This window comes from Atractosteus spatula, chromosome 5 (genome assembly GCF_055471065.1).
Source record: "Atractosteus spatula isolate fAtrSpa1 chromosome 5, fAtrSpa1.hap1, whole genome shotgun sequence".
Classification (NCBI taxonomy): Eukaryota; Metazoa; Chordata; class Actinopteri; order Semionotiformes; family Lepisosteidae; genus Atractosteus; species Atractosteus spatula.
In genome coordinates this window covers 52,892,898-52,950,039 of record NC_142710.1, presented here as the reverse complement: position 1 = coordinate 52,950,039, position 57,142 = coordinate 52,892,898, and the positions used below count along the sequence as shown (strand labels likewise).

Genomic DNA, 57,142 nt, shown 5'->3' with positions numbered 1-57,142 from the left:
TTGGATTTAAGCAGAAATAAAAAACACTGACTTGACTGTGGAAGCTGTCTGACAGTGTCATTAAATAGAAGCTGTGTGTTCATCACCAGTGGTTCATCTATTAACAGTTGTTTAGTCCGGAATAAGTGAGCAAATTCTTAATTGGCAAGTTGAGGAGAAACTGCATAAAGGTCTGTGTGTATAAGTTGTTTGAAATACTGTAGTGGTGTTTAACTAGGGCAACAATTGGCATGGGTGATTAAGGACCTAGTTGGAACACTAGCCAGCAGACAAGGCTACGTCAGGTCCGGTATTGAGAGCCAATGTACTATAATAATTGTTGCTTGCAATTTAAACTGTTATTGGGGATTCTTGTTTAAAACAGTAACTTTTTAACTTAAAAGAATATAATATGTTACTCTACAGGGCAATATAATATCACATCCAGTAGGTGGAGTGTAGTCATCTCTTTACACTAGCTCCTGACTGCAATCTCAGTCTACAGACATCCATACAACATTTGAGTTGATTAAGTACTGTATATGTTCTTAAGATACCATTATATTCTGTAACTAACTTTAAGCATAACTTATATATCCCTTATAGTGTATATATAAAGGTATAACCTAAATTTCCTGTCATTCATTTTGAGGTATTCTTTGATTTATATCCCATATTCCTATAATGTTTTTTTTATTAATTCTTCATGTTAGCATTTGGGAGAAGGTGTGCATGGGCAGAGGTCACACAAGAAATTCGAAAACAGAGAGTTTCTTTTACTTAAATAGAATTCCTTTATACAGTTTACTGCATTTTACTGCGGGTTAATTTTTACTGTTTCAGCCTCTGACAGGTCAATCTTACTATATTTACATTGTAAGGGTGTGTTTTGGCCGCAGAGACTCAAAACTCCCTCCTGCCTGAAACCTGCCACTTTGTCACAGTAGAAACCAGACAGTTACTCACACTGCTGAATTGAAGGTTGGTGTGAACTCTGCAAGCACTGTCATTGCTCAAGAGGAAACGTAGTGATTAGAAAAACTGGATTTCTGTTTTCTTTTCTCATGTAATGCTAGTAGGGTTTAGCAAATAGAGAGATGAAGCATTCAAAATTTCAGTCTAGGTTTGTAATCAAATGAAAGTTTATGTTTAAAAAATACAGTTTCTGCATTATAACCCAATCACTGAACAGTCTAGAAATTAATGAAAATCTTATGCATAAGAGAAAATCTTGAGTTAAAGTGAGCAGGATGACATTTGATAACACAGTCTGAGTGTTTTCTGGCTAAATAGCTGGCATGCGGTAAAAATAATGATGTGAGATTTTAATACTCTTTGTTCACTTTTCCTGTAGCTAAATCAACTCAGATATTGTACTATCTTCCCTATGACAGTATTGCACTAGATCTTGTTTGATCTTGTGCATTAGTTATAAAATGCTGTTACTTGGAGTGGACAAGCTTACTCAATATACTTCCTGAATACACACGTTGACCACCCCCAGACAAAAATGCAATGTACAGCACATCTTTTCTTGGTGATGTCTTAGAAAGCATTTCCTAGAAAAACAGCACACCTGCAAAAACAAGGTACACAGTACATATGATTTGATTTTCACTGTCCTTCTGGTGCTTCTGATTCTGAAAGATTAGCACATATATAGGTTTGGATGAGATCAGTCCTGTAAATGTGACAAGACTGCAACTTTACCCTAATGGATTTTCCCCCCCAAGTTATATATTTCTTCAGACGTTATGGTAATGTAAGTGCTAGCTGGAAACCACTAATTGAAAAATGCCGTTCATGTTATTATTGGTGTTACACACACTGAAGATCATTGTCTCCCCAACATTTGTGTAAACAGAAGCTCCAGAGCGCTTGTACAGATTCACTTTCACTTAGTGTTGAAAATTGTACAAGAAGACCAGATTTGGTGACGACAGAAACAAATTGTTAAAAAAGGGAAAACATAGAGAATAGAGGTATTATACTCCCATTTTCTGTGGAGGAGAATAAATACATTAACAACAATACAACTTAATAAAAGGAATAAAGATATAACAGAGCAAAACTACTAATAATCAGAAATGTGTATGTGAAATACACAAGTTAATGATTCTGTTTTTTTTATCTGCATTGGTGCATTGTTATATGACAGGATACAGTAGTTTTTTATCTGAATGACCTGAATTAGAGGCAGACGCATTCTACAGTACAACTAAAATCAACAACTGAAATGAGTTTTGACGTCCCAGTCCAGACCACTGTCACAATGTATTTTGTCCATTATTAGCATTCTGCTAATATGGACAAAATTAGCATCGTTAATCTTTCTCCCAGCTAATTTGGGGTCAGCATTGTACATTGCTGCAGGGCTACCCCAGATGCGGATTAACAAAGATGGAGCCCCACTCCTATTCGAGGTGGAAGAGGCAGTTCAGCACAGGCAATCAGCCTGCCAGCATGTCTCTCTCTCTGACAAACAGTAGGAAACCAAAGTACTTTGAGAAAAAAAAACACTGCAAACTCTCCAGTTTGAGATTCCAGGCGTCTGAAGGTGTGATGCAGCAGTGATAACCACACCACAGCTAACTATCATGAGTGTGTTTCTAATCTCTGTCTGTGACTCTAGAGGCCAAAGGACTCACATCGAAGAAGAAAGTAGCAATCCTTTTAGCAGGAGTCTGAGCTAGGCAGGAATAAAACACTGTTCAACGATCTGCTCTGTGAAGTAGCATTTGTCATTTATTTGGCTAACACTTTTATTGAAAGCAGCTTACAGGTGAGCATTTTACTGAAGTGATCTGAGTGGAACTCCTTACTATAAGGGTACAAACTAACCAAAACTCCAATTCTAGGATCAGCAAAATAAAAGGTTTTCTAAGTAATTTGTTTCATTTTCTTAAGCAATCCCATAAACACTGCAATGGCAGAAACTCAATTTTTCTGCAATGTCACTGTCTACCCAAACAGTCCGGAAACAGTTATTGCAGGATACTGGAATGTGTCTGTCTCCATCATGATTTTGGAGGGGTTCCAGTTGTTATTGGCTGAAAACGCTTTTCCTTCTGTTCTGTTACTTTAAGTTTTATAATACTAAAAAAAAAGGGACAGAAAAGACAGTAATGCAACATATTGCCACCATTCACGCTATCACATACTCAACTTTGTTATATATAATTTAATATGTATTATTTTCAGGAATTATATTTATAGAAGGACAAGTGCATCAAATCAAACTGGGCTATACGGTTATCCTAAAATCAGAAGTTAGCAATAACAAAAATCTGAATTTAAAATTCGTATTCTAGGTGTATAAGGAGTGATGTGGAGAAACTAAAGGAAAGGACTGTAAACATGCTGAGAGAGTAAAATACTAAATACCAATGTATGAATACAGGTAGAATCACCGTATACTGTAACAATCCATATAGAAGAGGCAGAAGGTGGACGTTTCAGCAGTTTTCTTTTATCGTTAAGAAACGAAACCCAGTACCTGTAGGAATTAAGACTCTTCAGTTCTCTTTTTGGGCAGTGGTAACAGTCACGCTTCACAGACAAATTGAGCAATCCTTACATTACTCTGCACCAGGCGATGGGAGGGGCGAGCTTTGGCAAAAGAGCTCAGCGCAGAGAAGTAGTCCGTTTCTCCAAGAACGAGTAGCGCGTGTGTTTTCTTATTATTAAAAGGAAAAGTTAACACTTTATTAACGGAACAGAAAAGTATTAATCAACAAGTAAGGAATCGTGAAACAAACATCGAATATCTGTTAGTTTATTTTGGTCAATTCTTGATGTTTGGCTTTGGAAAACTTGGAAATTAGTTGGATTTTGCTCTCAGAGTTTCCTGTACCCAAACCAAAAGAGAAGGCTCACCTTAGGTACAGTATATCTTTTCTTGTGTATTGTTTCTTTTGACGTATTTTGATATTAACGGGTGGTAGTCACGTAAAATATTTCATACTAATAAATGTGAAGGTGTTTGCATACCGAATGACGTATAATACTAGAACTTCAACAAGATTTATACAAGATTACAAAACATTTTTTCCGTGACATCGCTTACAGTGTCTATTAGTGTTGCTTATTGTAGTTTGGTAATATTTTACATTCTCATATATCTGTTAAGGCTGCAAAAGATTGCTGCGGTAAAAGATTTCTGTGATTTGTTAAAAAAACGATTTAGGTTGTAAACGCGTCGCGCATACAGTACCCTTCTAAATGGAATAAAAACGTCGTCCCTCTTTTTCATGAATGAAAAAAAAATAATGCATGGCATTGTGTGAGCGAAATTTAGGGAACACAGTTTAACCTTGCAAAACATAATGCATGGAATCGTGTGAGCGAAATTTAGGGAACGCAGTTTAACTTTTTCCCTAATGCATGAGTTTATTTTTTTAAGCTGATAAATGTATGTTTTATGAAGTTGAAAGTTAATGTACGACTCCTGAAAGGATAAATGAACTTGTTTATGTTTAAATTGGGATGTTAAACTGCAAATCAACAGGAATTAAATGTGACGTTTAGAGCCCTTAATAAAATCTTCTTATGTTGACTTTTCCTAAAAATCGCCAGATGGCCTGCACCTATTTTATTTGGAATTACCTTACCGTTTGGAGCTCCATATACTTTCGTATCATCCGCAAATTTGATACACTTATATTTCTAAATATAGTACAGTCTCTAGCGCATGAGTTTACAGTCATGGAGATGGTAATTTCCATTAATCACTATGTGTAGTTAAACAGGAGGTTGTTCAATGAAGTCATTTAGAGATCATCTGCTGCGTATCCAATATAGGGTCGAGGTGAGCTGGAGCCTATCCTGGCCATAATTGGACGCATGCATGCAGGCAGACACACACAGACACAAATACAAACATGCACACTATCCTTGCAAACAAAGGATACACCCTGGACTAGATGACTGTCAATCGCAGTGCTCTGGCACAAGCATGCACACTCTCAAACCAGGGCCAGTTTTCCTAGAATCCAATTAACCTACTTGTATGTTTGTGGACTGTGGGAGGAAACAGGAGCACCTGGTGAAAACAGGGAGAACATACAAACGCCACACAGATAGCACCCCAGGAATTGAACCCAGGCCCCAATGCTTTGAGGCAGCAATGCTATACACTGTGCCATCCTGATTTAGAGATCACTTAGCAGAATAATCAGAATATCTTTTAAATCTGAAGAACCAGAGCTCCCTTAATTGACCAGATTACTTATTTCTGGTGTCCCTGTTTTATCAATAACTTGTCTTTAAGGTCGCAAGATTAACTGTGCTGGGGTTCTCCATCATTATAGACTCCTTCACTATATAATCAAATGACTGTAGAAACATCAATCCTAAACCCGATCCCTATAAAATCCCCAAAATGACCTCATTCCAGTCTGAAGCAACTACTCAGCTTTCTGTTTATTAACAAATTCTTTATCCGTGTACAAGTATTTACATTATCTTGAATTCCTACAGTTTCCAGTTTTTCTATTAGGCTTTTTTTCTACAATTCAAAAAAAGTTACAATGGAGAGCTTGTCATTTGTCCCACCTTCCTCACACTGTATGTCAGTTTAGTAGCAAAGGGAGTCTGAAATGTCATCCAGCTCAGAGATTGTGTCTCAATCATATAGCAAGAAAACATGTTCTAGATAGTCACATCTCTTTGTGTACGGAAGCATTTCCTATTCTCTGCCCTAAATTAATTCTCTATTAGATGCAAGTTGTGACTACATGCCATTGTGTTGCTGACGATTCAGTAGTAGGTCCTTAGGATAACCCTATCTATACCCCTTAGAATTTTAAATTCTTGGATCAATTCTTATACTTGTGTGTATTTGAAAATTCGTTAAGTTCAGGAATCATACTTCTTGCTTTTTCTTGAACCCTTTCTTAGGCTAGATTATCCTTTTTGTGTTATGGTAAACAAAGCTGGAAACAATACTCTGTATGAGAATCGTTTTGTAAATTGTAAAAAAAAACACTTAGGAAATTATTCTCATAACTTTTAAATTTGAAGTGCATCTATTTTTGCTATAATCAATCATTGTTTTATTTTTTCTTTGTGCATGGTATTATTTTGAAAACACTGAATAATTTTCATAAACACTCAGATCTAATTTTTATGCACATTTCCACACCTCAACATCACGTATGGAATATCTATAGTGTATGTTCCTACAGTATATCCTGTGTGGTTCACATTATACTTGTCAGTGTTGGATTTCATTTTCCATGTGTCAGGGCGCTCGGTGATTCATAGCTTTTTGCAGGTTTCTTGCTGATGAGTCTGTGTTTGCCACTCCACTTGTGTTTGTATCATCTACAAGTTATACTTTGTTAATATTTTTTACATATATTTAAACATATATTAAAGTTTGCTAAATGTATCCAAATCTAAATAATTCATTATAAAAGTGATCCCATGGTACACCACTGTTTGAAGCTGCCCAGTTAGAGGTTATACTCCTGAAAGATGACTTGCTGTTTCCTCTTAGTAAAGCACGTTTTGATCCATGTACAGTACATACATTATCTTGTATTCCTGTAGCAATTAGTGCATGGCTTATAGCTTTTAATGAGGGCCCTTGTCAAATTCTTTCATGAAATCTAAATACAGTATATCCTCTAAGCTGTTTTAAAGGTTAGTGCAATGTTTTAGTTACAGTACAATTTGGCTTTAACCTGCTTAGCTAAAGGCTGACCTCCTGGATATAGCATGAGGTGGCTGGGACCCCCATGCAGACTAAGGAAGGACCAAGGGGCAGCTGCGTCTTTTGGGATGACATATGCGAGGAAGAGAAGCGGATTACATGCTGTATTTATAATGTTTTAGGTGAGGAAGTGATGTCAGGAGGGATTACGAATTACTGACGACGGAGGCTTATTAAACTTGGCTGTTGTCGTCCCACCCAATCGTTCGTTATAAATTCCATTTAGTTTGCTCTTATGCTCTTTGGAAACTGTCCTTTTTTTTGCTTGATGAGTCCACAATTACCCAGTTCCAAGGTAATGGTTGTTCTAAAAACCACAGCAAATTGCTGGTTGGCTGTCAGGGGCTGAATGCCATTGGTTAAAAGTCACTAGTGGTTTGTGTGTATGAATCTTGAGTGCCTAATGCATGAAGGTTCTCTTGGAGGGATTTTGGCCTATCGATATTCATCTGTCTTAACCACTCAGCAGTTTCATAGCTTTCACTATTTGTACAGCACAAAAATGGAAGGAAAGTCAGGGCATCACAATTCTGTAATGACTTAAACTATTGTGCGACTATCATAGACACTTCGCATTGTTCTAGAAGTGGTTTTATTTTGGAAGAACTAGGCTGTATTTTTGGAGTTACTCATGGACCACTTGGAGTCTAGCCATGGTCCAGAAGTGGTCTCCAGACCACAGCTTGGAAAACACTGAAAACAGATGAAACAAACTTTTTGAAGAGACTTGGGAGTTCATGGTGACTTATTATTATTGTTCTGTTCCAGGCAATTTGGAGAAGCAATTAAAAAAAAACAATAATGTACTAGGGAATATAGTGAAGATATAGATTATATAGCAGTATAACTGGATTCAAAAGAAGTAACAATAAGGTTATACAATGCTTTAGCTAGACTTTACTTAGAATAATGTTTGTAATAATAGTTTTTGTGCTATAAAAATGACATTACTGCCTTTCAGAGAAGGGTAACCAGTCTATTCCAGGTCTAATGTCATACATAGACTAAAAGAACTGACTCTCTTTAATCTAGAACATACCAGATCATGAGGGGACAACACAGAAGTATTTAGAATCCTGTATTGACAAAGGTATGAAGAGCACAAGGCATGTATTACAAAGGGTGATACAGTAGATGCCTGGAACAAGCTACCAAGTCCTGTTTGCTGAAACTGATTCCATGAAAACCTAAGAAATGGCTAGTAAGATCCTCAGGAAAATAAATTATAATGGATTGAATGACCACCTTAATACATTTTATGTAAACAGTATTTAATTTTGTTATGTGTTATGTATAACTCAATAGTTTAAAATTTAGTTTAAAATTTAATTTTGTTTGAACAAAATCTCTGGTAAGTCATTTTACATAGGCTATTTAATTCAAATATGTTTTCTAAATGATAGGTTAACATGCAGCTATTAATATGTTTGATGATTATACAGTAACTAAACGTTAATCCATGAAACAAGGTACAGTACATAACTTAGTACTCATTGAGTTGAAAAAACACAAATCAACAGTTCAGTTCTGTGATTCTATCACAGAATTTCTAGCCTGTTTTCTACAATATTTTTGCTAAAATATGATAAATCTCTTTTTAAACGAACTAAAATACCAAAATACAACTTTTTGAAGGTAATGCTTTAAATTTCTGAAAGAAAAATGAAAATTTTTAAACTTTAACATGTAGTGCAAGATATATGAGCGTTACAACATAAATAAGCATGTGAATGTACTGTAAGTATTAATTAACGATGTATTACCACAGAACATGAAACAAAGTTATTTTAAAGCTTGACAATAAAACTGGTCTAAACGGTAAATGTTTCATGCTGACAAAAACAGCCCACAGTAACATTGTTCGTTTGGCCATAAAATATTATAGTACCCAAGGTAAATGTCATTCCACATGCTGCCATCCATATCCTCTTCTTCCTGATTCTGAAGAGTGTTTTAAGTGGACTTTGTCACCCAGCCAGTCTCCAAAAAAACAGGAAAAATGTGAAAAGGAAAGCTGTAGGAAAATAAAAGAAGTCCAAGGACAATACATTAATAGTCCAGCACTCCTAAGCATTTATATATTTGTTTGCTAATATTGTTTTTTTTGTTTTCATGTGTTTACATAGTTAAATAAATGTGTTAAATCTCAGCTTGCTTTAGCAGTGACATTTTGACTTTTGCTGTCTTTGGTGTTGTGTATCTGAAAGGCTTCAACACTACAATCTTTTATAAGCAGAATCAGAACTTTGTCTGATAATGCCCCAGCATGGCTCTGCTGGTTACGTCACTGACTTTGCTAGTACCTTACATTACTGAACTCTTTTACTTCCGGGGAAACTGGCCAAATCTGGAACTGAATGCTGAAATGATTAAACCAAGTTGTGTTATAGTATTTTGACATGTGTCAAATGTAAATGGCTATGAAAGGAAAATTGTGTCTGATCCATAAATCTAAAAATGTTAAAACAAAAGACAGGACCAGCATCTTTTTGATAAAGCTGATTGTGTTGCCCTTTTGTAAATGATTAAGCTAAGAATACACTAGAATATAATGAAGGGTTCGCTGCAGAAAGTAGCAATATATAATTATCTCTACCTAATAATATACATACAGTAAACTTCCATATATTGTAACCTGATATATCACCTTGTAATTGACATAAGTTAGATTGTTATTGTAGTGCATTGCTAAGCAACACATTACCCTAAGCACCGATAATATACAATGGTTGCATTGTATAGGAATAGATGGTTAAACCAAAATGTTTTTTCAATATTAACCTTTGTGAGAAAGAGAATTAAAAGTGTCATTTATCCTGTATGAAAATGTATTTGAGTTTCTGTAAGATAGAAGATCATTAAATGCATCTTTGCATTCAGTACAGGCCTATTTCCCTTAGACATACTGGGGTTTTCACACAGCCCTGCCCTTCAGGCTTTATAAGGGAGGGTGTGGGAATTTCTACATCCTTGATCACCCTGTTCTTTGTAAGACTGTAAACAAGGCTGTCGCCTGTTCTAAATTACCTAGGCTTGCCTCTTTCCTCGGGTTATACCTGTCTGAAATTATTCATGTGACTATTTTCTTCATCAATATTTATTTCTTGTTCCTCTCCCTCTCGGTCACTGAGACCAGTGCACTTGGTCTCTAGCTAAATAATGAAGTTAATGCTTTGTTATCAGGCCAGGTTTCTTACTAAAGTAAAGAAATGGTGAAAATGTCACCTTAAATGCTCTAAACAATTTAAATACCTTGTTTCTGTGTTGATGAGAGAGGATTTGTTTAAAGTGCTCCTCTGCCTTTTATGTTTATTTTACTGAAGTGATTTAGCCACTGCAATGTTTTATATCCACAATGACCTTTCTGGTTTGTTTTTTCTGACCATTGAAATCTCTTCAAAGTATCTGGCGAGGGATTTCTTTTTTAATGTGTGCAGAAAGACCTCTATGAATAAAGTACAAGAACTATTAATGGAAAGTTGTTTTCTGACCTTGAGCTTGAATTACTAAGAGCGTGGAAAAAAACCATACAGGAATTAGTTTGTCAGTGCTGTCAATATGTACACTCACTCACTTGCGCAGTTCTGTAGACATGACCTTTCGTCCTGGTCTGATGTCAGATAGAGCAACTCGCGTTAACATGTAACAAGTTTCAAAACTTTAGTTCATTTGTCTGAAAGAATTAAGGTAGTGTTTCAAGCTATTTTCTCAATAAATAGCTTCTTTATTCATACATATTCATAGTTTTTAAAACATATCAAATGTCTTATATACAGTACCTTTAAATACAGTTGGAACATTAATAATGACCAATTTACATACTAGTTATTTCAGTTCTCCTGCACAGATTTGAATAACCTTAGTGATTTTTGTGATTTTTGTGAGCTTGCAGAAAATACATTTCATTGCCAGCAACTACTGCTGCACGCTGTATTGTTGTGCGTTTGATAAATAAACTTTGATTTGATTTGATTTTGATTTGAGATGCATCAGTTATATTTAAAAGCATGCACAATTGTGACAACAGATAGGCGAGAAGATTTCTGGTATCCCTAGACATATGGTAATATGGTGAAACCTTAATTATCACCATTGACCCACAGAATTCATAATGTATTGATTTTTTAAAAAAGGGAAACCACTTTTTAGATGCCATATTCAGATGCTACAGAATTTGTAATATGTACTGGGAAGCACACAGATTGGTTGATTTTCTTTTATTTGCCTTTACACTGAACAGAGAAAAAGACCAGGTAGAAGAAGCTTAAACATCCATCATTTGACTCATTAAACAAGAACACGATCTCAGGAGGTGGCATAGATCATGAATGGTAGAATCACTATGACCTGTAACATTGATGGATTTTTCCTTTGAAGGAAAACAGTTAATCTTTCATAAAAAATCTAGCTCCTCATTTTATAGTGTTTTATTTTACATTTTACAAGTAAAATATTTCAAAACAGTATCCATCTTTGTTTCAGTGGAAATTTTGGAAATTTTGGCCAAGACATGGTTCACTTGCTTGACATCCAGGGATTATTAAAAAAACAGTGTTATGTGCTTCAAGCTGCAGTGTGCAGTGAATTGGCATGATGCTTAGTCATTTACTGAAGGGCAACACAATTAGCTTTATCAAAACGATGCTGGTCCTGTCTTTTGTTTGAACATTTTTAGATTTATGGATCAGGCACAATTTTCCTTTCAGATAAGGAAAAGAATAAGAATCTGTGATTTTCAGTCCCAAGAAACAAGGGTGGTGTTGATCAGTGGTGATATTTGAAACTCTGTACAATAAATTAATATGTACTGTAAGTAGGGTAGTCACTTATTTTGTACTCCATCCTTGAATGTGTATTTTCTTTAGATGTCTGAATTTTTCGTGATCCATTTCTGCAAATTGTTGTGACCTTACTTTGTAGAAAGAAATAGCTGTCCTGTTTACCAAATTTAGCTTGTTAATTTACCTTGAGCCGTAGCCCCACTGCCTATTCAAAGAGCCATATTCTATTATTCGGGTTCTGCTGCTCTCTTTAAATCATCTGCAAATTAGCCCCTTTGAAAGTTTGTCTTGATGGATTCCATTTTGCCATAATTTCACTACTGTTTGATCAGCTCTTCTTCAATTTTTACCTCACCTTTGTTGTACATTATTACTGAACATTACCATGATACACTGTGACAAATGTTTCTTAGGGCAGTTTCCAGTATTCTTAGGGTCCAGTCCAATAAAGAGCAGTTAAAGGCATGTTGAAATCACAGGGGAAAACAGCCAAACAGAAATTTTGATAAACTTCTGAAACAATCAGCCAATTAAGGATAAATTAGATGGGTTTTCCACTCTTCAGTCTTTCACTGTTCATAACTTAAAAGAGACTATTCAAACCTATTAGAACCAAGCAGCAAACTTGGGAGCTGACAGGTTTTGATAATATCTTTCTTTATCATCAAGCAGACAGGCCATTGAATTTTTGCCAATCTCTTTTTGACACAGTTGTACTTTTACTCGTTTTATTAATCAACAGCTTTTCTGTTCCTCTGAGTGAAAACAAAGTTTTCACTAAAACAACAACACAGTAATCCCAGCAACTGATTTACAGCTGTTCTTTATACATGAGAGGAAGACGTTTTTTTCCAAATGAAATATTGCAAGTCACACAATATACAAAGTCTGTTTACTGAACACAGCTGTGACAAGGATGAGTGGTGTGGTTTGAACTCATGCTAAATGTGTTTTGAAATTAATTGTTTACGAAAGATGCAAGTAATAAAGGTGTCAGACAAAGTATTTTTCAAATTCAATATCTTAAATTTTCTGCTGGGTTTATCATTCGGTGGGTGAATTATTATGTGAAAAGATCCTTCTACTGAGTTGTCTGTCTTTTAGAATATACTTTATGACCAAAAATATAGGTTGAGCAAAAACCAATGAATATTTTAATAAGCAAAGTGTGTGTCAGCATTTTGTAAAGGTTTAATTTGTACCTTTAGCTTGGCTACAAAAGTCATATGTAAAAAAAATCAGGGATGTATTTTATATTAAAGCCACATTGCATTGTGCATATGTAAGATAATAATTTTATTTTGTTTTTCTTTCAGATCCCAAGTACATATTCAAAAAATATGAAAACGTAAACATTTTTGAAATTGTTTCTGTTCTCTGTAGTGTCAACAAAAATATTGAATTTTTTTAGTTTGAATTAATTGTTGAAAGATATACAGTAGTCTGATCATCCATGCAGGTGAGGCTGCACATTGGTGGTGGTGGAGGGGAGACCCCATTACCATTAAAGCGCTTTGAGTGGAGTATCCAGAAAAGTGCTATATAAGTGTAAGCAATTATTATTAATTATTATTATCCATCCTGTCATCAGAGACAAGCTACATGTTAGTTGTGTTAAATTGGTTTTTGGACCATATTCTAAATATGGCAGTATATTTATTAACCATGACTTGGACTCGATCCTTACTATTACAGTCCTTATAAATTCCAGTTTCACTTTGTATTGGATCTGTAAAAATTGTAATTCAGCACCCAAAAAGTGACACATCTTAGCTCCATCTTATCTGTTTGCTAAACCCTTGCCTGTTGTCGTATTCTTAGGAATTAAGAATTGTAGTAATTGCCAAAGTGTAACTCGAAACTGAAGATGACAAGTTTCTTTAGTTTTAGAGCTACAAGTTGTGTTTTAGGAGTTGCCTGAAGGAGATCAGAGATGATTTAGTTCAGCTTCTTGTAATAATATTTTTTTTTACTTTATATAGCAGTTTTCTTGACACATCATCAGAAGGTGTAATGAAACAGTACAGACAGATACACACACATAAATATAATAAATTAAACAGAATTAAAAGCAAGCACATAAAAGTAACGTTTAACACTTTTATAGCAGTTACTTCATTTAATATGTGCTAGGAGATTATTCCACAGCCTCAGAGCAAGAGAAAACAATGTACAATCTCTCAGCATTTGAAGCCTGGTTTTAGGACTGAAAGAAGGTCAGAGTCCAAAGAGCACAAAAGAAATGGAATTGTGTAGGGAGCTAACAATTCACTGATATGCTCAGGAGCTAAACCATTCAAGGCCTTAAAACTGAGCTGCAGAATTTTGGATTTCACAGGGAACCAGTGCAAAGAAGCTGAGGACATGAAATTCTCATGCGGTTTTTATTTCAGCAGCTGAGCTCTGAACATGCTGCAACTTGTTAAGAACTGCATACTCTAGAAAGCACTGCATTACAATATTCAAGCCTGGAAAAGGCAAAAATAATTTTTAATGTTATGTTTAAACATCTCTCGAGGTGGAGAGAACAGTGATAAGTCTGCTCTTTTGATCTTAATTTGTATGAACCTTCAGTTTTGATTCCTGGAATATTGGTACAATTTAAGAATTTCTTAGAAGAATTAGTAGATATTCATACTTCATACTGTAAAAGGGATAAGAACACATGAACATCTGACATAATTTCTGAAAAGATCAGTATACAAAGTTTCAGGGTTATGGCTTGAATGGTCCTTCTACAATTGTAAGCCATTTATTCGTGGTAAGGGTCTGGGCAACTCATAATCTATCCCAGAAGCACAGGCGGTAAGGTGGAACTACACCGACCAGGTTAGAGGTACTAGTTAAACTACCAGAAATGTCTTTGGGAGGTGGGAAGAAACCAGAGGACCTGGTGAATATTCTTGCAAATAAGTGAAGAACATGCAAGCTTCACACTGAAGGTGCCCCAGTGCAGAATTGAACCCAGATCCCAAGAACTATGAGGTAGCAGCCCTGACTGTTATGCTGCCGTGTCACCTGATTTGAATATGAAATGTCACATGGTAATTTAATATCTACAGCTTTAGTCTAGGCTGTCTTTAGGTTGTTTTTGAAAAATCAGTTCCAGATCTAGTTTCCAAGAGACAAATCAGAGGTGGTGAGGTTCAGACCTGTTGTTCTGAATTAATCTTGTGTATTATTTCAGAACAACCTCAAAACCTCACGACAGCCTCTATTAGCAGTGTTACATTCTGCTGTTGTATATTTGTTTATTATTGTATAGTTGTACAGTATATTATTGTACATTGTTTATGGGTGTTTAGTTTTAGCTCTGACTGAATTGAATGCTTGTTGAATGCATGTATAGACAGTTTATGTAAGTATCCTCTTGCCACAGTATCTTTTTCTATAAGCTATGCATTGTTTTGCATAAGTTAATATAAAATAGAAACAAGATTAGTTATTTGGTGATGATCACTTTAAATTAGCAATGCAAAACTTTATCTGGGTAAACTATTACAAGCCAGGTACAGCTTTTTAAAAAGTCTTATTCTGCATGTACAGGCACTCACAGAAATGTGATTTAGGGTACTGCGTATAAGTTACATTTACCTTGATGTTAATTTTTTTTCTCTCTCCTCTTCATCTTTCTGCAGTGATCTCTAAGCAGTGCTCAAGATGAATAACAGGACTTGCCCTTCCAGGTTTGCAGCCTGTAGGTAACAGACGAGACTCCAAGACTTCACCTTCACCAGCACTCTTAGCTGAGATGCTCGGAAAGGCCACATTTTTTGTGACTTACATCTGGATGCTAAGCCTATCAGTCTTAGCTCAGGACGGCTGCCCCCCAGTTCCTTCCATAAATGTAAATTTTTCAGTTACGTACACCTTGCCTTTTTTCCAGACAGAGACTCGTATACAAAACATTTTGGCTGATCCAGACAAGAATGACATTTATGTGGCTTCACGGAACATTATTGAAACTGTAAATGCCAGTCTTGACAAGTTATGGGAATTACGTACTGGTCCAGTGGGCAGCTCTCAGTGTGAGATCTGCAACTTATGTAACATTGAAAAGGACCCCAGTATTTTGGAGGACACTGATAACCAAGCTCTTTTTCTGGATCCATTTTTAAATTACTTGTATACATGTGGGAGTTCGCAATATGGCGTCTGCTACTTTCATGACATTGGAAATGGATTACCTTCCTCCTCCAAGTGCCTCTATAAAAATGGGTCAAATTCACCATCTAATTGTCCAGACTGTGTGGCTAGCCCATTGGGTACAAAGGTCACAATCGTGGAAGAAGGCAAGACTGCATTTATTTTTGTGGCGGCCACTGTGGACCAGAAAGTAACACAGAAATATGGCAGAAAATCCGTATCGGTCCGACGGCCGTTAGCTACTGAAGATGGCTTTTACACCGATGTGCGGGGACTGACTGTTCGTCCTGAGTTCTTGGAGTCCTACCCCATTGAATACATTTACAGCTTCTCCACAACCGATTTTGTCTACTTCTTATCCGTGCAGAGGGAGAGCGTCGATAACGCCAATTCCCCCTTTCAGACGCGGCTGGGCCGCCTCCCTCGCCACGAGTGGGAGGTGCGCCGTTACCGCGAGGTGGTTTTGGAATGCCGCTTTGAGCCTAAGCGGCGGAGGAGAGAAATTTTAAGAGACGTGGTCTACAACGCCCTGCAGGCCGCCCACTTCGGGAGGGTGGGCAAAGAGCTGGCAGAAGAGCTGGGGGTGGAGCAGGATGCTGACATTCTATATGGGGTGTTTGCGGTGACCCACCCAGAGACTGGGAAGCCCCTTCCTGATTCTGCTCTATGCGCCTTCCCCATGGAGAAGGTCAACAAAGCCATAGAGGAGGGAGTGGAAGACTGCTGCACCACTGGGCCAGAACGCCTCTCCCGTGGGCTCTGCTACTTTCAGCACTGTGAGAACTGCCCGCATGAGGTACAGTACAGTAGGTCACATCACCCTGACCACTTCCTGCCGAACTGGGACCCCTGGGGTTAAACAAAGTAGGCATAAAAAAACAGTTGGGATGCATGGTTTTTAGTTTTTCAGTACCAAAATTATTTTGCAAACTGCGTGTTCAAGACCGGGCTACAGCTTCCTGGTCGCCCTGCTTTATGTATTCTGCTTAAGTCTGTTACTTTATTGTAACAGATTGAGCTTTATTGATCTCTTTATTGAGCTTAATTTTGTTAAGTGTTTGGAATCTCCACATTTATAATCTAACCTATTATTATTATTCATATTTTTTCTTTATATCATTTGTTAGAATACAATAATAAATATTATTTGAGGCATAATTAAATAAATGAGTGCTCAGCTAGAATCTAAGCAATGAAATCCAGGAGACAGGATTGGGAATGTCCAGAGAAGTCCAGGTTTAAGGGGTTTGGACTATCATAACCAGAGCATGCTCACTGACGAAGATGGGAACATGACGAAGAGGAAGTTTGGGCAAGCCTGGACGAGTGAGGAGGTTCTGTGTAATGTATTGGAGTACAGAAGGGGTGGACTGAGAGATGAATTGAGTAATTTCTTTGTTGGTGGCAGGCACAGGGCTGGTTGTGGACTGTTTACCTTTCCTTTCTCCAGTGATATATGCTTAACAAATAATTCTACAGAGGTGCAATGCTGCTTTTCCGTTTTTATCAGGCTTACTTGATGTAAAGTTGTTGTACAGTAAGTTGGGATTGGAAGTTACAGTACACAGGTACACAGCCTCAAGCAGTCTTGTGTTGTCACACTGAGGTTTGCATGAGCCTTTTGTGGCATGTCTTGCAAATACCTATTTTTACATGCGTCATACGCTCCTTTTTGAAATAGACCAGGCTGATGTTTAGCCTCACCACTAAGATTTCTGCAGTCAGGTGCTTTATTCTTCAAAGCACTGTAAAATGTTCATTCGTATCCATGATGTCACTTGTGTTTGTTTTGTAAAAGTTTAAGCCTAAATAAGCTCTCTTGGCAGATCTTTTGAAGTGAGGGGAATAGAAGCCTAATGCTAAAAAAGCTGTTCTCCTCCTCCAGTGCTGGTGTTCATAATGCTCTTTTCCTTTCAACAGCAAAAACAATTATGATATTTAAGTACATACTGTATGTGGGCAACATGGTAGTGCAGTGGTTAACATTGCTTCCTTGCAGCTCTGGAGCCCTGGGTTCAATTCAGGACATAGGCTGCTATTGGCATGGAGTTCATATGTTCTCCCCTTGTTCGCTCGGTGCTCCAGTTTACTCCCACAGTCCAAAAGCATAATGGTAGGTTAATTGGCTTCTAAGAAAATCCTGACATGAGTGTGTCCCTGTATGTGTCAGGACTGGCATGCCATCCAGGGTGTACCCTGTCTTGTGCCTATTGCTTGCTGAGATTTGCTTTGGCTCCCCTATGAGTGTTTTGGAAGATGCAGTTAGAAAATGGATGGATGGATGGAAGTACAGATATCTAGTTCACAAATTATAAGCCTACTGTACATATTAGCTGAAAGTGGATTTACTTTTCCTGCTGATCTTATGCAGTGCAAAGACACACTTTCACTTTTACTGCCTGATTATAATTTTGCGTGCTGCTTTGTATCAGGTAGACATTGTTCCTTACAGTTTTCCTTTATTATTTTAAAATAGTTTTCTTTCCTTAAAAACACAGGTACAGAGGGGATGACTGGCCCCTGGTAAACATTGTCAGACTCTGTACATTTTCCATAGCTGTGACGTACTGTATGGAGTGACTGTATAGCACTCAGGTGAACTTAAAGTACTCAAGATGTGTAGCGGAGGCCTTTTACTAACTCTGAAAGATAAACTAAGAAATGTTGGAATGCAGAGGGAGTGGCCCAGTCTTTGGGAAACTTTAGATAAGTAAGTAGAAACAAGTTCAGTATAAAACAAATAGCGAGTTGAATATTAGTCATGGACGCCTGTGAATACCAAGCGTTCTTAGACTGTTTAAGCACGTCTGATTTGTTGCACAGGAACAAGTGGTAAAGGACAGTTAAAAACAAGGAAGAAGTTCGTTTTTTACTATTTGTGAAGATATGGTAATGTGCTTGTCCCATAGCAGAGAGAATATTGTTTTAAAACCTCAATTATTTTCTCTAACATTTTTAAATCTTATTGTTTATGAAGTCATACACATACTGTACAACTGGAGGAGCAAGATGTCTCGGATCACTTGAGTGTGGTGATTGAATTCCCAGAAAGCATTACCTTGCATCCTTCCACGTTCCTATTGGAAAACTGAGGCATTGTTTACAATTCTTTTCATACCTGTAGAATCTTAACCAAATGAACAAAGTGTCTATGTTTTGAGCCACAATCTGCACTTCCTACTCCCTTGTCTTACAACATTTTCCAAAGAGTAACAGTCAGTGCCCAAGGTATTTGACCCTCTGCAATCCTTGCATTGATGGCACCAACAATCTGTCACGCCCTGTACTCCTAGAGGGCGCTCTTCTTCTGTCCTGTTCCTAGTTCCCTGTGATTATTCGTGTCTTTCTGGTGTGTCTTGTTATCTAGCCTATTTACTTCCTGTGTCTGCTCTGCTCCTGGCTCAGCATTGAGGGTACGGATGTCCTGAGACCCACCTAGCACCAGGTCACTCCTGTCCGTGGCCTGAGGGCATAGGTTTCTTTACCGACATCATCTGACCCCCTGAGCCTGGGCTAACCCCCATGTTGCCCCTTTTACCGCCACACATACGGTCTTTACTGCTCTCCTTGTCATTCCACGGCTTGCCCTCCTGACATCCGTGACAGTAAGAGCTGCCCTAATTCGCACAGTTCTGGAAGTGAGATGCTTCAGATCCCGCCTCTCCCCAAGACAGCAATATTTATGAACCTGACATGCTGTACATATACAGTGGTGCTCGAAAGTGGCACTGATCTTTTCTAAAGACCATGTGTTTCTTAAATTGAGGTTACTGGATTTTTTTTCTTGTTTGTCTTCCCTTCCATGTTTCCCAAACATAGGCTAATTTTGTGCTATCAGCCAACAGCTTAATAACCTGGCTCATATTCTAATATATTAACTGTTGTATAATGACAATTTTTACACTGCCTGTCAAGTTTGCTTTCTTGTCGGATGTCTAATGTACATACTTTTATAAGCCACGTCTCTGAGATGGAGCAGCAGACTCTTAAAAGGTTTTGTCAGACATCAGTATGGTGTGAACTCTATAAACAAATGTAGGAGACTAATGCAAATGTTGGGACTGTTTTTTGCCATTAACTCAAGAGAATTTTCTCAGAGGTGCCTAAGAAATGCCACGTTCAACGGCTTGATTTTTAATGGCAGTGTTAAAGCTGCCCTGTAGCTGTAAGAGGATGGAAAATGTACATATAAAGCTGTAGTTAATGCATACTTAACATGAAGTAAAATGAAACGGTAGTCAAGAAATGGAACAAACTAGAGTCTACCTTGTTTGCTGGATGACCTTGTCTATCCAAAAGGAAACGAAAAGGACATCTTGCATAAAAAGTAGTTTTATACTTGACAAAGGAAAGCACAAAATGTGTTGTTGATATAACCATGATTAAAATGAATTATAGTGTAGACTTCCCAACCTACGTCTCTGCAAAACACCTGTGGGGCTCATGTCCTTCTTTTGTTGTAATTTCAGTTTATTTCCCAAAACGCTTGTTTTCCGCAATATAATACCCAATGATGATTCCAGTTACCTGCAGTTAACAGGTCTATAACTTTTCTTAGGGCCACTTAAACATACCAGGACATTTCAGTGAATTCCAATTGGAATTCACATGCCAATATACTCAATTTTTCCATTTAGAAACACAATTTGGAAATTTAATGAGCAAAAGTCCCTTTTGGAATGTCTGTTGTGCAGAAGAAAACCATAAGTCTCAATGCAGTGGTTTTGCCTTCTGTCCATGTTTGTACTCTTCAAAATGACAGAATATGGAGAGAGCTGCAGGGAAAACCATTTTTTTGCTGGATAATTCTAAAGAAATGTATTTGTTCTTAACATATAAGGAGACAGGAACCAGAGAAGATTCAGGAGATTAAGACATTTGTTATACCAAATTCAAATACGAATGCTCCCTGGTTTATATAAAACTACACTTACACAAATGCAACTTTTAATAAAACCACTGTAATTTTTTTTTTCCAGGGAACTTCTCAAGATCATGTAGGGCTTCTCATAAAATACAACTTCCTTAAACAACTTCTGCTATTTAATCCATTAGTTTTGTTTTCATTCTACAGAGTCTGTTTAATCCAAGCATGATTTTTATTCGTTTCATTACAAAGTATATTAATTACATATTAAAAAATAAGTTCAATAGCAATTGAGGCTCAAGTTAGAAATCGGACTTACAGAACAGTTTCCTCTTACATAAGCCGAGCATTGTCTGTACTGTATAGTTTACCAGTAGTTTCCTAATCATAGAAATATAGAGTAAAAATTACATGTAGAAACTTATTTAGATTTACAAAATTAAATTGCAAATCTATTTCTTTCTGAAACAGTTGGGATCTTGAGTTCTTAAGATGGAGATCTTTCAGAAGATCATATCTTTAAACATTTAAATTAAAGTTTGAGTTTCTGTAACACCACTGTTATGACTATTGATATATTGTGAGGGGTAAATCTCTCCAAGAACTTAAACCTGCCGTGTGTTTGCATAGATATAATTTTTTGGAAGGAACCTTGATTTACACCTCAGAAGGAAGTAGACACGTTGAAGCAGGCTTGCCGACACATTAACTCTGGCAATCAAGTTTTAAGAGGGTGTGAAGAGGTAGTGCTGACAGCAGAAGTGATTCACTGGGAAAGGGGACAGAGCGTGCCTGTGGAATGAGTGTGCTCATTGCTGACAATTTACAATTTATTGGTTCGTAGAATGCCAGCTATTGAAAAGGAAAACAACAGCAATAATGAAAACATCTACAATGAGCAAGTGCTCAGGAAGGCCGGACATATGGTTTTGAAATATCTTCAGAACAGAAAGCAGTTATGTTGAACAGCCTCCTGTAATAACATATTAATTTCCTGTAGAAACTCTTGTTTGCTGTCTTTTCTCCTAGATTGCTGCAGAGCACACCTCTGTTACTGTCACTTTGCCAGCATTGCATAATGTGTACTCTGTTGTCTAACCAGTTCACATATCTGTCAGTTCCCTCTATGGGTATTAAATCGTTCTTCCTTCCTTCAGCTCCTACCTTCCTTCATGTCCACTTCTGTTGCTGAAGCAGGAAGCACTGTGGGGACTCTTTGCTAAAACACCTTAGCCAACTTTCCATGTATTGTCTAATGAATCCCAAAAGGCAAGCCTCTCTCGCTGGAGATTTCCACAATCCTGGCATTGAAGAAAAAAAGTATTTTATTTCAAGAAAGCAGACAATTACTTATATGTGCGCCTACATAGAAGTGTCTTTTAATAGAAGTATTTTTTTTTGTCTGAAATCCTACTTTAAAGACTATGCATAGCCTGGTGTACTGGTGAGGGGGACAGTTATGTAAGGTAAGGCGGATATTATCAGAACACTTTCCTGTTTGAGTTCCTGTGCAGTGCTTTAGGTTTTAGTTAAACCTAAATCATTAATCATTTACTTTTGGATTACTAACACAGGGTGTAATGTAGCAGGACTGATAAGCATTAGAGTGCATTCAATTCAGCTGCATCGAGAAATTATAGACGAATGAAGCAATTTGGAAACAGTGGAGAAAGACAGCACGACAAGAGAAAAAACTCAATTGTGCAATTCCTGCAACTAGAAGAATATTGTGAAAAATTGAGAGATAACTGGTGATGAGACAAACCATTGGGTAATAATTATAAGTCACTTTTAGTTCATTTACAAACAACACTCATCAACTCTCAGAAAAATATCAGGAAAGGGCATTCATAACAACCAGCTGACAGCTAACAGCAAATGTTGACTGATGGAGGGACTTCTTAGATAAAATATTTAGACATTTACTCGGGCAAGTTTCTGCTATAAAATATCTCTATTAGCTTAGGAGACAGATTTTAAAACATCTGTGATTTGCTAGGATTCAGGTTTGCACCTCATCATGCATGCTCACATTAGGTGGCACTGGAGAATTACAAGATGTCTCACAAGTTGTCTTGTTGGAAATAGTTTGCCTTCATGCCATAACAGTAGCTAAAAACTTAATTCAAAGCCAGGTGCCAATTTCAACACTTAGGTAAAGGGCAGCTGGGCAGCACATTTCTTGTTCATATATGATATACCTGTAAAGAGAGAAGGAGGTTTGTATTGTGTTTATCTTAATTTAAGGACAAAGCTTCAACAGGATTTGTGCTGTATTTCTGACAGTTATCACCTTTCCTAATGTTGCTTTAAATTGTTTCCATTAATTGCTAATGTTTAGCAGTTAGATGTGATGGCTATGACATAGCAGTTTCCTTATTTGGAAAGATTATACACAAATATTCCACTGGTCTTCCCTTTTCTATGAAAACAACTACTTTTGATGGTAAATATGGTCAATTTAACAAGAACTGGCAGTATGTTTGATGCGGTATATATTTTTTTTGTCAGTGACACATTAAAGTAGAGTTTAATTGTTTCAAAATCATGTGTTTACCTGCTGGTTTCTGCAAAGTTTACATATGCTGTTAGTGAAATATTTTCGTTTAGTAATGTTTTAATGTTTTCCATTAGTTTGTGGAGATATGTAATCTATATTCATTATAGATTGTATTAGACTTTACAGTTTTCAAAGGAATTCTGTGGGAAGTGGCAGAATTGCTTCTTTACTAGTATTATTAAAAATAAATTCCCTATAGTAGATCTGTCGAGCACTGAAATATTGATGTAATCACATTTCTGTATTTGTAATGATTTACAAGGGAAATGAGTCTTTAAACAGGAAATTATACTCACTTACCAAACACTGGGAACAATGATTCAAATATGTCAAACTAAATGACTCTCTCAGTGACACTATTATGTATCTTTAATCATGTGCTGATTTATACTGTACATGTTCATGAATTAATTTAGCCTTTTCACCTCAGAACATCAGTGATTCAGTATAACTCTCGTTCAGGAAAAATAGATTGCTCAAGTTGTGGAAAAGATGCCAAACCCATGCGTTTACCCAATGTGTGCCATAGTATTTCCTTGATTTGTGTGTTTCAGCTCGAGACCAATGTAAGCTGCCCGGACCAACCCACCATGGTGGCCCAGCCCTTCTACAGAGTGGATCTCTTCAATGGGAACATGAAGGACGTTCTACTGACATCTGTGCTGGTCACTCCTATCAATGACAAAACAGTAGCACATATTGGGACATCAGAAGGGAGGCTTTTGCAGGTATAGTGTGGAGTATTAACCAAAGATGGACCTGCCTCCTTTATAGATTTTCACCTTCTATCTTTAATTGTGGGAGGGGATGCTGTATCTTTAGTCACAAAGGTTCAACAATGAAGGTTTGCTCTGTTTCATTGCTAGACCTCTTCAGTAATCCTTCTAATTTGTGGGAAAACCCAGAGCAACGAATATGTTTTTAATATTTTCGGAAGAAATGATGAGAAAAAACAACAAACACAAAAACAAACGAATGTGAGATGATGATGTATTAGATGATTCGTGTTTCTGCCCTCTTAGAGCCTTTGCAAATAGTTTTGTGTCCAAGTTTGATAATGTAGCAATTATGGCTTGAGCCTTCAAGTGCGACACATCAGTTAGAGCTGATATAAGATCTCTATGCAATGAGTTTGTTCGCCATGAAAATTTGATAGGATTGTTGGTATTAACTTTACAACTTCTAAAGCAAGGTGCAATAAAATTGGCTCTTACATCTAGTTTGAACAGCTGCCTTTAGCTGTTTAATCTATGCAGAATTGAACTAATCCAAAAGACAGATCAAAAAAATATGGCTACATAAAAATCAAGCTCCACTCTCTATTTTGAATACAAGAGCAATATATTTTATACTCTCATATTTTACTCTTTATTGAAAACTATGAGCTGCTTTTCAAAGAAGTTCAAGTTCAAGAAGTTCAAGGCAAGGCAATGCTTGCCAGGATAGGCTCTGGTGTGTATTCTGTATTCAACTCTGTATTGGATAAAATGGTTAGAAAGTGGATGGATATTAAAGGAATAAATCTCGCCAATGTAGTGCATTTACGTTTTGGGCCACCTGATGGATGACCTGTTGGCTAGTATACCCAAAGAGTTTAAAAATAAACACCAAGCCCTCAAGCGCCAGAATCAATATACAGTAGATCCTGTGTGCTCTTTCAACTTCAGTGCTTCTGTCCATAGCTTAGTCATAGTAGCCTTTTTCTTAGACATTTGTGTGCAAAATTGATTGGATCATTTTCCTTGGTCCTTCCAACAAACCAACAATATTCAAATTATGCTGGCAGTTTCAGCCCTCCAAATTCAATTTAAGCAACAGGGCTTCATATGTGGGAGCCTATGATGGAAGGTAGTATTACTTTTGAAAACTAGACAGTGTAGAATTCTTCCATGGCAGGAGATGCACTCTTTTGGTGTAGTGGAGTTCGAAGCATATACTGTAACATGTGACACTGGGTATACTTTTAAGTTTGTGAGTAGTTGTGATAGATTCCTGACAGGGCAGAGCTGACCTGCACCTACAGTATATATACATGAGCTAAAAACGAGCACAGTGTTTCAGATGGAATAATTGTGCCTTGAAAAATAAAAGTAAATAGGGTCTATAATAACCATAATGTACTGACATATTGTCTAACGGGCTCTTTTCATTTCTGTTTTGCAGCTTGTCCTGAGAAGAACAAGCCCAATTATCTTTGCTAATTACTCCCTGGAGCAGAATCAGCCAGTGTCTTCAATAGCCTCTGATTACACATCAGACTCCTTGCTATTTGTTATTGGTAACAAGGTATTTTAACCGCTATCAACCCAAACTAAAAAAAAAGACGCAATCAATACTATGAACCCCATATTAAAACAGATGTAATTTTATTAGCAGGTTGGTATGTCTTGCAATTTACAAATGAATCATGCATATTCTACTTTCCACACAGGGATTTTTGTACTGTGGAGGTAGCATGGGAGAAATACTGTATGCAGATGCATGACCCATGTATTGTGTATCAGTAATCATGGGAGACCACTGCCAAACTAATGCTTGTGAGAACTCACATATTTGCTCCCACTACAGTTGATGTGTTGACACAAATCATAATATAAACTTGTGTTTAGTTATTGTGTTTAATTAGTCACAACAGACTCTTCTTTAGGGTATCAGAACTGGTTCACAGCCTGTCTTTTGATTGCAGATGATCAAAGTGCCTAAAAGAGGACCAGGTTGTCGGCACTTTCTCATATGTAGCTCCTGCCTGGCTGCCCCAGAGTTCATGGGCTGTGGCTGGTGTGATGGGGTTTGTACCTGGAAACAAGAGTGTTCCACCCAGTGGAGAAACGATTCATGTCCACCAGTCATCACTGAGGTATTGGAGAGGGACCTTTATTTCTGAATTTGTACTTTGAAATTTGAACTTCTGATGTTGGTTTTGCTTTAGTCTGACCTGAAGTTATTGAACCTCTCTATTGTTTACCAAAAAGGAATTAAACTATTGTGTTTATCAGTTAAAATAAAACAAAATGAATCCAATTATTGTCATTATTTACAAATCTAGCCACAGATATGACCCATTAAATTGAATGTAAAAAAATATCAGTGATGTTCACATTATAAGTATTATAAGTAGAGTTATATTTTGCTCAGTTTGCTATTGAAAATGAGGAATGTATCATTTCTCATTCTTACAGATATGTGGAGTTTATTTTAGATTGAAACTGGGTATATATTACGCATAAATAGATAACGTGTTTCTGTTGCTGTTCCAGTTCTTTCCAAAGACAGCACCTCCTGATGGCAACACAGAACTGTCACTGTGTGGATGGGATCTCCAGTCCTCACCGAAAGCCGCCATGAGTGCCAGAAATCATAAAGTGAATGTGGGGCAAACAGCCTGTGTGGTACTGCCCAACAAGAGCAGCAACACCCAGTGAGTGTCCACAAGGCACTAAGCCATCTCATGTCTTAGCTTGGGATGTGCATTTCAATCAATACACATCTGTGTTTTGAGTCCACAGAAATTAACAGCTTTTTATAAAAATTAGCATTTGTAGTGAGTATATAGAAGTGGGTATTTGACCTTCAAAATGTACATCTCAAAGAAAAGATGTTCGTTTGGTCTTTTTTGCAGTTACAAGGAAGGACTACAAAAGACATACTGACTGGAGTCTTTATTAATGTACAGCTTTATTCGCTAAGAATATCGTAGTGCACTAGGACTTTATTGGAAGATAAATTATTTCACTTGATTATTTTTCTTTCCTAGACTGGTTTGCCAGATTGAGTCAGGAGCTAATGAGCTGTCTCAGCCTCTGCAGATCACTGTTGAAGTCCATGAAGCAAAAGTGGAAGGTCGATATTCTATCGATGGAAAGGCACAGATCGAGCAGTTTATCTTTGTGGTAATATGTCTAATTAGCTTTCCCATTGAAGGCTAGACAGTTTTACTCTGGTTAAAAAATACCTTTTTACAAGTGTATATATTTTTTAATCTGCATTCTTCATTATTCCATTATATACTCAGGATGTATACATTGCCTATGGCACATAATAGTCAGAAGTGTATTTATAAAAATAGGTTTCTCAACAATAACATGGTTTTAGTCAGCATGGAGTGTAATTCAGAGTAGGAGGAGCTGAGCAGTAAGAAATGCCACATAAATAAAACAAGTGGCAGGCAAAATACAGCCTCTAACATGAGGAAGAGGCACCTTTACACTGTAAATTAAGGTTTAAAAAACTACAGTATAACTCAAAGTGTTCTCATTGTTGATGCATGTTTCTGACTTGTCATCTTTGTCCAGGAACCCAATATCACTGAGATCCAGCCGGACTTTGGGCCCATTGTAGGAGGGACCATGATAACAGTGATTGGGCCTTACCTGGATTCAGGAAAACACAGGAGAGTCCTTCTTGATGATAAGGACTGCCAAATCAAGAGGTAGCAACATTTAGATTGTGATCAAATGTCTGTACAATTGAAATTATGGCTCTCTGTGGCTGTTAACAAGTATTGCCCTTAGTAAAGCTAATCCTTGCCAGCACATTTCCCATAACATTGTCTTATTCCCATAATCTTTTAAAATCCGTTTCTCTCTTGCTTGTGTTGTTTATCGGTTAGTCCCTGGTACCCTGTCTTCAAGCTTGACTCTACATAGTATTTTGCTGTGTTTGTTTTCACCAGGAACACATAATGATGTCTAAACTTGTCGCAACACTTACAGTATATTATTTACACCTTTGTACATTACTCCTTTTAATTTTTTTTTGGATAAGTGCTAAATTGTACTCTGGGCAGAGGTTTTATCACACTTCCTTTTGAATTACTTTAACTCGTTACAGAATCTTTGATGAGTTCCATTGTTGCGTAGTGATGATCTTTGTGCCTCTGGATTCATGCAAAACAAACTCAAAATAAAATGTGTGTTTGTATTTTAAACTGCAGATTTAAAATAAATGTTTTGTACTTGCAGACCATTTAATATGTCCTTAATCTGTCATGAACTGAAGACAACGAACTTGCACAAGAATAACTTGGCCATATACTCGACAGTAGCTAATTGCTCTTGTCTGGTCCTTTCAGTGTTTTGCAGATAGAAGGGGGGGCCTCTTCAATCACTTGCGTTGCTCCTGAAGTGGAAGCTGTGAAAGATGCTGTTCTGGTGGTGAAGATTGATGCAGCTCAAGCGCCTACCACTAAAGTATTCCACTATAAGCCAACACCATCCATTTCCCAGATCCTTCCGTACTGTAGCTTTGACAAGTAAGTGTGGTTGTGGAGGTGCTCTGCTCCAAGAGATGTTTTTTTCTTCAAAAGATTTTTTTTAACTTGTATATTGTTTTCTCTTGAAAATGGATTCAGCTGTATAATGTTTAACATTTCTGTGTTGTCCTCTGACACAGGGGATCGAATATTACTATTAAAGGAGAAAATCTGGATTCTGTCTACAAGACTGTCATAATGTTTCAGCCTACAGAGAAAACCCTAAAGCCTGTGTTTAAGGTGATCACTAGTCTTAATGCATTTTCCCCAGATCTGTCTGTTGGCTTTATTGAATATCAATAGCTCTTCTGATAGACCATGTCATTATATTATATTATAGTGTTTAAGTCATTTAGAAGCACAGAGTATGTGTTCATTTGTAGCTCACACAAATGAAAAATTAGCAAGTTTCCGTACATAAAGTAGTGTGGTTCTATCTCCACTATTTTCCTGAAAGAAGATTTTATCAGGGAATGAGCACTTCAATTCTCTATAGTCCTCCAGTTTATCATAGTAACAAGTTTGTATTTATATATTTAAACTAACATTGATGCAGGATTTATTTATATTTTTCCATGATCTGATTTAAAATCTAGAAATTTAAATTACCTTTTTAAATTGCCTTTTTAGTACACAATATCTGAACATTGACTTATATCGATTCTGCTTTCTGTGTACTTGAGATGAGATGGGGCAAAAATGAGATGGGGCAAAATCTATCAATTTTATAAGACATGCAAAATAAACTTGATAGATTTTAAAAATTCAAATGTATAAAATGCTGATGCTGTAAACTTTTCTTAATAAGACTTCATATGTGCCCATTTGTTCACGTTACTTTTTTCCTTTTCAATTCCACTATTGCCTTAAATACACACCTGATTCTCAGCTTCGTAGCTACAGTTGAAAAAAAAATACTTAATTTTAATTGGATGTAGTTTTTAAATGAAGTAAAAACTAAAATTTTAGCTTTAAGAACTTCAGTAATACTACAAGAAGGAAAAAAACAGAAGTCCAATAAACATTTATTCATTGAGTATCATCTCTGACACAAGTACATAAAATTAAAACAAAATGACATAATCAGTTCATTTAAGATCTTTAGCTTTGTAAAGTGAAGACAATGCAGAAGATTATGTGTTCAAGGAATGCTTGTTTTGTTTGTCTCAATTTATTGTGTCCTGTTCATTGTCAGACTCACTGACCTTATCTTAAACACATCTTGATGATCATACTGAGCATAGCAATGTTTTTTTACCATTTTAAATTACCATAATAAATTACTTCACTCTTGCCTGTGCCATTCTTTTATATTTTAAAAGCCATGGAGCTGAAGTTCAAAGCCTAAAATGTTTGCTTCTTTATATGAAATGTCAACAGACATAACATACAAGTGAATAGAATGTTCAAGTAATTGTTTACTCTTTTAAATATACTGATGTTCTATACTTGAGTGAAAATGACTTCACCGTACTTTCTCCTCAGGAGTGTAAAACTGCCTCAAGCCCCACACAGATGGAATGTGAGACCCCCTTTTTATCACTTAGGGAGGATAAAGAGAAAGGGGAACTCTCTGTAAACATGGACGGACCTGTTGAGCTATGGAGAAGGAAGTTTTGGTACTTTCCTGATGCAGAAGTTATCCCCTTCGAACATCAAGACAATATTTTACGCCTGCATCCTGATCAGGATGAAGTGTCTTTACATGTATGTAAGCTGTAATTCTGCCTGCATTTGGATACTTGGGGCATACAGGAATAAAACAAGTAGCTGATAGTAGTGGTTCAAACCCAGTTTGGACCAAATGCTCTGCAGTCATCCATGCAGGACGTAAAGAATTCAAAAATTTGAAAGAATGTATAGAATCTTGAAAAACTAAGAAAAAAACATATTTGGGAGAACAGTTATTTATTTTGCAGGTTGGCATTTTTTAGCGCTGTGGTTTCTCTAAAGGAAGCACATTGTTGTAGTTATGATGTGTGTTTATTCTGAGATTATGGCTTCCAAGTTGCTGAAGCAGAAAGCAGTGTTCGGTGTGTACAGTACATGACGTCCCACAGCCCAGATTTCTCTGCTCTGAGATGATGTCATCTTTGCCATGTCTTACCATAGTAAACAAACCCTTATGACTTACAGTGAGTTAGTTTTCAGGGTTGTCATATAAAGCCACTTAATACCTAAAGATTTTGCAAACTCTGTAGTGGACACTATGAGGCTCATAGTGTCAGTGTGAAATGGATTGCACTTCTGAAGACTAGATCAGGTAGTAAAGGAACAAGTAATAGGTTTATTCCATGCTGAGAAGAGAAAAAAGTAAACACAACGTTTCGGCTGTGGAGCCTTCTTCGGGTGTGAGAAAGACAGAGCAGACAGCAAAGATTAAATAGCATAGGAGAACGTGTTTACATTCTTCTTTTTTCAGCATGGAATAAACCTATTATGTGTTCCTTTGCAGCCTACACATGCTGACGCAGCTACCCACCTGAACTAGATCAGGTAGTTTTCAGTGATGGTGTCAGAAAGCAGGCCAAGATTTGGGGAAATGTTAAACGATTTGTTTATTAAGTTAAATAAAAATGTCAATATTCATTAAATACAAATAAAAACAGAAATAAAACATCACAAAAATGTTAGCTAAGAATGTTAGCTCCTTAGATCAGCTTTGACTAGAAGTATCAGGAATGTCAGTACTGTCATATGTTTTTTTAGTCATGCTACATATCTGAAAAAAAGTAATCAGTCTATTATCCAAAAACAAAATCCGAGCAACTCAGGTTCTCCTTCTTAAGCACACAAAGATCGAAAACTTGAAGACAATTGTTAAAGCATAAGCAATTTTTTATTTCCAGCACAAGAAGCTGAACTTGGTGAGTTCATGCATGAAAGTCATAATGACAGTGGGAGGAGTTGACTGTAATGCTAGAGTCCTGGACAATGAAATTACCTGCAGGATTCCCAAAAACGTCATCATTACCAATGAAGGTTTGCCTGTAAAGGTGAGCTACTGCTGCTGCTGAAGCACATTGTTCAACCCATTGGAAAATTCCTCAGAATAAACGCTGTTAAATGGTAATAATATACAGTATCTTAGTGACTTCCTGGTTTCTTAGTAAAGTTGTAAAATAGAACAAGCAAAAAATAAGAAAATATTATTAACAAAATAGTAGTCTAAATTAGCTGCTTAAAGTTCTTGTTGTGTTTCTCAGATCTCCATCAATGGACAAATTCAGTACCTGGGTAGAGTGGTCATTGTGAATGAGAGCCAGCCTGTGGTGGGAATTGTGCTGGGCATCCTCATGGCTCTGTTGGTTGGGGCCGTACTTGCCTTCGTGGTAATGAAACACTTAAGGAAAAAGAAGAAAGGTAAAGGCAGTTTTCCTTATTGTTTTTTGACTTAAATCCTTTTATGTTACAAGAAAGACTTAAGACACAGAAATGGCATAGTCATGGTCATGTCATAGTCTTGGAGGTCAGAATGCTATGTGCTATTTGCAGAACAAAACAGAAAATCTAAAACTTCGTTCTAGATTATTGAATTTTTTTATATAGTATTTCGAACAACATTGCCAGATGTCGAGACCAGGATGTACAACCATTTTTATTGGCTGGTTTCCGGTGAGCTTGATAGAACAGTGATGTGTTTCAGCATGTACTGATCATAAACGCATTTTACATTTTTCAGCTGCCACGGCAGAGAACCATTTATTGACTTTTCGTGACACCGATCATAACAGAGCTGGCTCTCAGTTAGACTCCCCAGTGGGTGATTACAGACGAGGTAAGACTTCTGCATGTTCTCGAGTTGTGTTATCTTGTGCTCTATAACAACAAACAATATATGGAGATTGCATGCTTAACAAGGTGAAATACAGTAATTCAGCATTGCTTTATTTTTCCTTCCACTGTGAAGCACATTACAAAGAATGTAAGACTGCCCCCTTTGCCCTTTGTCTTTCCCTTAACTCTTAACCTCTTTGTAAATAGAAAATAAAAAAGTCTGCTCAACCTCTATGACATAAGTCAAAACTGCATGAAGGTAATCAACAGCATTTTTGTTGGTTTTCTTCTTTGCTTAACAAGAAAATAACATACATTTAAGATATTTTTAGGACAATTAATTAAGAAAACTGTTCTGGAAAGCTGCTTTTCTGTATTTCTGAGTGGGTTGTGACCTTAAAACCATTTCTGTTCATGATGGTGCTTTTTTAAAAAAAATCTTGGATGGATTTTAAAGGATTTAAATCGCACACAGCAGCAGGTTCAACAGGAATTTTTGGTGTTCAAGTAAGAACACTGAGAAACTGCGTTCATGTTCTCTTCATCCTGTCTGTTGCTCTTCATGCTCACAGTAAGGGTAACCCTGATACTGTGTCTGCCCCCAGAACTGACCAGCACAAACTCTGTAGGGGTGACCATTCCAGGCCTGATCTACACTGGCAGGCATGAGGCTTCTCTAATGCCACTCCTGCCTCCTGAGAAGATCTCGATCACCAGTTTCCGTCCAGAGCTCCTAGAAGAAGTAAAGGATGTGCTGATTCCAGCCAACATGCTCAAAGTGCATCAGGACCAAATCATTGGAAAGGGTGGGACTTCTTCTTTTTAAATATTTCAGTATATTTATATTATATCAAATACTGGCACATCATGGAGCAGTTTGGCTTCAGCTGACTGTATATATCATACTGACTATATATGATCATAGAATGTATGAACAGCGGTCAGCTCCAGTATTTTCTATTGAGCACAGGATATCATCTATTCATTATAGATTCAAAAACTTAATTGCTTTTTAATTTTAATGATTAAATCTGTGCACCTATCCCTACATTTATGAATGCAATTCATTCCTTGAAAACTGTATGTAAGATCCAACATTAGTCCCATAGTTTACAAGATGTTAGAATATTATAGTTCAGGTTTTATGTTGAAAGTATCTTCTGGGTAGAAAGGAGATTCTAGCTACTGATAAGTTATTATCGAGAACTGTTTTCCTTTCATGTTTCAGGTCATTTTGGAATAGTTTACCATGGATATTTAAAGGACCCTCAAAACAGAGAAATCCATTGTGCGGTTAAGTCACTGAACAGTAAGTACAAATCTGTTATGTGTCTGCATGCTTGATACATTGTCTTTGGTAATGGATTCTATAGAATATGTAGATCCTATAGAGTAGATATTGGGATGGGGTGAGGGGTTGTGTAGGAGTTAATGAGTATATAGTATAGAGTATAGAGTGATTATAGAAAAGACTTAGGAGGCAAGAGCTAGGAGGCAAGTCAGCAATAACATCCTTAGACTCAGAATGTGAGCACAGCTTACTGCATATAAGAAGCTTGTGCCTACTGTTGAGAGCATAACTGCAGATCCTTCTAAGGCAAATTGTTAGATTAAAATAAATAATTTTCAAAGCTTTGTTGGCAAGGTTGGATGAAAGGAATGAAAAAACAACATTTATTTGAACTTTAAACATTATTGGAGTAGTACAAATATCATCGATTGAAGACAAGTGAAGGATGTTAACTAAAGTAGTTTAATTGTTTTCAAAGGGTTGTCAGTTGAAATATAATATATTCAGACAGCAAGTTTGAATAATTGACATGTCAGGAGAAAAGCAGAGAACTGTGAAGTTTCATAATCATTTTCTTAAGTTATAACTTCCCCAGTGCAGAGCTCCATCAAGAAAGTCGTTGAGTGGCCTTTCTTACCTGAGCTGAGGTCCTGTTGTTTTAGGAATCACTGATGTGGAGGAGGTGGAGCAGTTCCTGAAGGAAGGCATCCTGATGAAGGGTTTCCATCACAGCAATGTGTTGTCCTTGCTGGGCATCCTGCTGCCCAATGAAGGCCTGCCTCTGGTGGTGCTACCCTACATGAAGCACGGAGACCTGCGACACTTCATCCGCTCTGAGCACCGGGTGAGAACTCCAGAGCTGGCTCGACAGTACGCTGATAGCAAGCTTAGACATCTCCTGTTTATCTTGAGGATGTGTCACAGCCTTTCTCTTAGTCCTTTAGTATCAGACTGTCACATACATCAGCACTTGATGGTTCACTTCCCAACATCACCACCCCACCCAAAAAAATCAGAATCAGATTAGCTTAGTCCTCTGTGAGAAAATTAATTATAGGCTTTGGAAATAGGACAGATCCATGTGAAATGTTACTAATAAGCCTTGGCAGAGAAAATGTAACAGGACATCAGGCACATTTTGGGGCTACTTAAGATACTGCAGTATCTGTTAGTTAGATTTAGGGGTCATGTAGTTCAGAAGGTCCTGTTAGAAGCTTCATATTTATTCCAGGTATGTGAACATAAGAGAACTGGACAATTCCAATATGTTTGGCTAAGGTCAAATATGAGCTTAGCCAAAGTATAGTTCAGACCACTTTCCAAGCATAACTGTATGTCCACTGCAGGTACATTTGGTGAAAATGCTGCATTATATTTAGTTTTGTCGTTTGCTGTGCTGTGAGATGATTTCATAGCTGAGTGCATGTTTGGTGATTAAGAGGGACACCAAAAGTGCTGTCCGTCTTTCAAAAAATCAACCATCTACCTGAAAAGCAGTTTCTGAGGCTTCCTCTCTGGTCTTCTTTCTCCTCCAAGAATCCCACAGTGAAGGATCTTATTGGCTTTGGTCTGCAAGTTGCCAAAGGGATGGAGTACTTAGCGCAGAAGAAGTTTGTGCACCGAGATCTGGCAGCACGGAACTGCATGTGAGTCATTGCCACCACATTCAGGCTGATAGAAAACAATGAACTATTCTGTCCCATGAGATCTGGATCTACTGTACCTTTAAGATCAGAAGCAGGACTCCTTCCCTCAGAACAGTTCCAGAAGAAAAAAAGCACTTTAGAGATTGGTAAATAATAAAAATGGGTAAATTGGTGAGTCACATTGAGTTGGATAAAATTAAGGTCACCCATTCAACCATCAATTACCTTATAGTTTTTGTAAAACATTACAACTAAGTTAACTGTAAACTTTCTGTTTTATGCCATAATGCAGTAAAGAATTGCCAAGAAAATGCCAAACTATTAGATGAATGTATTGTTATCATCAGCAAAGAACGTTGGCACAAACTTTTAAAACTTTAAATTGTATGAACTGACATACTTATTTATTATTTATTTAATTTATTATTAAATAAGACAGAAAAGAAAAACCTCAACATAAATTTTGAAATAAACAGGGGGCAGCATCATACTTAATAAAACTCCTATTGTGCTGTATATGGTATCTCCTTATATTCCACATCTGGGGCCAATTTGTCAGTCCCTCCTTGTCTGTAGTTAGCCAATGGGACAAATGAACACATCTCTGTAGCTGTTAATGAAGCCTGTAATACAGTACATTTTAGGTATGTTTCACAATAAAATAAGGAACAATTTTGCAATTTTGCTCTCTGTGGCTGAGCTAGGTGGTCCTAAAGGAGTACCCATAGCTAATACCCTAGTCTAAAATATAGCAATTATCGGACAACATCAATAATGAAATCAGATACTGTATTTATTGCAGTAGCCCTGTGAAATAACACATTAATTTCATAGCAGCAAATCTCTTTGTGTTGTCAGACCTGTGTAATGTCAGATTAATCCACATCATACTGTGTCAGATGTGCCATCTGATCTAATGGCTTCACATAAATTTGAAAGTTCTGTCTCTGGAGAGATTTATGCTTTTCACATCAAGGTGATGCTCTTTCAGATCATGACTCATTTAAACCCCATCCTTTCACCATCCTTCAGATGTATTAGATTATGGGAGGGCCTGAACTAATAAATATTAAAGACAGGCACATAGTGATGGGTAATTTCTTATGGCCATGAACACATTTGCTAGTAACTCAGCTCTCTAAACACTAGTGTAGGCTATTTTTTATCCGTTTATATTTCATTTTAAAATTTGTCTTTGATTATTGCTGTTTCTTGTGGTTCTTGTTAGCTTACTAACAGAAAAAAAGGATTGTTCATAACTGATGTTCATATTTAATTGCATTATGCTTTATGTACAAATAGAAAAATTCTAAAAATACTTGGCGCTAACAAACCAGTCTTTAGCATGCTGAGCTTTCACCATTGGTGCCTTTATACATACTGGAGTTTTAATTGAATTGCCACAGGCTGGATGAGTCCTACACTGTGAAAGTGGCTGATTTTGGAATGGCAAGGGATGTCTTCGATAAGGAGTACTACAGCGTGCAAGACCACAAAAAGGCTAAGCTGCCGGTGAAGTGGATGGCAATCGAGAGCCTGCAGACACAAAAATTTACCACCAAGTCAGATGTGGTAAGTACAAGGCTTGGGTGGAATTCTAATCTGAGTAGTCATCTTTGTTTTACAAGTGAGTTCTCAGAGCACCATCAGTTACACTGTAAATCCAGCGTTCTCAATAAAGCTGCAGATGCACATTTAATTCTAAGCTATGTCACTCACAATGAAAACATGATAAACTTGCTTGGTAGTGGCTTTTGTAGCTTTGTGCTAAACCATATTAGCAAAATCTGCATATAATAGACTGCAAATGTAAGTACATTTACATAGTTACTGCTGATAACGGCTTTGTCTTGGTGTTCTAAAACTTGGAGCATTTTGTATAATTGAATCTTTATAGCTAAAGACTCTGTGACCAGAGTCATAGAGTGTGAATGTTTGTGAATGTTACATAAAAAAGCAAAAAGGGTTTTTAACGTCACACTTTTGGAAGAATGCAAGGCTGTACATTTTTGTGCAGTTGCATTTAGCTTCTTTCTCAAAAACAATTCACCAAGCAAAACACAAACTTAGTAAAAGTGTGGCACCAAGCACACCTTTGAGAACTGATTTTTAATTATGTGATGAGCCACACCTGGAGTTGCCACACCTGTAGCTGCCACGCCTGTAGTCACTGGTACCTCTCTGTAGTGGTCCTTTGGAGTTCTGATGTGGGAGATGCTGACCAGAGGAGCAAGTCCCTACCCTGAGGTGGATCCCTATGACATCACACATTTCCTACTGAAGGGCCGCAGGCTACCTCAGCCTCAGTACTGCCCTGACCCCTTGTGAGTACACTGCACTAGCACTGCAATCAGCCTGTTTAAAATGTTTAAAAAATCAGTTTTTTTCAAGGCATTTGAATTCCTCTGGCTTTTAGATTTTAGCTCTGCTCTCCATGTGTGTTTTATTTACATATTTGCTCCCATTCACCATTGAAAAGTGGGGTTACAAAGCCAGTAGGAAGTGTCTCAGCTGCACGTACTGTACATCTCTAATTTCAGTTCTTGGTTGTTCCATTTTCAATGGAAATAAAGTGGTAACATTTTTCAGTGTTTCAAAAGGGCAATCTGTGTGACTGTTTCAATACAGTACAGTACAGAGCAAAACACAGAATAGGTCGTCCGTATCACGACTAGTGTAAAAATAAAGAAACTGGTTATATCAAAGTATAGCAGAAATGGAGTAGACAGGAGGAGCCACAAGTTGAGTAGCCCTCAGTAGACTGACACATGCAAAAAAACTGGGATTGTGTAAAACAGAAATTGTGTTAAATTAATCTGAGTTAAATTACATCACTTTGGTCTGACAAAAAAACCCATCATTTCACTCTGGAATTAACAGCAAACCATATAGTCTTTATGGGTTCTGTTTATTTAATCTGTAAAATACCATTGCTTAGGAACATTGTGGTTACTTTTGGAATAGTTGTTCAGGACAGATTAGTATTGACTGGTAAACTCAAAAGCTAAAAACTTTAACAAGTAAACTAGTGACACCAGTGTTTCACTTAATCAGTAGTTCCAAGCTCTGGTCCTGGCACAACACTGTGTCTATTGATTTTCAGTCTAGTTGCATTCTAACTCACCGGTGCTTGATCTGCTTCCTTATTTAGACTTGTTTAGACATTCATTGAACATATAAGACCTAAGAGCAGATTTACAAATATGCCCCAAATAAGGAACTGAGATCAGTTAGCCTGTGTTTAAGAGCTCAGCTTTCAGTACATGCAGTCTTTCTCCAGGACCAGGGCTGAGAACCAGTGCCTTGGATACTTAAAGGGGAACTGCAATGGTATTTTTATACCTCAGGGTTAGAAAGAATTAGCATCGATGAGTAAATTCCAAACCACAATCAAAGTTACATGTAAAACTTCCAGTTTACATCACAAAATAGACAAAACTTCTAGGTACAATATGCACAGTGCCATATTGCCATCATTGTCTGTGATTCAGTCAGGCAACAAAACCGAGGCAACAAAACTTACAGTGACGCTCTCGTTTTTGAGATGATTGTGCCGACAAATACGCCTTACTTGTTAACTCTGAATGCAGATCACGTTGGAACATTTCTGCGGTGAAACATCTGCTTGCACAACCTGTACTTATTCGCTCGTACATCACATTATACTGTATTTGTTATTACAGTGACTAGAGAAGAAGCAGCCAGTATAAGGTATACTGTAATTCTTGCAAACTTGGGCTCTTGCCCATTTGTGATTATATTTAGTTAAACTGACGTCAGAAGCGTTTGTACGAACATTGCTTCAAGCAAACGGAAAGATCAATATTCCTTTTCCTCCCACCTTCAATAGGTATAGAATCATGCTGCAGTGCTGGGACCCTGAGCTTGAACAGCGGCCCACCTTTGCTCACCTTGTCGGCAGTATCCTGGACATTCTGTCAAACCTGGAGGGCGAGCATTACATTAACCTCAAAGTCACCTACGTTAACCTGGACCAGCCTCGGCCCTACCCAGCTATGACCGAGTCTGCCGATGAGTACGACTCCTCTGCTTCTGCCTGAGGATCGCAGTCATGCTCCCAGCGGGACGTCTCGGACCTTTCTTAAGATCATTCATGAATATTCATGAACTGGAGTTTTACTGGACTGCAAACAGCAGGGGAGTGCGATCTAAAGAAGAGCTAAAGAACAGGAGCTGGAGACAAGACTTGTGATGATTTCTGGGAAAAAGAGGAAGTGGAAACCAGATCTGTGTGATCAGTGGCAAGACTGAACGTAATGATGGTGGGTGGTATGGCAAAACGTCTGAACCTCCTGCCCATCGAAAGCACCATTCTTTCTCAGAGCAAAGTTATTCCGAATGATAAAATAAATTTTTATTAGAGCCCTAAATAGGACTGGTGTAGCTAATAAGCTAGTGGGCTTATTCTTCTTCATTTTTCTGATGTTAAGTGGATAAATGGCTAACTGAACTCTGTATATTAAAAATACAGTCTTTAATTTTATTTTTGTCATTAGAATGGAGATGTTCGGAATGAGCTTGAGTATCCTTGTCAGCACTGTTGAATGTGCCCTGTAAATAGGACCAAATTGTTGTCCTTCTGCCTGTATGAATATCTATATATTTGGAATATTCTGATTGTATATTTTGGATTAGTAATTTGTAAACAGGATAGCTTTTTATTTAAAAAAAGTTACATCTTCTTTCACCCTCCAAAATCTTTTTTTTAAAATACAATGAATACATTTTATTTATGCATTTGTGATAGTGATGTATTGTTAGATCCAACCAGAAGGACCGTGAGGATAGTTGTAGGATATAAATTACAGTATATTATCAGGAATGCACAGAATTATATGAAAGAAACAGAAACAATGCCATGTGCTGGACGTTCAACACAAGCAATTGAAAGACTGTGACTGATTTAAACTAATTTACATAATTCAGGCTACATAGCATATGACATGTTGGAATATTATATAATGTATTTGAAAAGTTGTTTAAAATAAAATGGAGCTATTTTCTACAGGCAGTAGACCAAAGCAGTTTCAATTAAGGGATCTCAAAGATCTCCACACTGGGAGAAAAAACATTGCTTTTGTCTCCTCGAATGAGGACACTAATTATTGTCCAATGGAGTGTTTTCACTTGCTTTCATTGTTCTGAGGCCTAGATGTAAGCACAAAGTAATATTTTGTTCTTACAGCATAATTGATCACATCAAGCCAGGCTGAAAAGCTATGGGACAACACCATTTAGCCCATCTAGTTTGTTTGAAGTTTGTTCATCCAGAGCTGAGCTATCCTAAAATCAGTGAAGCAGAAGGCTTTGTTTGTGGTCCCACTTTTCCAAGCTGTCTTTTTTGGGCCTGATATATATTGTAAAAAATATCAAAGGCAAAAGTTATGCCTGTGGCAATTTAACAATCTCTTTATTTTCCCAGTCAAAACCCAAACAATTCTTCATTAAAGGAAGAGAATGGAACGACCAAAGCAGCCAAGCTTAGCAGAGATCTAAAAAAGCAAAATACAAAGCAGAGTAGCCAAACATCTATCTTTTCAGAGGTCTGCAAGAGTAATGCTTGAAATAAATACAATTTTCCTTCCTCTTGTTAACTTCTATTTGCCATCAAAAGGCATACTGCTTATCTCCCTAAATACTTAAAACACAGAAAATAATGTTCAAACAACGTTATGAATAGTCAAATCATTTTCCCATATAACACATACTGTATGTGCAGTATACATTTTCCCCTGTGTCTATTATATTTTCATTATTACAGTTATTATTAAATGTCAGAATAATTGTTTGCATGCCCATGTGAAGGTACAGTATAAATGGACAAGAGAGCTCTCCTCCAGTACAGAAGTGTGTAATTGTATAAAATTGGTAGTGCAGATTCCTTTCTTGTTTAAACCACACAAGTTTACTATTTGTTTGAATTTGCCTGCTTAAAGAATTCCCTTGCAAGCTGTGCGGGGATCCCCATTATAGGCTTTGTGAGTATTTCATAAAATGCAAGTTTGCACTGACCAAAATGCACATACTGTAAATGATCAAAAATGAACATCACCTTGAGGTAAGACCTGGTACAGACACTTAAATACATTCTGTATTAGTAGTAAGGCAAGCTCCACATTTCTCCGAGTACTACAGTATGTACTGTATAACAATATCTACAGTGATCTGGGGTACCAGAAATTGTGTAACAAGCAAATTCTGAGTCACCAAACCATCCAGACAGGACTCCTGCTGCTGTGTGCTCCAGTATGGAACCCATCTCTTCAGTCTCTTCAAGAAGCACCTGCTCAATACATCGCTGAAGTACACCTGGTTTAGGTCATGATTCCAAGGGTTTATATGGATTTCTGCTATGCCAGATGGAGGCGAGTATGACAAGCTTAGATAGACACCATTTAAGGCTGACAGACGAGGAGGTGTTGCACTGTGAATTAAAGAATCATCTAGAAGTCTATCACTGGATTTGGAAACAGGCCACCAGAATCTTGTTTTGATAACCACTTCCATGAAAACATCACAAATATTTGTAATGAAGAGGATGCCTAAATAATTGGAAATTTCAATCTTCACTCTTTGACTTGACAAGCTTGAAAAAACATTGGATGCCAAGAAGAAGTGTAAATGCAAAAAATATGTTTTTTAGCAGAGTTGAGAAAGATTTCTGTATGAGAAAACATGGCTTTGGGTAACATCAGACATGAAACACTCCAGACCCAGATGTCAATTCAAGGTTTAGGTTAGTTTCGGTTTTTCCTAGCAAAACACTTCTCCAAAATAAGCTATACTATAGATCAATACTGTAAGTATTTAAGTAAGTCCAAAGAACAGCAACAAGACTTATTCCAGGGCTTAAGGAGTTGAGTTACTAGGACAGGCTGAAGTCTGTGATTCTATGTAAATTAAACTAATGTTGTCTAACACCCAGGAAAAGAAGGAAACTATCCATAATTGTAAGCAACAAACCTGGTTGATAAACATACAGTAAATGAGAAAACACTGTAGTCATTTTCACAAAACAAATGCCACTAGTGCATTCGCAACTGTAAAAATCGTGATACCTAATATTTTCTGTTGGATATATCTATTTTTGAAAATTATTGCTTTGTGTGAGTACTCTTGTTTAATAAATCTACAGTACCTGCTTTTGCCTCTTAAGGAACCAGGGAACGTACTGTAGTCTGACTAAACTTAAGTATTTTACAAATCAAATGCTTCTGCAGGTAAAGAGAAATTGTGAAATCTTCACAAAAATATTTTTATGTACAAATAATATGTTAAAAAACAGAACAGTGATGTTAATTTTGCAGTGTGTAAACATTTCTTAAAGATATCGGTGCAGTTTTTCTTCTTTGATGGTCTGTGCATTACGATTGCTAACAGCAGGTGGTACCATATCTGCATGTATCTCAAAATCTGTTCGAACACCTCAGAGCTTAAAAACATACATTGGATTTATTGAAAGTTTAAGTTTTTACTCACTGCACTATACAGCCCCCAAAGCTTTCTTTAAAGCTTCAGTAATTTTGCAGCCCTAGCCAGTCAAGACTGCTTAGTACTGTAGTTTGTCGTTAATTAGGCCACACAGTATCTGGACTGTAACATCAACAGTTCAGCTACTTTTGTGTCTTGTGCTCGACCAAAGTAATATCAATAAATTGGTGCAGTGTCATTTGTTTTGGAATAAACATATTTAAAATGGTCTTATACCATAAGAAATTACAGAGTTGTGTTCCACAGTTCCCAAAAAAGCGTTCAGGTTATTCCTTATTATTTTAACATGTTCTGTCAATGGGCACTACATGATATATTTATGTACTTTCTAAGTATATGATGAGTATGATGGCAATTAAATGTGTGATTTTGTATTTGATACATTTCTGCCATGTTTCTCTAGTACTGTATGTCTTCTCCAATGGGCATGACTTGAGTTTTTAAAGAACAATAGCAGCTTCTCTCCACCAGAGATCACTGTGTCCCAGAGTTTAAAATCTATATTGTCTTAACTGCAAGATGTACAGTAGTATAGGATGAGTGCCTCTGTCTCCTTAGAAAATTGTTCTAAAATAGCCGATGAATCCCAGAAGAAATTTATTTCTACCTCATTAAAAAAATATCATGGCTGAGGGCCTTGCCTCAACTCAGCTTTCTTATGTATTATTAATTATCATAATCCTGCATTTCCTGGTAATTAAGAGCAGGCACTCTGGTAACTTTTGCGCACCCAGGAATTAATTAAGTTTAGCTTATGATTTCACTCTCAAATCTGAAGAATCCATCATAAGAGCCACTCTTCATGTTCAAATACATTAATGCTCCCTTACTTGGGGAAAACTGTAGAAGCAGAGAATTTTATTAGTGATGTCTAGCAAATGGTTTAAAACATCTCATGCTAAAATTTGCCTTCATTTTCTTGATTCTAACATATTTCAGAAAAGCTGAACGCATTTAAGTCAATGCTCTACTTAAAAAATATGTTTTCCGCACTTAAGACTTAAGATGTTTTCTTCAGCTGTACCAAACATGCTGCTGAACTACAGGTATTTCTCAGTAGGCAGTGCTTCAACAAGCTACTGGCTGTGAGTCAAAACTTCAGTCCAAATCCTAGCTGGGTTACCATTGTGTAACTCAAACATCTCTGTTATGTGTGACCAGTATCAATGATAAGCAGCTAAACTTTGGGCCTAAAACAGTGCAATAGTGCACATTCTCACACCTGTTACAAGGTAATATAACCCCCATCCTAGCAGCAGAGGGCTTTTTTAAAGGTAATATAATGAGGGCAAGGTGATAGTTCAGTCTGGGCAGATAGTCTCTCCATCTCTCCAACTACTCTGTCATGTAGCATCTATCATCCTTACTAGATGAAATCTAGACTCTCTTTTCCTCCCATCCTGTCTTCAATGGATAGATGGTCTTTTGCAGAGGAAAAAATAAATTTAAAACTTGTGGATCAGTGAATAAATTCACTTTGTATAGCAAATCTCCATCAATTACTTTGGCTAGTGCCTTAGCAGATCTTCTCTGTTTTCTGGTTGACTTGGTTTTCTAACTGCTCATTCACCATGAATGATCTTATCAGGTCTAACTTTTCTCTCCTTTCTGTCTCTCTTCTTCCTTTCTTGGAAACTCTTTTAACTTTTGACTTTTTGTCTTTTAACTCTTTTCTTTTCCCACTCCCCTTACCTTGGTAAAGTCTACTACTTCCTTAATTTCCACTGTTCACAGTAGGATAGTCTTTTTTCTGTGTCCTTCTTGGAAATTCATGGTAGTTTGTGCAAGTACAGTAATCATGTACAGTTTATGATCTTCATGTTGTCTGACGCATAGTACAGTTATATGTAAAATGGAAAAGATCCTTAATGCTACAATTACTTTGAATCTTTGGTGGGGTACTGTACCTTTGAGAAAGGTGCATCACATACAGTATATTGTTGATACAAAAGGCTCAGCTATATAAATGGTTGTTCTCTAGCAGCAAAAGTTGTCACTGTACATGTGAATGGTTCTTCTCATGACTGGTTTATTAATAAATCAGTTATGATTTAACTCAGTTGGTTGTTCTATATTTAAAGATTATTGAACTCAAGGGTGGTTGAGGTCCAGTTATTTAAAAGAAATGCACCCTATCAAACTGATTGCACTGTCAGCTTTTTGTAAGTAATAAAACTTAGGCCAAAAGAAATACAGTGGTGTGAAAAAGTGTTTGCCCCCTTCCTGATTTCTTATTTTTTTGCATGTTTGTCACACTGAAATGTTTCAGATCATCAAACAAATTGAAATATTAGACAAAGATAACACAAGTAAACACAGAATGCAGTTTTTAAATGAAGGTTTTTATTATTAAGGGGAAAAAAATCCAAACCTACATGGCCCTGTGTGAAAAAGTGATTGCCCCCCATTAAAACATAAATCAACTGTGGTTTATCACATCTTTGGAAAGCTGAGTTCAATTTCTCTAGCCACACCCAGGCCTGATTACTGCCACACCTGTTCTCAATCAAGAAATCACTTAAATAGGACCTGCCTGACAAAGTGAAGTAGACCAAAAGATCCTCAAAAGCTACCTCTTTGTAAATAGAAAATAAAAAAGTCTGCTCAACCTCTATGACATAAGTCAAAACTGCATGAAGGTAATCAACAGCATTTTTGTTGGTTTTCTTCTTTGCTTAACAAGAAAATAACATACATTCAAGATATTTTTAGGACAATTAATTAAGAAAACTGTTCTGGAAAGCTGCTTTTCTGTATTTCTGAGTGGGTTGTGACCTTAAAACCATTTCTGTTCATGATGGTGCTTTTTAAAAAAAATTTTGGATGGATTTTAAGGGATTTAAATCCCACACAGCAGCAGGTTCAACAGGAATTTTTGAGGATTTTCGGTGTTCAAGTAAGAACACTGAGAAACTGCATTCATGTTCTCTTCATCCTGTCTGTTGCTCTTCATGCTCACAGTAAGGGTAACCCTGATACTGTGTCTGCCCCCAGAACTGACCAGCACAAACTATGTAGGGGTGACAATTCCAGGCCTGATCTACACTGGCAGCCATGAGGCTTCTCTAATGCCCCTCCTGCCTCCTGAGAAGATCTTGATCACCAGTTTCCGTCCAGAGCTCCTAGAAGAAGTAAAGGATGTGCTGATTCCAGCCAACATGCTTAAAGTGCATCAGGACCAAATCATTGGAAAGGGTGGGACTTCTTCTTTTTAAATATTTCAGTATATTTATATTATATCAAATACTGGCACATCATGGAGCAGTTTGGCTTCAGCTGACTGTATACAGTAACTGTCTTGCATCTTTAATAAGCAATATAAATACTTTATTTCAAAGAGCAGGAATCAAAATTAAAGAATAGTTAAATTTTGAGTTACTGAACTTTTGTGGAAAAAAGAAATTAGTGATACTTAAGAGTTACAGTATTGATTAAACAGCAACTTACATAAATTACTTTATACACTTATTTTAGCTGAGTTTTCTGTGTGATAAGAGGGCAAAAAAGTGGTTTTGCATCACTGTCTAAAACAAAAAATCTAAAAAGAGCTGAGAAAACCAGGATGCTATTGAACTGAATGTAAGTAGACAGGATCTCTCTCAAACTGAGTTTAATGAACGTCAGCATGTTATGATTGATGGGCTTTTCTTTTAGTCAGTAGTTTTATCTGACATATTAGCATACATTTCCTAACCTTTCACCTCATATTGATGCTCCTAGGTGCCAGACTTGCAATGTCTTATGAGATCTTTTCCATTCAGGATTGTGATCTGACATCTGTGCATATTGATTAAAACATCTGTGCATATTGCTGCTTGGCAATTCTGGAAATACAATAAGCAGAATAAAATAAGTGTGCCTTTTTGCAACCGAATCCGTAAAACAAAGGAAAAATAGGACAATGGGTTCTTTTTATGTTCTTGGTATTGGAAGAGAAGGGGAGTTCGCCTACAAGTTTGATAAAGCAAAGCTCAAGATGAGGTGCCAATATGAACTCAATGTGTTACTCTGTCAAAGAGAAGGAGATAAAACCAATACAGTTTATCTCAAGCACTTAATCTGCTATCAAATAATGCAGTGCTTCTGTAGTTCTGGGCAAATTGAATCCAAGTTTGAAGTGCTGCTGTATCGAAACAGTCAAAACATTACAGGAATGTTTATTAGATTTCTCCACCAATGTAAAGTAGAAACTGTTGCCTTTTAAGCCCCTCACTAAAATGTATTGTGTTCGCATTTTCAAATGACTGACGTAACTGAGGTGCTCCTGCATACCTGAATATTTTCTGGTTCCTTATGAAACATTTGCCTTTTTGCAGCTACACACCAATACCGATACTATTTCCATCGCAGAATCTATGAGCTCCTGTTTATAACATACATTTTCCATGACATACACCTGATTGCTTTCCAGTGGTCTGACATATATTTTCATGCTGATTTTGAGATTGCAGACCTTGCATAAACTAAGCCATGCCTGCCCAGCTTATATTGCCTTTTAGAATTTAAGTAAATGGTGCATGTAGCTCCTGCTTTCAATCTAAGGAAAAGTGTGTACTAAGAATAGAATGGTTATAAACAAGAGAAGCCCATTTAGGGCATTTAGCATAGTGAATGATTTGTAGCTAATTGATCCATTCATCCATCCGTCATGTCATCCAGTCTCAGCTTCAACAACCTGTCTGGGTAGCTTGTGTCTTATTCCCATTACCTTTCGGATTAAGAAGTGCTTCCTGTTGCATCAGCCCCTGTTAAGAGTGGTCAAAGCTGTGGACCAATGGGCTAGGATCAAGTACACACGTGCTGAGTCATAACAAAACAAATCACTGATTATTCTGGTGCAAAGTGCTCTGTCCTGAACCATCCGAACGGCCTTTACAACGTACTGTACGTATTTTTTTCACAGCCTTACCACACCAATGTGCCAGTCTTCTTCAAATGTGTGCTCTCTCACTTTCCTTGCATGGTATGACTTTGGATCCAAAGATTGCTTCCTCCTAGACTGAATACTGTAAGTCTTAGTTAATGAAATGTAAAACCTTAGACTTTACAACCAAAAATAACCTGTGGAGGAGTACAATTAAAGCATATAATTGACAGCTATGGAAAGACAGCAAGAGATGTTATGTTGTTGAACCGGTTAATTACCCTCTTTGGGCAGTATTTTGGCAGTTAGCTCAATGAGCAGTACTAGCCCTGTCAGAGGGTCAGTTTATTTTGCTGTTCCCTCCACAGCACCAGAAGTGATTATACTAATACATTATGCAGGTTCTCCTCAGGCCATTCCTATATCTTATGCTCACTATTTGCATCTACTGTATGTAATTTCAGTTAACAGAAGTGATTAGGATTTAGACTCTGAACTGTACCGTAAATCTAAATAACAGCTATTGGATACCATTTTCAGTTTTTTGCACATCTTAACAAAAGGCATTATAGATGTTTCTTGTTATTGAGTTTGCATATAAAATAATTTACAAAGGGTTTTGGTAAGAAAATAGATTTTTTTGCCACCTTAGACCTTGCAGTATGTCTGGAAAGGCATTATGAAGGATCTGTTTTCTACTAATAATGTACAGTACCTCTACAACAATGTAGATCAAGCACCTAATCAACTTGTTTCTTGAGCAGTTTATTAGATGCTCAAAAGGCATTTGATCAATTAGAATGGTACAACCTTTGGACTTTTCTAGAACAAAACATTAAAAAACATTGGATATTTTTTATTAATATTGTTAAAATAGGGGTGTTACAAACACTATCAGAAAACAGGCAGGTCGGATTTATGAATAATGAAATACAATTATTATAATCTCCAATTTATAAATGATTTTGCCAAAAATATACTTGAGTGGTTGGTACACAGTTAGTGGAGGCACATGAGCTTGTTGTTCTCTGGCAAAGCTTTGGATAAAAGAGTACTAACTCAGGCACACTGGGATAAACACATTTTTATTAATAATGACAATACACATTAAACAACACACAACATTAACAGACAACACATAAGTTACACTATGAGCAAGCTTACTAACAATGCATTATAAGGGCCTTGGTCTTCATCATCCAGAAAAACAGCATACTAATACCAAGTATTCAACTCTTGCTTACAAAGGTCAAAAGAAGAGAAAGCTGCCTTCTAATGTAGACAGAATACATCCTACAGTTAAATCTCTCTTCTCAGTAAACCTGGATTCTACAAAATCACTGAGAACCTATCTCCCTATTCTTAACTAAGCAGGAGAGGCCATTTTTAACTGAGAAATTCTTTAAGATAAGATCAATTTATTGGCCATATACAATTTCTTGTATTAGGAATTTGTCTTTTTGCATACCCCAACTTGCTCTCCATGAGACACGCAAACAATGAGATAGGAAATCAAAGTTCCTATCAACAGCAGAATGGCAAGCTCTCATAACAAGGTTCACATACTGTATTTAACTCCAATCTGGTCTTTCTTGATGATCTGGATAAGGACCTCTTGCCAATTTACTCCATCAGCTCCTTTCTATAGTGCTACCACAATGCTATTTCATTTTTTAATAACTTTGTATTTATGTTTGATTTATTAAAAAAAATAATACAACTTTGTTTAGAGCTCAAAAATACTTTATTTGTTCTAAGTCTGCAAGTCAGTCTGCTCGCCTAACTCTAAACTCTATTAGTGTCTGTCCTTTTATGTTTCTGTTTTCCAGAAACAACCAAGTCAGGGGAGGTTTATCCCTTTGAGATGTAAACAGCTTTCTGGAGTTCATACAGAACCTCAAGACTTCTTGTTCTGACAAACAATTCATGCATAATTCATTTCAGTGCCTCTTGTTTTGAGGAATTAGTATTATGCGCTGAATAGTAGCTATCTAGACTAAAAAAAAAGGAAAGTATCTGTGTCGTACACAAGGTTTAAATCTTTAAAATAATTTGTTTCCAGACTTTTCTGAAAGAAGTCCTTCTTTTAGCTGCATTGAAAGAAAAGCTAACATAGCAGTAAGCATGTGTGCGTGATGTGTTAGTACAGAATGTTCATTCCAAGAAGTTCCAAAGTAACTAATCTGAAAAGAAAAAAAAGAAGAAGTCTGAAAAGAAGAAATCTGTACCCTTTGTTTGCATGATGCAAATGTTCTCATGGAACTGAGTTACTCCACAGATGGCGATGTTACCTACCTTATCTTTCTAGAGATTAATAGATTAGCTGGTTCTTCAGCGTTCTGTCTCTTTACGATCCTAGCTCCTTGCATTCTCTCCAGCCATCTATCTGTCCATTTTCTAACTGCTTTACCCAATACAGGGTGTGACAGAGGCGAGGGCGCCCACGTGAACCCCTAACGTTACACAGGGTCATGGGAGAGCTGGAGCCTAGCAAGCAACGGGTGCACGGCAGGATATAGTCGGGATAGGATGACAGTCCATCACAGTGCCCAGGTACAAACACGGACACTCTCAAGCCAGTGCCAGTTTGCTCAGAAGCCAACCAGTATGTCTTCGGACTGGGAGGAAACTGGAGGACCTGGAGGAAACCCACACACTGCACACACTCCATGCAGATAGGGCCCCAGCGCTGAGAGGCAGCAATGCTAACCATTGTGCCACTGTGCCTCTCCCTTGTATTTTATTCCTATTAATTTAAGTTTTGAAGACATGGTAATGGAAAATATTTCAGGAGTGAGTGTGCAACAAGGAGTTTATTAAGGTGCATAGCTTTGTTAGCTTTCTTGTTAGATTTTTTGTTGACTGGTCAGTGGTCAGTGTTTCACAGCAATCAAGCTATTCACCTCAAGATTGTCAATCTTGTACCAGCAGTCAATGAAATCCAGCTGGTTGTGATCCCTCAGCTCTTCCTGCCAGTCTCTGTCTAGCTGGTCTCCAGCAGTAGTAGGCTCTGTTTACATTGGGTCCATTTGTCTACCAATGAGCATCAATTGTACAATACTTACTTACAGATTTGGTTTTTAATTTACTTATGTGGCCCCCTTTCAATTTGTGTTAGCCAAGATAGATGTGATTTTCTTGTTGACCTCAAGTTTAGTTTGATTTGCCTTATTCACAGTAGCCTCTACTAAGCTGTTGCACATGACTTTCATCTTGCTGACACTCAGTGAGTTCAGTTTTCTTACTGTCATATTACTGAAAGAAGAAAATAAACACTAGCTTGTATAGAAGAACATCATATACACATCTTTAATGCATAGAATGATCTTAAAGTCGAGGTCACTCAAATTGCAATATCTGCTCAGCAAATGATAACAAGCTGGTTCATGCTCTTTAAAAGCTGTATTCATTTGATTTTACAGAGCAGATTGTGCTGGCATATCAGCTTTTTCAAAATAGTACTACGCTTTGTAATATGACAACCGCCTCTGAATTGTCAAAGTCATAAATATCATTGTTCATGATTATTATAATGATGATGGTTATTTTTACAGTACTGCTAATTTGTTGTTATATATACAGTATATATTCTAGTTATTTTCTGATTTTCTGATAGGGCTAGATATCTAAATAGTGTTGTTTCTGATGAACGTCAGTTTGTCAAGCTCAATGAATTCAATAAAACAGTCTAAGCTTTAAGTGAATGCCCACCTACAATTCCCTATTAGCTTTATTTTTCTAATGAGGACAGTTTACCGTCAATTTCTGAAGATCATGGATATCCCCCAATCCAAGTACTGTATTTCATTTAGGAATGAATCTCCTCCTCCTAATTAATTAATGCCTTAGCAAAATATTATGGAAGGTTAAGATTTCCAAGTAGAGAAAGCTAAAAAAATATCTGAAGTGACTTACCTGGTAAGATAATTTCCAGTTTATCCTTTAATATGATGAATGACTGGTTATGTAAAATGCTTAAAGATGTGCTTATTTTTTATTATGCTTTTGTACTGTTGTATAAATTCTGACCGTGAAAAGGCTGCATAAAATAGGCGGTACTGTACCTTTCTTTCATATTATGTATTAATTATTCAGTAATTCTTAGATTTTTAAATTGAGGTTTTGAAGTCATGGATAATAAGACAGTGCTGGAGTTCCTTAGCCATCGAGTACATGACTAAGAACAGTTAATGCAATATTAATCCTAATAAAGATAAGATGCTGTAGCAACACTTAAAGTTAATTGATAATATTTTTGATACTGTAACACATAACATTTTATTAAACCAAAAGCAAAGTTTTGTTGTCAGCCATGTTCTTTTTTAATTGGTATCTTAGTCTTATCATGCAGACTTGCTGTACTGTATGTCCTGTGTGTTTGCATGCATTTTTAGAGTTCAAAAAGTAATGTTGGTGGCATATGTGTTTGGAATACAGCTGTGGGTTTAGAAACACTTTGTAACAGGATGATTAGATTCAGTGGGACACTGCCTGTGTGGTCAGCTCTTATCATGCTGGCTTCTGTCAAGGACTATTAAGCACTCTGCAGCGATTGTTTGCCCTGAAGCAGGAGTACAGCTCTCAGAAAATGTTAGCCTGAACATTTTGTGGTGTTCTGTTCTGTGTCTATACTTACATTATGATTTTAATGAGTTTATCATTTTTATTGGGCTGTGGGAGCAAAAAAGTGAGAGGAACTAAATGTTTCTCCACAACAGGCATCTCTTCCTGATAGGATTGTTATTTTTCGCACAAACCCTCATTTGATGTTTTGTCACTTCCTTGAAGACATCTTTTATTTTAAACTAATTTCTTTAAGGTCATAGGATAATTGGTGCAGCTTTGGCATTACTTTTTTCACAAAATTTTCTCACTTCATGAGTTGACCCAAATGTTTTGTGATATAGTCTACTATTAGTGAGGAATCATTGGGAGATGACTTCTCGTGTATTGTCTGCTGTTTTCCACTGTGCTATTGTCACTGTGCAGAGACAACTTTGATTTATGCCCTATTCCATATTTAACAATGATCTGCATTTATTCATTTGTGGAAGTTGAATCTTGCATATGCATTATGCTTATGTATTAGCAGAAATGACAAAATCACCACATTGTGAGAAATTATTTTAAATGTATAAATATTTGGGTGAATTTACCCTTAGTAAACTAATTTTAAAATGTTTTTAAAAGCAAATCTTTAGTGCTCAATTTAATATCACATCAATTAATTTTTGTAGCAAAGATTTTATCCAGTTAAATACTGTTAATCAAAATAAATATTTAGACCTCAGCATAAAAATAAACAGGGCATTAAATCTTCATGGTCAAACATTCTACACAGGAAATGCCTTCCAAAGAGCCTAGAAGTCTTTTAAATTTTACTTTTATCATTACTTTTTTGGTGAAATCCAAATACCCCTGCTCAAATGATCACCACTCAGCCATTATGTTGTGTTTGAACGGTCTGATGAATCCCAGTCTAGATAACTGGAAGACAGACAGGTTTTGTTCTAAAGGGGTCTAGTGTATCCTATAGAATACCTTTCAAATCTGATATCCAAAATTAGCTACAGGGTAAATCCCTCTACAACTCTACAATCAATGTGGATTTAGTCTTCACACGTTGATGTTTAAACACTACTGTTGAGTATCACCAGCACTGATAACTATTTACAGTATCTACTGAAACAGATTTGCTTATTCCACCCTAGCTGAGCAATTCAGCAGTCAGTTACAGGGCAACCTGAGTGTATCCAGGTAAGGAAATGGTACAAGGCAGGGTACAGGGATCAGTGCTGATCAGGACACCAGTCCATCACAGGGCACACACAGACATATCCATTCCAGCACAAAATTTCCCACAAGTCAATTAACCTACCAGCATGTCTTTGGACTCTGGGAGGAAACCAGAGCACCTGGTGAAAACCCATGTAAACACAGGGAGAACATAAAGACTTTATGCAGGTAGCACCCCTTGAAAGGAATCCATATTCCCAGTGCTGCAAGGCAACGTCATTGATAGTTGATTGGGTATTTAAGGGAAAGAGTAGTGATGGCAGTAACATGGACTGAAATAGTTAACTTAATATAGTGACACCTGAAGAAGGCTCCACAGCCAAAACATTGTGTTTCTCTTCTTCTCTTTTCAGCATGGAATAAACCTTTACTTGTTCCTTTGCAGCCTATGCATGCTGACACAGCTCCATACTTAACTACTTAACATAGATGCCTATTTGGTGTCATAAGGCCAAGATGTCAATTTTTAAATGCAGTTCAGAGTTTTAATTGCTTTCAATGAATTGCAAATTTTGATTTCCTGCTTTTTATGTTTTTTTTTACTTGTGCATTATGTGTATTGCTCTAGTGCAAGTTCAATGTGCTGCTTTGTTCAGAATCTGGTGTTTGAGGTTGAATGTTCAAAGAATTGAAATTGTAGTAGCACAATATTCAAATACTTAATTATTTTAAATGGTAGGCAGGTAATGTAGGTACCCTTTTCAGGCCATAAAGGTTAATGGGGGAATGGGGGGCAATGGCCACCATTTTCTTGACCATCTCACACTGGAAGTGGAGGTGATGTGGTCAGCATCACACTCCGGCCAGCCTATTACCCCAGAAGGATTAACCCCCGGTACCCATTTGGAAAGCAGGCTGAGTGCCCCTACCTGGGATTGAACCCCAGCCTTTCCAGTCAAGAGCTAGACACCCTTGCCGTCTGAGCTACCACAGCTTCTAGTCATTTGAAATACCCATTCTTATTTTAAAGAGAAGTGGCAAGTAACTGCCACTAACTTTCAGGTTTTTACATCGCCTATACTAAAGAAGCAACAGAAGTAAACAGCCTTTCCTTTTTCCAGATGGTGGTTTAATAATCATTGATCTGAAGGCTTTCTGCTGTGCCTTCCCTTGTAATAGACATACTGTATTCCAAGAAATTCATTCCTCTTTGCCCTCATAATTAAAACGTTAATACATTATATAGTATGCATAGTATTTAAATGAATCATTAAAAAAAATTGGCTGCAATGGATTCTAAATTAGTGCTTCCAAACCAGTAATGCTGGAGATGCCTGTACTTCATACACTGAGGCCAACAAACTTGATATGAAGTGAGAATTTTATGCATTCTGATAAAGGTTCTGGCTGAATTTACAAGCATCACAGAGAACAAACCCAAGCCACAGCAGTTTAATGAAGATAGGCAATGACAAGAAAATCAGTGAATGACTGAACCTGCATCCACTAACTTCCATTCTGGCCAAGGGCGGTAGCTCTAAAAAGTTATTTTCTGGGTCAGAAAACAGGTACAGTAGGTAGGTGTTGGTTTTGTTCATTCTTGCTTTGGTATTTCATTACTGCAAGACACTGACATGTGCCTCTTAGCTTTTTAACAGTAGACTGGCTGGACTGGCTTTTAAAATAAAAACCATCAGTTGATTTTACTTTTTAAATGATCTTATACTTTGCAGATCATGGCCTTTATTAATGCAGCCCTTCACAGTGCCTGTTTTAACATTATTTGTTAATTTCTAGTACAACAACAAAGAAGAAGAAAATTGATTTACAAGACTGTGGTGAATCACAATTCATTGCTGCTCCATTAAATTGTAATGGACTTTAAATAAGAGGATAAAAATTAAGAAAAGAGGAACACAATGGCTGGTTGAGACTTGGGTCTGAGACATTCTAGAATAATAACAGTAAAACAGGTGTACAAATTAACCTCATTTCAAGATAAGTAGCTTATAAAGATGTTCAGCTGTTTTCATGACTAAAAGACCATGCTGTGATCAGATGTAATTTTAAGCCAGCACTAAGAAATTATTTACTGAGTTACAGAGAAACAAAACTAAAAGAAAAAGAAATCATTTTACCTGCAGTTACTATAATGGTTTATACAGTATGTTTACAATAGAAGGTAAATTACATATTTTCAGTTCATATACATCATTACCAATTCTAACCCCTTTTCTAAGAGTATCTAAGCATTTAGTGCTCTCTGAAGAATACATCATATGCACTGTATTGCATTACAAATTCTCAGTGATCTATAAAATAAACTATTTTATTTTTGCTTAACAATTTGCAGAATTACAATCACTACCCACTGTATGCATTTTACAGTTGAAAGCAATAAGGAAAAGGCCAGTACAAGTGTCCCTTCTTTGATTTCAGAAACACAATGTACACATTTCAGTAAAATTATTTTTATTGATTTTCATGCTATTTGGTTTGAAATTTAAATTCTTTCATGTTTACCACAAATTGTTGATGTCATTTTAACAACAGAAATTATGATTTTGGTGTTTTTAACAAGAAGATTACTGAGATTAAGAAAATATTGTTGAAATTACTGTTGATATTCTTGATTTTTGTGTCTCATTGTGCACTTGTCCTTGTCTGTTTGAGTCGAGATACAGGTAGGGCTAAAAGGTTACACAACGTGGTGCTCTTCATCTAGATGGAGTCTGATCGTGTCCTTGAAGGTAAAAGGCTTTGCTACTTCACATGGAGCATAGTGTCTTGACTTCAGTTTCTCATCTCTCATTATAACTTCTATTTGAAGTTTGGACATAACACGCACTGATTCGGAAGACAGCCATTGAAATACTAAAACATGCATTTGTTGACCTTATCTGAAGACCCTGTGCCAAGAGTCTGCCTACTGAGAAAGCATGGTAGGAGACCTGGACCCTACGTACACTCTCATTTTCTAACTTCCTGTCTCAGTTTGAAACCCGCATTTCTGTAATTGGTTTTCAGGACAGGGGAAGAATAGAAAATCATCACAGCAACAGATTTTTCCTGCTTATTGCAGTGGTCTTGATAATGCAATGCAGTTCAGATTCTACAACAGGATTTTATGTATAATATTAAAAGCATTTAAGACTGATGCCGATGTCAAGAAACAGGGAAAATAACAAACATAATTTATTTCCACTTTCCAAAATAAAATTCAGATATCTGGTGAGGGTTATGTGTTTTAGAAAACATACTTGGAGCTTCTTATAATTTTAGTAATGTGCCAAAAGCTGGTAAAAAATTTAGAATGAGTCACCTATCTACGGACTAAATAAGAGGATTGTTAGGAAGAATTTTATGTCCAGGACATTCGATAGGGGAGCTCATAAATATTAAAAGTAAAAAATGAAAAAATAAACCACATTTACTTTGCAAAAGATTTATGTGAGAGCTCAGCAAACGTATATAAACACATAGATCACTTCAAGGTTCAAGTGAAAGAAGGGGTAATTCCATGCTGGAAAGATTAAACACTAATACTTGCTGTTATTATTGCTTCCACTGCTCCTTTAATCATTAAAATTCATGGATTAAGAACTTAAGCATAAAGACACACACTTAACACTTTTCAGACGAATGTGCTTTACTGTGCTTTGGTTTACACATTTAACATACTGTAAGTGCTTCAAATTACATTTTGATTTTCTTTTGTAAGCATGTCGTTGTGTTTTCCATGCAGTCATCCATTTAACATTTACTGTACCCTGTTATGACCTGCATAGGAAATGACCTGCATAAAATGCTGAGATCTTTCCAAAGGCTATTACAATTAAAATGTAACAGACATTTTTTTCTTGAGGTTAGAATGAAAGTTGCAGGGTGTGTATGAAGTGCAGAGGTGTGCATAATGAACAGGTTATGTGCTTTTGAGGGGAGCCAAATACTTATTGGGCAGGAGTGGAAAAATACTGGAATGAGAACTTGTTTCTAGGCACGCTGTACATTTCCTGT

The 57,142-nt window shown here is 36.9% G+C and overlaps 1 protein-coding gene across 1 annotated transcript; it reads left to right on the top strand.

Annotated features, from left to right (window-relative positions):
- The first annotated feature begins 3,610 nt into the window (after nt 1-3,610).
- Nucleotides 3,611-40,039, top strand: mst1rb (macrophage stimulating 1 receptor b). Its single transcript, XM_088917132.1, has 21 exons — nt 3,611-3,860; nt 15,114-16,417; nt 23,603-23,776; nt 25,212-25,334; nt 25,735-25,905; nt 26,306-26,466; nt 26,803-26,938; nt 27,341-27,477; nt 28,120-28,299; nt 28,440-28,539; nt 29,785-30,006; nt 31,149-31,295; nt 31,506-31,662; nt 31,982-32,077; nt 32,682-32,882; nt 33,305-33,385; nt 34,030-34,211; nt 34,904-35,013; nt 36,420-36,585; nt 37,201-37,337; nt 38,864-40,039. The coding sequence occupies exons 2-21, from the start codon at nt 15,227-15,229 to the stop codon at nt 39,072-39,074; spliced, it is 4,083 nt and encodes a 1,360-aa protein (XP_088773258.1). The 5' UTR covers nt 3,611-3,860; nt 15,114-15,226; the 3' UTR covers nt 39,075-40,039.
- Nucleotides 40,040-57,142: the final 17,103 nt, after the last annotated feature.

Coding starts and splice junctions, on each gene's coding strand:
- mst1rb (XM_088917132.1), top strand. CDS start 15,227: ATGCTCGGAAAGGCCACATTTTTTGTGACTTACATCTGGATGCTAAGC. Junction 30,007..31,148: donor AGGATGAAGTGTCTTTACAT/GTATGTAAGCTG, acceptor TTTTATTTCCAG/CACAAGAAGCTGAACTTGGT. Junction 32,078..32,681: donor AGTGGGTGATTACAGACGAG/GTAAGACTTCTG, acceptor GTCTGCCCCCAG/AACTGACCAGCACAAACTCT.